General features: G+C 37.2%; 3 protein-coding genes, 1 long non-coding RNA gene and 3 pseudogenes across 10 annotated transcripts; 3 read left to right on the top strand and 4 right to left on the bottom strand.

Annotated features, from left to right (window-relative positions):
* Window positions 1-11845: 11845 nt before the first annotated feature.
* LOC106395798 (alkane hydroxylase MAH1-like) lies at window positions 11846-12617 on the bottom strand. Its single transcript, XM_048749831.1, has 2 exons — window positions 12277-12617; window positions 11846-12161 (listed from the first exon to the last, which is right to left on the bottom strand). Exons 1-2 carry the CDS (start codon window positions 12615-12617, stop codon window positions 11846-11848), a joined length of 657 nt encoding a protein of 218 aa, XP_048605788.1.
* A 1028-nt stretch (window positions 12618-13645) lies between these two features.
* LOC106378586 lies at window positions 13646-15606 on the top strand (annotated as a pseudogene).
* A 1268-nt stretch (window positions 15607-16874) lies between these two features.
* On the bottom strand, window positions 16875-18553 carry LOC106393564 (annotated as a pseudogene).
* A 203-nt stretch (window positions 18554-18756) lies between these two features.
* Window positions 18757-22197, top strand: LOC106392076. 4 transcript variants are annotated; one of them, XR_007320420.1, is made up of 5 exons: window positions 18757-19666; window positions 19909-20083; window positions 20161-20370; window positions 21645-21862; window positions 21950-22197. It is a non-coding gene; the product is annotated as an uncharacterized LOC106392076 (long non-coding RNA). The 4 variants fall into 4 exon arrangements; XR_007320419.1 differs by having other exon boundaries at window positions 18770-19666; window positions 21645-22197; XR_007320418.1 differs by lacking the exons at window positions 21645-21862; window positions 21950-22197 and adding an exon at window positions 21192-21407 and having other exon boundaries at window positions 18771-19666.
* Window positions 22198-22241: 44 nt separating this feature from the next.
* LOC106390415 lies at window positions 22242-23778 on the bottom strand (annotated as a pseudogene).
* Window positions 23779-41977: 18199 nt separating this feature from the next.
* Window positions 41978-44579, bottom strand: LOC106395598 (alkane hydroxylase MAH1-like). 3 transcript variants are annotated; one of them, XM_048750335.1, is made up of 3 exons: window positions 44123-44579; window positions 43532-44065; window positions 41978-42544 (listed from the first exon to the last, which is right to left on the bottom strand). In XM_048750335.1, the coding sequence occupies exons 1-3, from the start codon at window positions 44577-44579 to the stop codon at window positions 41991-41993; spliced, it is 1545 nt and encodes a 514-aa protein (XP_048606292.1). In that variant the 3' UTR covers window positions 41978-41990. The 3 variants fall into 3 exon arrangements, with proteins under 3 accessions (XP_048606292.1, XP_022554018.1, XP_013691460.1); XM_022698297.2 differs by having other exon boundaries at window positions 41978-42538; window positions 43532-44579; XM_013836006.2 differs by having other exon boundaries at window positions 43532-44579.
* A 22414-nt stretch (window positions 44580-66993) lies between these two features.
* LOC106374814 lies at window positions 66994-70750 on the top strand. Of its 2 annotated transcripts, XM_048750336.1 has the most exons (7): window positions 66994-67143; window positions 67230-67329; window positions 67411-69023; window positions 69333-69459; window positions 69547-69835; window positions 69907-70116; window positions 70248-70750. In XM_048750336.1, exons 5-7 carry the CDS (start codon window positions 69695-69697, stop codon window positions 70575-70577), a joined length of 681 nt encoding a protein of 226 aa, XP_048606293.1. In that variant the 5' UTR covers window positions 66994-67143; window positions 67230-67329; window positions 67411-69023; window positions 69333-69459; window positions 69547-69694; the 3' UTR covers window positions 70578-70750. The 2 variants fall into 2 exon arrangements, with proteins under 2 accessions (XP_048606293.1, XP_013695303.2); XM_013839849.3 differs by lacking the exons at window positions 69333-69459; window positions 69547-69835; window positions 69907-70116; window positions 70248-70750 and having other exon boundaries at window positions 67411-68214.
* Window positions 70751-72089: the final 1339 nt, after the last annotated feature.

The following is a 72089-nucleotide window of genomic DNA, read 5'->3' on the forward strand; positions in this document are numbered from 1 at the left end:
ACTCAAATATTTTTGACCATTAATGAATTTAATTTCTTTTGACCAGGAATCAACATCAGGAAACGGTACACCATATACACATTCAGGATTTTCTTTACCACATTTTACCACTCTTTAATAATCCTGAATGGCCAGACTCATCAATAGTTTGGTACCACACCTACACCGTACCCTTTTATTTCATCTCCATGCATTCTTACACACTGATTATATGTGCATACATGTGCAAAAACAATGGAGAGATTAGGGTAGACATGGTTCATCCGACTGCTTAGGTAGGATCGGAACATTTAGGTGGTTAGACACGGACCTGTGTGTCTAGAGGTGTAAATGGAAAAATTGGGTGTTGTAAGTGTGTGATTGCATCGCAGTGTATATATTCGATTACGGTTTGTATATGTTTTTTATCAAAAAAAAAAAAAAAAAAAAAAAAAAAGAGAGTTCATGTTTATATCTCATTCAGTATATTTGATTTAGACATTTTATTTTTATTTTATGTACTAGAGATGATGCTTTGTTTAAATTTGGGGTTAGAGTTTGAGATTTGTTGGGTTTTGATCATTTGAGACTTGAGCAGTTTGAAAACATGGTTATCAATATACTCGGTCTCTCCAGCGATTTTGCATAATGTTTTGCATTTTTTTTTTTTTTTTGTTATCGCTGATACCCAAAAACACTTGAGCCTCACCTAATTAAACACTAAAACAGCCTCCCATACACCGAGCCCGTTATACCTGATGGAGATATCTTTGGTGGAAAGGTCACGCCTTTTTAATGAATGTAAAGAGTTGATTACTTGAAACTGAGACTTGCAGGTCTGAAATATGGGAAGGTTTGCGAGGTCTTGGTAGGGATTTGGAATGAAAGCCTTGACAGTCTCTGATTCAAGTGGTTAGCGAAATCACAAGGTAAGGTCTACTGAGGGTTAGTGAGCTCCCAAATTTTAATCCTCTTTACTTGAGGACAAGCAAAGATTCAAGTCTGGGGGAGTTGATATTCCGTGTTTTTAACGGTTTTAAACTCGTTTTGGAGCAATTAAATGGTCGGTTTTAATTAATGTTTTGGTCTATTTGATGCGTTTTGGTGTTCTTAAGTGTAATATGCAGGTTACTAGATAGCTTGAAAGAAAAGAACGCATTCGGGATTTATTCAGAAGCAAGATAGACCGAACAATGGACCGAATGAAGTATTGATCGCACAGGACGTGGGATCGACCGATCCGGTCAATGTGGATCGACCGATCTTATGCTTTCATGCACTAGATCGACCGATCCGGTATATATGGATCGACCGATCTAAGGATCTACGGGCTCCACACGCACAAACGAGCTTTTCACTCCTTTTTACCCACTCCCCTCAATAATTTGGAAAAGAACTCGACCTTTGGGACTCAGAAAAAGACCAGGGGCGACCAAGAAGGAGATTTACAAGTTCTTGAGAGAGATTTGAGAGTTTTGTACTTGTTTTGTGTGATTTGTGAAGATTTGTAAAGGAGTTCATCTCAAAACCATTTGGAGAAGATCTTCTGAACCTTTACTCTGTTTTAATACAATCTTATCATGTTTTCTTCATCAAAATCGTTTTGTTCTTGCTTAGTTATGTGTGAGTAGTCATCTAGTTGGGTTTAGGGGTTCTCATAGGGGATTTCTTGATGTTTTGATCCATAAAACGTGTGTAGACTAAGGGATTACGTTTTGGTTCTTCATCTAATGGATTTCTTACTGCTTGAACTGAATTGATCACTTAGTTCATGATTTCAGATTGTTTGATGCACCGAAAGTGATTGTTTGAACTTCCGAAAATACTTTAGATGAGCAAAGTGTCCTTAACCCTCGGAAGTTGATGTTATTGCGCTTTGTGAACATATTGAACCTGTTCTTAATGCTTGTTTAGAAATTGAAACTCAGCGGAAGTTAGTGTGGAGATTTCTATAACATAGAGAATTAGCGCTACGAAGGTAGGTTAATTCTAATATCGTGTTTGAGTTCTAGACGGTTCTTAATATATCCCTGTGTCTTCCATTAATTGTATCTTGATTAAAAAGAAATCTCTGAGAATTCCCAATGCCCAACGTTTGTTTTAAAATAGTTTTCAAATCATTTAAATCATCTTTTTACATGCTTGTTTATGTTTTGTGACACCTAAGAAAATTAAATAAAAACCATCAAAAATATATCTTCGTTCGCTGTAGCTATTAACTTGTCTGCAACTCTACGTGTGATCATCGGTCCCTGTGGATTCGATCCCGCATTACTACTGCGTACTTTACTGTGCACTTGCAGTTAGATAATCGGGTTAAAACTCGAGACATCACTGATCCCTGAGGTGCTCCATTTATTAAAAAGGAGTATGAGACAGACTCGATACAGATCATGATCCAAGATATCCATATTGCATCGAACCCTAGCATTTCCAATACTTCCTAAACAAAGGTCCACTCAATCCTATCATAAGCTTTGCTCATGTCCGTTTTCACAGCCACCGAGCATCGCTTCTTAGCTTCAGACGTTCGCAAATAGTGGAGAGTTTCATGAGTGATGAGCACGTTATCTTGGATTGCTCTTCCCGCTACAAAAGCTGATTGCGTGTTCGAGATTAGGAGGGGTAGCAGTGGTTTTAGTCTCCTGGTGAGGATCTTTGCAATAATCTTGTAATGGGTGTTGCATAAAGCTATTGGTCGGTACTCATCAACCGTTCGAGCTCCTGTCACCTTCGGTATAAGCCTAATGTGGGTCTCATTTTGCTGGGGATTCAGGTGACTCGAGATGAAGAAGTTCCTTACGTCTCTTATCACATCAGGTCCCACAATATGCCAATAAGATTGGTAGAAGGTAGCTGAAAACCCATCTGGTCCCGGGGCCTTGTTTCCGTTAATAGATTTCACAGCATCATGAATTTCCGAATCACTCGGTATGGCAGTCAACGCGGCATTCATCTCAGGAGTAACTTTCCGCGAAAGGAGTCCTTGAATTTGTGTAAAGGAGTTGTTGCCATTTGATGTAAAAATGCGAGTGAAGTAGTCAGAGATCACTCGAGCAATATATGTTTCTTCATAGACTGCGCCTCCCTGATCATCCTCCAGAACCGGGATAGAGTTGATAACTCGTCTCGTTCTAGTCGCGGCATGAAAGAAGCCGGTGTTCCTATCCCCTTGCTTGAGCCACTGGATTCTACTACGCTGTTGCCAAAATTGTTCCTCTGCCATGTATGCACTACGTAGTTCAGCATTTAGATTCTCAATGAGAGCAGTATCTGGAGTTGGGCTCGACAAAGCCATCTCCAGCGCCTGTTGGTTACGTTTGATGATGATGTTACTCTGTTCTTGTTTCTCCTTTGCCCACTGAATGATACTCCTTCTGCAGGCATTTAGTTTTGCTATCACAGTATCAAGTAGAGAAGAGTTCCATGATGCTTCAACTAGGCAAGTGACTTCTTCCTGTTCCGTTAGAGCTCTATTGAACCGGAACATGCCTTTCTTCTTTGTTCTTTCGGAGTTGAAGTAAGACATTAAGGGCATGTGATCAGACCCCTCAAAGCGTAAGTATCGACATCTACCCATGGGAAAGGCTTCAGACCATGCACAATTCCCCATGGAGCGATCCAGTCTCGAGCGGATGAAATGAGTGTGACGGCTTCCACGCCAAGAGAGCTGCTCTCCTGTATGATTGAGATCCCATAGACCGTTTGTTGCCACAAATGATCTGAAGGCGGTGAAGGACCCTTCAGGTCGAGTTGGTCCTCCGTTCTTTTCCGTGTTGTTAAGGATGTCATTGAAATCCCCGGTGATAAGCCAAGGGTCCTGCCTTCCCTGTCCTATCCCGTCTAGCTTGCTCCAGAAAGATGTCCTGTTTTCATGAGAAGGGGGTCCATATATGAATGAGACAAAGGAAGTGACTCCTTTATACACAATTCTTGTGTCGATAACGTTGGGAGAAGATTCAAGAACCGTGATATCAGTGTCATCATTCCATAATAGAGCAAGACCGCCACTAAGGCCTATTGGTGGAACTGAAAAGTAGTGGGAGAAACGGAGACTTTGAAGTTTTTTATTAATGAACTCATCATCGTTTTTTGTCTCCATGAAAAACATAACATTAGGAGCCATATTCTTATGGATCTCCTTTATACGCCGGATTGTCTGGACGCTCCCAAGTCCCTGACAATTCCAGCTTAGAATAGCTAAGGAAGAGAGCTTTGATGGGGCTGAAAATCCACCCCACCTCTAGTAATTCCCGGTATAAACACCGTAGTTGGTTGTCCATTCTTCTTCCTCAGTCTACTGGACACTGCATTGCTAGTTCCTGCCTTATTACAAGGTAGAGTGGGATCTTTATCGACCACCAGCCGCCTTTTGGTTACTGTAGTTGAGCGTGCTTCAGTTGGTTTTCTTATGCTTTGTATCAAGCGCGGGCTTCTAACAACTCTCCTTGGAGTCTTAGATACCTTTCTCTTGCCCGCTGCCTTGCTATGGGGGGCAATTGGGATTACTCCTCTTCGCGTAGGCGGGGCCATGATACTTGATCCCAGACGAAGAGTAGCAGGCAACCTTTCCTCAGAGAGCGGTTCCATGTTACCTTGATCAGTGGCTGCCTCAGTTGCTCTGTTATCATTGAGTTGTAAGCGACCAGATTCAAAACTCGGAGTTCTCCTCGCTGGTTGCTCTGCTGTGGCAGGTGGTTCTGATATGCGAGCCAAAGCAGATCTTCGCTCTTTGGAACCTGAAGTAGTACCAGCTGATGTGGGGCCTAAGCGTTCTCTCAAGGTACGCGTAGGTGTGATCTCACCACTTTGGACATTATGTGGATATGTTCCAGGGTTGTTTGGGGTATCGCCTCGTGTTTCAGGTGCAACAGGTTGCGGCATAGAAATCTGGCAAGAGGCAGAAGAACCAGAGCTGGTTCGATTCCGTTCCACAGCCTGATACTGAAATGATGGAGCATTATTCCTGTAGTAGGCTGAATTTGATCTTGCAGTTCTAGATAATATAGAGTGCTCTCTGGTCTGATTTTCCTTTTGAGCGTAATATCTTCCACTATCAACTCTGCTTACTTCTCTCCTTGAGTAAGAGCGGCTATCAGAACTTGGTTTAAAGGTGGTCCGAGGAACATCACTTCTACTGTATCCTCGTCTGTCATCATGCTGTTTTTTCTCCGCCTCGATCCTTTGAAGAGCAATACACTGCGTAATACCCAGTTTCCTTTCTTTCGGGGGTAGAGCATGACTGGGCCTGTGGGGGCAATCAGATTCCTCATGGAAGAGGGAAAAGTACGAGAAGCAGTGCTTCTCCAGTTTGATATATTCAAATTCCACTTCGGTTACATCTTCAGTGGGGAGCTCTATCCCTATTTTCATGATCAAAGGTTCCAACCCATTAACCTCCACCCAGATCTTTGCTTCCTTTTCATCTCTAATGGTACAGCTACCAAGCTCTTTTCCAATAGTGAGAATGGTGCCTTCATGCCAGTAGTGCAGTGGTATGCCATGAATCCTAACATTAAAGGAGATTTTGGAGGGGAACTGATCTGACACTGTGGGTTCCCATTGTTGTAGTAGTAGCATCCATCTTTTGTAGTGGTATGGACCCTTCTCAAGAACCTGGAAGAGTTCCGATTCTGTTTTAAACTTGATCTGAAATTTATCAAGTCCTAAGACCCTTCCTTCTATTCTTCCTTCGAGATTCCATATTTGAGTCATGAAATCAATAACAGTTCTATGTCTCTGAATCTGAGGATTTGTAACTCTTCCAATAATTGTTAGCCTGTTGGCTTCAACCAAATATTCATTTTCATTTGTCGGTATTCGCACCGGAAGTCTTTTAGGAGGCTGGTCAGCGGGAGCCTGCCCCTTTCCTTTCTCTGATCTACTGAAGCGTCTCGACATTTCGATACCAAGATAGTAGATCTGGATATTTATAGGTAGCAGAAAAGATTGCTCTGTAGAATTATTGTTGTGCGCAGTTAATGCCAGAATTATACCAATCCAACTTGTAGATGTGACCCACTTGCCAAGATCTTCTCAAAGTAGTTGTGATAAATGCTCGGACTTGAATGCGCTGTAATATTGTCGACACTGAGAGATCTCAGAGGTTATAACAACCCAAATGACTACACCCTTCTCTAGAAATCCACCATAGCTAAGGGATCCAGTATCAAAGAAGAGGATGACTGATAGGTACCATCAGGCTTACGTGCGCAGGAAGAAGAACAGAGGAAGTTTAAATGAAGGTGACGTGGAGGGAGTCGTTGAGAGTTTAAAAGAGTTTGGCGAACCTTCTGAACCTTTAAGAGGCTTTGCAGTTACGGATGAAATTCAAGACTGAAGATCAGCTTATATAGAGAATTCAATTCCTTTATTTATTTTTATGCTTTGATGTTGTATGTTCATAGACGACATGAGTCTTGAGCTCCCGATCGCCATGAGATCGATGGATTGAACTTGTATTCCTTATGAGAGTACTTGTTTAGTTCATACCTCAAAGTGTAAACGTTTCTAGAGATTTATAATACAAGAGTTCGTGTTCGTTGAGTTGCGAGTATCAAGACTCTATCATTGGTGCGGTGAAAAGTTTGTATACGGCGGCAACGATGGCCGGGATACCTCCGACGTTGCGATCGGGTGAAGAAGAGGATTTTGACGATGTGGAAGCGGAATGGAAAGCGCAGGTTTACGAGCTGGCGCAGAGTGTGACTCGATTGACGAAGGAGCATACAGTTACGAATTCAACGGTGGATTCACTCCAATCGACGATGAAGGAGCTAAATTCTTCGGTTCAAGCGATGATGAAATCGATTGGGAAGATGCCGTTCCGAGAGAGTCCTCCACCTTCGGAATCTCTACGACAACCGCCTCAGGTATATCCTTCTTTATCGGAACGAGATGGAAGTTTCCCGCTAGGTTATCGATCTGAGGGATTGAATTTAGCGAGTCGTGAATCTATGTTAAAAAAAGTGGAGATGCCTTGTTGTGATGGTTCTGGTGTTTCTGAGTGGATTGGAGATATTGAGTACTTTTGTGCTCTTGAAAGATACAGTGATGAGGCGAAGATGGATTTGGTTCCATTGTGCTTACAAGGAGCATTAAAGAAGTGGTATGGTTGGGTGAGACGTCGAGGGGGTTTTCAGAGTTGGAATGATTTTAAACAAAGGTTGTTGATCTGGTTTTCAGAATCAATTGACGATGAACCAGAGACGAGGTTATTTGCTTTGAAGCAGACTAGATCAATCACTGAGTATGTATCTGCGTTTGAAACATTGTCAGCTCAGGTTCCGGGATTATCTGATCATTTGTTAAAACGAATCTTCTATAATGGTTTGAGCACTGAGATGAAATAAGTTATAAGGATAAAGGATCCTCAAGGGTTACAAAATTACATCTCAGCAAAGTATGTTCTGCAAAGTGGTTAGCAATGTGTCTTCTTCAACAAACAATACTCAACGACGCCAGTATTCAAATGAGAAGCAGACAACAGTGGCGTCGAAATGGCAATCTAATGATAAGCACAAAGGTGATACCTTGCCACTTAAGGACATTTCAAGTCAGGGTCAAGCTTCTCAAAGACCACGCCAGAAATATTCCGATGCTGAGTTGGATGCGATGAGGAGGGCAAAGATTTGTTTCAAATGTAAAGCTCCATGGTCTCGTGCTCATGCTGACGTCTGTCCTAACAAGGAATTGCGTATTTTATCTTTACTAAATGGTTGGGAAGTTGAAGTTTTAGATCAAGAGGATGAGGTACTTCTTTGTGACGACGTTAAACAGGGACAAGAGTTGATGACTTTATCATACAATTCTTTTCTTGGGATTTCTTCTCCAAAGACAACTAAGATGCGAGGGAGAATTAATCATAAGGAGGTAATTTTCATGCTCGATAGTGGAGCATCCCACAACTTCATTTCACCATCAGTTGTGAAGAGGCTACATTTGAAAGTTTCTGCAGATTGTAGCCTAGATGTGTTGTTAGGGAATGGAGTAACTGTCAACGCATTGGGAGTATGCCGCGCAGTTACTTTTGTTCTACAAGATACTGACTTCACATCAGACTTTATCTCCTTAGAACTGGGAAGTGTTGATGTCATTTTGGGTGTTCAATGGCTGGAAACCTTGGGTAGATGTGAAGTTGATTGGAAGCAGCAGGAACTCACTTTCATCTACCGAGGGGAGAGAATTACTTTGTTGGGAGATCAGGAGTTACACAACAGTAAATTCTCTCTCAAGTCATTGGCTCCTAATCGCTCTAGTGGACTACCTGGAAGAGAAGTGCAGTTTTCTGCTACAGCAATGACATCCTTAGTACCAGATATAATTGAAGAACTCCCAGCTGTTTTGGATCGTTTTGCAGACATTTTTGCTTTACCGGTGGGCTTACCTCCCATTCGTGGGCAGGAGCACGCAATTACATTGGTTCCAAGAGTGTCTGCAGTTTCGGTTCAACCATATCGTTATCCTCATACTCGAAAGGTGGAGATGGAAAGAATGGTCAAAGAAATGTTGGATTCAGGGATTATCAGACCAAGTATCAGTCCTTTCTCCAGTCCTGTGCTCTTAGTCAAGAAAAAAGATGGTGGTGTACGTTTTTGTGTTGACTACAGAGCAGTTAATAGGGCTACCGTTCCAGACAAGTATCCAATACTTGTGATTGATCAGTTACTAGATGAATTACATGGCGCTTGTGTGTTCTCCAAATTGGATCTCAGATCAGGTTACCATCAAATCCGCATGAGGGAGGAAGATATAAACAAGACCGCTTTTCGTACTGTGGAGGGTCATTATGAGTTTTTAGTTATGCCTTTTGGATTGACTAATGCTCCTGCTACATTTCAGGCATTAATGAATAAGATCTTCAAACCATTCCTCCGGGACTTCGTTTTGGTTTTCTTTGATGACATCTTGGTGTATAGTAAATCAGTAAGCTCACATCTTCAACACTTGGAGTTGGTTCTGCAAGTTCTTAGGGACCAGAAGCTATTTGCGAATCAGAAGAAATGTTCATTTGGTGTCTCTCAAGTGGAGTATTTGGGGCATATTATTTCTCAAGCTGGAGTAGGAACAGATAGTCAGAAGACAGCTGCGATGAGTAATTGGCCGACACCAAAGTCTGTTAAGCAACTGCGTGGCTTTCTGGGGTTGACAGGGTATTATCACAAATTCGTGAAGGATTATGGGACTATAGCTCGCTCTCTGACATCGTTGCTGAAGAAAGAGATGTTCTTGTGGTCTGACAAAGCGCAAAGAACTTTTGAGCGTTTGAAGCTTGCAATGACTAACGCTCCTGTTCTTGCCTTACCTGATTTTACTAAAGTGTTTGTGGTGGAGACTGATGCTTCCGATTTTGGTGTGGGGGCTGTTCTAATGCAAGATAAGCAGCCAATTGCTTATTTTAGGCTTGCATTAACGGAGAGAGAGCAGAGTAAACCGGCGTATGAGAGGGAACTTATGGCAATTGTCATGGCAGTAAGGAAGTGGAAACATTATCGTTTGGGCAAGAAATTTCAGGTTCATACAGATCAGCGAAGCATTAAGTTTTTGTTGGAACAGAAAGAAGTTAATATGGAATATCATCGGTGGTTGACTCGTTTGTTGGGATTTGATTTTGAGATTTTTTACAAGCTTGGATGTGAGAATAAAGCAGCAGATGGTTTATCACGGTGTATGGCAGTTTCTTCCTTATTATTGGCATTAACTGTTCCTCGGATCATTCAGTGGGAAGATTTGTATCGTGAGATTGCAGAGGATGTGTCTATTCAGAGTATAATATCGCAGTTGACATCGAAGAGGTTGGTTTCAAAGAAGTTGACGGTGATTGAGGGGAGATTATGGTCGAAGCAGAGGTTGGTGATACCAAGGACATCTCGGTTTATTGATTTGATTCTTCATGAGTGTCATGATGCTAAGGTAGGTGGGCATTCTGGTGTGGTAAAGACACTAAAGCGTATTCAGAATTCTTTTACTTGGAAAGGGATTAAGAAGCAAGTTCAGACTTATGTTGCTGAGTGTGAGGTATGCCAGACTCATAAATATTTGATTCTTTCTCCTGCGGGGCTACTACAACCCTTGCCTGTACCAAACCGGATTTGGGAAGATATCAACATGGATTTTATCGAGGGATTACCAACATCTGGGGGAGTGAATGTTATCTTGGTGGTGGTAGATCGTTTAAGTAAAGGAGCTCATTTTATTGGGTTAAAACATCCTTTTACTTCTGCGGATGTTGCGCGGAAATTTGTTGAAGAGATTGTGCGTCTGCATGGTTTTCCAAGCAGTATTGTTTCTGATAGAGATCGTTTGTTTCTGAGTAACTTTTGGCGTGATTGTTTTAAGTTGGCTGGGACGAGTCTGAAGTTCAGCACTGCCTTCCACCCTCAAACCGATGGTCAAACAGAGGTTCTTAATCGTTGTTTAGAGACTTATTTGCGTTGTTACGCCTCGGCTCATCCGAAGACATGGTCTCAGTTTCTGTGTTGGGCGGAATATTGGTATAATACTTCGTTTCATTCGTCTCTGAAGGCAACTCCTTTTAAAGTGATGTATGGTCGCGATCCGCCTGCATTGGTGATGTTTGAACATGGCTCGACTAAGAACTTTGATTTGGAGGAGTCTCTATTACAGAGGGATGCGCTGTTGCAGTACTTGAAGGAATGCTTATTACGAGCTCAGGAGTTGATGAAGCGTCAGGCCGACAAGCATAGACGTCAGGTGGAACTTGCAGTAGGTGATATGGTGTATCTCAAGCTTAGACCGTATCGTCAGCAGTCGGCATCTCGTCGTTTCTGTCAGAAGCTGGCAGCCAAGTTTTATGGGCCATACAAAATACTTGAGAGGATTGGCAATGCTGCGTACAAACTGGACTTGCCGGTGGGGTCTCGCATCCACCCAGTGTTTCATATCTCTCAGATTAAAACGGCTTTGGGGGATCATGTGGTAGTTTCTTCTTTACCTCCGGTTTGCTTGGGAGAGAAGTTTGATGAATTGTTTCCTTTGGATGTTTTGGCTAAACGTTTTGATGTGAAGGGTCGTTTGGAGTTATTGGTGCATTGGAAGGACAGACCTTCGACGGATGATTCTTGGATGTCTTCAAGGGAGTTTGTAGCACGTTTTCCTTCTTACAAGCTTGAGGGCAAGCTTGGTTTCGATGGGCGAGGTATTGATAGGTACCATCAGGCTTTCGTGCGCAGGAAGAAGAACAGAGGAAGTTTAAATGAAGGTGACGTGGAGGGAGTCGTTGAGAGTTTAAAAGTGTTTGGCGAACCTTCTGAACCTTTCAGAGGCTTTGCAGTTACGGATGAGCCTCAAGACTGAAGATCAGCTTATATAGAGAATTCAATTCCTTTATTCATTTTTATGCTTTGATGTTGTATGTTCATAGACGACATGAGTCTTGAGCTCTCGATCGCCATGAGATCGATGGATTGAACTTGTATTCGTTATGAGAGTACTTGTTTAGTTCATACCTCAAAATGTAAACGTTTCTGGAGATTTATAATACAAGAGTTCGTGTTCGTTGAGTTGCGAGTATCAAGACTCTATCAATGACCTAAGCAGGTGTTCTGTAGGAGAAGTAAAGGAGAGGCACAGGAAGTCCTGGCTGACCCGCCGACGACCGTCGGGGGCTGAACCCGAGTGAACTACGGTCAGATGTGGTGGTCGGAGATGAGAACTGTCTATGGACCGTTGGTTACTTCTCTAAACGGAAACCTTTTTGAAAAGGAGACTGAATTTTACAGGGAATAAAAGACTGAACGGAGAATAAAACACTGGTTAAAGGATGGTATCAAGGAGACCAGCGGTTAACAAACTTTCTCAAAAAGCGTGTCTGGGAGGAAAATCGCAGGAGAGAGAATTTTGTCGTTCACTCACTTGTTCTATCATCAATGGGATTCAAGAGCTCGTACTTGGTTGTGTCTAGTTTTATGAAGAAAGTTAAAACATCCTCATGGTGACTACTAGTCCCTTGTTGTATCTCATCTCTCTTAGCTGATATATATTTTGCACAAACACGATCAATTATTGCATCAGCTTCTACCATCTTCTTCTCTGGTCCAAACCCTATCCACTTTTGGAGGTTCCGCATGAATCTTAGTGTAAAATGCCTATATACAATCGCTTCCGCAACATCGTCTAATGCTTTAACGAACTCATTTTCACGCAATTCAATGGAGAGAGATCTAGATCAGACCCAGTTATCGTAACTAGGGTAGTGTCGAACGTGAATCTCCGGAACACATCTTGTAAGTCCACGACCGTTCCTGCCTCTGATAAATGATTGAAAGAGGCAATAACACGTCATTGAGCTTGCGTGTTGTGATACTCATTGAATCCCTCTGAAACCCTTGATGACGGAGCAGGGCCTGGTAACACTTCTTCAGCTTGCTAGCTCGGTCGGCGTCTGAGTTGATTATCCCGTCTCCGCAAACTTCAAAGATCTCTTGGAACTCTGCACCTTTGATGTAGTTGGAGAAGTTTGAGGTCACTATATGCTGTATATTAGCTGGATCGACTGTGATCAGTACATCTTTCCCAGCAAACCATGGTCCCTTGAATGGGAACGTCATGTTAGAGTTCTCGAGAACCTCAACACTGTCATTTATCCGGTGGATCCTCACAAGCAAACCTGGAGTCATCCCATAGAAGGGTCAGTTCCAGGGGTAGCTTTGAAGGGTTTTCTTGATGTGCAAGTAGCCAAAGGTTTTCTTGTTGAGAAAATAATAGACGATAAAAAAGCAAAAAGAAGCTAGGAATGCTCCAAATAAACAGATAAACGCCATTAGTTAAGAGATTTTCGATTTTGTGTTGAGAGGATAACATAAAAATGAAGTTGAATTATGCACACATGATACGTAATATAACAACAAGTCGAGTTCACTACACTTCTATAACAAGGCTTTACCTCTTAATTCACATTGAATCTATGTTTGGATCGTTTAATCTAACAATCATCGAAAGAACGTGCTGGACTGTGAGTGTCTCTCCTACATACACGGATCACATTAATAACATCCAGCGCAAAAAAAAAATTGAGTGTTTTTTATTGATGAACAAGTTACTAATGAGATTGCGTAAGAAAGTTAGAAGAAGAGATTTCTTGTTGAGAGAGTAATACCATGGGTTTATGTATTTATTTAGAAGCTAGTAAAATTGAAGTGTTCCTAGTTGCTTTGTCGACAATTTAGCATTGTAATGAGAGTTTCTTGATGATGAAGTAACTTGCATGAAGAGATTTCTTGGTAAGAAAGTAATAACATGGGGTTGATCATGATGTCTTGAAGAGGAGCTCGCGAAATTGAACTGTTTTTAGTTGCTTTGTCGACAATTTAGCATTATTATGAGATTTCCTCGTATATGACTATTTTGTACATTTTTTTTATAATTATTGTTATATGAAATTTTATGCATATACAATTATTACAGTCTATATATTTAAATTTATCTTGAATTATTGTATGATTTACTGAGAACCTAACTCATAAATGGATTTTTTTTACCTTTTTTTGTTTCTTTTTCATATTATTCACCTATATAGATAATATTTTGTGAAATTGTTTTTTTTGGTAACACGATGAAATTGTTTTAAAAAGTCAGTTCATAGGTAATTAAAATTCACGCGTTACCAAAAAAAGCAACCATGAAAGTCTCAAAATTTCTTAAACGAATGGTTGATGAATCAAAGATTGATGAGGTTTATATGAATTTAGGTGATTTGGTTTTCTTAAATTAATTAAGAAGGTGCGCTTTGTAAGAACAACGAAGTATCTAAAGTAATCCATCTCACGAGTTCCTCTCATATATATATCGACTATCCTAGTAGTTATAATCAAAACCAGCGGGTAGCATCGACATATTGACCGTAAACTTTATCCCTTATATATTAAAAGAGAAGCATTGTAGTTAATGCTTTCACACCAAGTTGGACACGTGTCCATTGGAGAGATACCCTCTAAAAAAAATTTCCTTATTCACCGGTTCTGTAAACAGATTTCGTAGAGAATTTCCTTACTCTCCCAAAATAAAACCAACTACATGTATCTATAGCTTTTCCAGGAAATTTTGCTATGAGTTCTCACGTAAAGCTAATGCTTCGGAGTTCTTTCTTCTTCCTTCTTACCCACCTTTTACTTCAAACTCACTGTTATAAAAGAAACCTTCGGAGTTCTACGTGGTGACCGACTCAGGAAACGACGACCCAGTGACCCCTAAGCCCGGAAAGTTAATACACGATGTGGTTCGAGACGAGCCGCTCTGGATCATCTTCCAACGAGACATGACCATTCATCTCAAATCACAACTCATCATGAACTCTTTCAAGACCATCGACGGTCGTGGCGCGTCCGTGCACATCGCTGGGGCCTTGCATGACGATCCAGTACGTGACCAATATTATAATCCACGGGATTCATAAACATGACTTCAAGCCAGGTGGGAACGCTAAGGTGCGAAGCTCCCCACGACATTACGGGTGGAGAAGACGGTGATGGTGTGTCGATCTTCAGAGGGAATCATGTTTGGATTGATCACTGTTCGATGTCTAACTGTGAAGACTGGCTTAGTGATGCTATAATGGGCTCGACGGTGATTACTCTGTCTAACAATTACATGACGCATCATGGTAAGGTCATGGTGCTTGGTCATAATGAGACTTAGACTCGTGGCAAGAATATGCAAACTATGAGCATGCTTGAACTATAAAGAGTATCATTACTCTGTCTAACGTTGTTCTTGAACGTGACTTCTTCTTCTCACATAACTTTGTTCTTCAATGTGTCAAACTATGAGCATGCTTGAACTATAAAAAATATAGAAGAGTATAGAGAGTCCCAAGAAGAGATAAAACCAAAGGGATTTGTGACACTACAATGTATTCAACGTACCGTTAGTTTGTTACTTGAGAACACCGAAGCATTATGACAACGTTACGTGAGAACTCCGTAATTCTGAAGGCAAACAGATCCCTTTGTTGTAACTTCTGATTTTTTGTTTACCGAACCGAACCGGTCGGTTCCGAGTTTGTAAGTGTATTGAAATCTGCGAATATAACCAATTCGTTGGTTGCTGGCCAAGGCAAAAAATATATGATTTTCAACGAAGATAACCGTGTTTAGCAATATAATTAAATCGTTTTGTACAGGCCAAGGCAAAAATATTTGATAATAAATTCGATTTTAGCGGAGGAAACTAAGTTACAAGCCTTAGGATTTTACTCTTATATAACACACACGTACCAAAACCATTATTACTCATCTCAATCACGCAAAACCTAAATACTCTTCCCTCATTCTTCTATAATGGCTGCGATAACTGCGAAGTACCGTCGTTTATCGCGTGGGGACGAAAAGAGACAATGTCTGCGAAGTACCGTCGTTTATCGCGTGGGGACGAAACCCTCGACGGTTTCAATCGGCATTATTTTTTGTTTTTTTAACACCAGTCGTATTTTTTTCTCTTCGCTACATCACTTCCAAGTTATGGGCCATAATTTAGAAAACATTTTTAAGAATCTGAGCCTAAAAAAAACTAAAATATGATTTAAAATGTTAGGCTTTATTTGTTTTGAAGCAGACCCTATTATACAATATATGTTGAACCATTAAAACATTATTTCAAAAATGATTGGGCCAATTTATAACATAATATAAGGATAAATTCATCAGGCTCAATTTGTATATGTACTAATGTTATTGTTTATGTATACAATTAGATTTTCTGTATATGAAAAAAAAAATTAAAGGACGAATCAATTTTATTTTTAATTAATTTTATGTAAGCATATTAACTTTCGATTGTTATATTGACCAAAACAGTGGTTTCTATATTAATTAATGGTATGTTTATATATTTATCAATCACTTTTTTATTTTTACATATACATATATATATATATATATATATATATATGTAATTTAAGTGAATACTTATACAGTTAAATGTTCACCGTAAGTGAGCTTTCTAAATCTATAGCAATTTTGAAAACAAAAAACAGAATTTTAATGGTTCATTTGACTATTAACTAAATTGTAATGAAATGTATTTTTTAAATTCTTTTTTTCCGCAACAATTATCTCGAATTGATTTAATTTTGTATCTGTTTAGAAATTTTAATATGATATGAAAGCTTAACATCAATATTGGCTAAACTTCATATAACATGAAACCAAATAAGTAGTTATAGTCTTCCGGTTATGACCATAAAATCAAAAACTTCAACTATATTAACGTCGCCAATCTTTATCCTCCTCATTAACACCCGAAACAATCAATGCAAAACAAACTAATATCCAAATTAATCAGATTTAATGTTTTTTTATCTCGCAAAATACAAATTTATCATCTCATCTCGCGCAAGGCGCGAGTTATCACCTAGTATCTTATTAAGGCACAATGCAATACATTTTCATATAAGAAATAAACAGCTCAGCGTTCATTAATACGAAATAAAATAAGATAGAAGTGAACTTCCTCAAATCACAAATATACCAACCTTGCAAAACCATTAGGCAAGTACATTTGGACAACACGTACGCACCTTATTACTTGTTATATACTATAACCGATAGATTACTGAAGAAGTTCTTAACTCATGATTTGACACTTTTTTTTATTTTTTTTATATTTTTTTTACACTTTTCGGCTAAAAGACGGCTCATATATCTTTTATTTAAGAGATGATTTTTAGTTTTTCTTAGTTAAAATCTAAGAAAAACTAAAAACCATCTCTTAACCGAAGCTAAGAACCCCAGTTAAGAGACCGGGGTTAATCATGGTCTAATGGGGGTTCTTACGGTAGGGTTTTTATTTTTTTAGTTAAAAGTTAAGAGACGGTTTCTTATATTCCGATAAGAACCCCACCCTAAAAACTCCCATTAATCATTGCTCTAACATTTCATTCAAGCCGAACATCTCTTAGTAAGCGTGACTCTAAGCCCATGATTCATTTAAAGAGCAAAACGAGGCTTTGGCTCAATCTTATGCCCTTTTACAAGATTAATGTCCACTACTACGTTCTTCATTGTCACCATAGCTAAATGCTTACCAGGACAAGTTCTTGGACCAGAGTTAAATGCTAAAAACTTGGAAGAAGGCTCATGTCTGAACCCTCCAGTCTCTGAAATCCATCTCTGGCTTGAACTCCCACGCGTCCTCTCCCCATACGGATCTCATTCTCCTTAACGCATAGATAGGGATGATAATGTTAGAGTTTGCATCGATTTTGTGTCCACTGGGAAGTACATCTGATTTTATAGGAGACTTGCGCTCGAACGGAATTGGTGGATAGATTCTCACTGCTTCATACAGTGCTGCATGTAGATATACCAATTTGTTAAAATACTCTTTGTGATCACTAGCCGACCATGACCTCTCTTGAATAGCTTCCAGTAGATTTGTGGTGATTTCTTGGCGAATCTTGGTTTCCACGTTAGGGTTTTTGTGAGGAGTCCGAAAAACCAAGTGATAGCAGTGGCAGTGGTAACTCTCCCTGCGAAAATGAAAGATAAAAGGGTTTCTCCAATGAACTTATCATTGCTTGGATCCAAGAGCTCGTACTTGCTTGTATCTAGCTTTATGTAAGATGTTAAAACATCTTCACTTTCTCCATTGGAATGATCATGATCGATCCCTTGTGATCTTATCTCTTCTCTCTTTGCATCAATGTATTTCTCACAGATTCTATCAAAAGTTACACCAGCTTCTAGCAACATCTTCTCTTGACCCAGTCCCATCCATCTTTGAAACTTTCACAAGAATCTTGGTATGAAATTCCTAAACAAAATGGCTTCCCCAGCATTATCGAAGGCCTTTGCAAACTCAACCTCTGGCATTTCAATGGATAGAGACTGAGGATCAGACCCGGTAATTGAAATTAGGGATATATCGAACATGAACCTAATTGAAATCATGCAAGTCCACGATTGTCCCTTCCTCTGAATAGCGACTGAAAAGAGGAAGAAGCATGTTCCTTAAGTTTACTTGTTGTGACACTCAGTGACAAGTTTTGAAAACCTTGCTGATGGAGGATGACCTGAAAAGACATTCTTAGATTTTTCCATAGCTCTCCATCGGGGTTGAATATCGCATCTCCATAGACATCAAATATTTCTTTGAACTCAGGTCCTTTGACATAGTTGGAGAAATTCGAGGTCAATATATGATGTATATTATCTGGATCAACGGTGATCAACGCATCCATTCTACTGAACCAGAGACCCTTGAATAGAAATGTCAAGTTGGTTTTCTCAATGATAGAGATGGCATCATCAATCCGATTGAACCTCATGAGCACAGCTGGAAGCATCCCAAGAACATGCCAGTTCCAAGGGCATCTTTGAAGGTATTTCTTGATGAGCAAGTTGCCATAGTGTTTGTTGACGAGGAAGTAATAGAAGATGAGGAAGCAAAAAAGAAATATAGATGCTTCAAATAAGCCGATAGAAGCCAGTAGGGAAGTTTGATAGTGGGCAGAGGAGGAGGAGAAGAAGAAGGAACTGGATTTATATCCACATGAGATAAAGTCTATTGTTTAACTAATTTTAGGCAACATAAGACCATTGGCAATGGTGAAATTCATTGGAGTCTTTAGCACAAAGGCATTTCAGATTAATCTTAGATATTTTGGATTTAAAAAAAAAAAAAAAAAAAAAGATGACAATTCACGGGCCGCTTCGTAGTCAATGAGACCCGTAAACAGTGTAAGGATCAATCCTTATCAAAGGATTTTAAGAATTCTTTTTTGCACAAACTCTAAGAAAGTGGGCTCCAGATTGAGGATTTTCTTAAGAGCTACCATTGTAGATGCAATGCTCTAAGATACGCCTCTTGATGCCATCCGTCGCTTTTTTGGGTAGACAATTTCTTCACCCTCTTCCATGCCCTGTCGCTGACGAAGAACCCCGCTTTCTCTGAGGTTTCCTAATCAGAGATGGAGATTGATTCCGTCGCAGCTGGAGGAGCTCTTAAACCAAATGGAGATCGATTCCGTCGAGACGAGGAACCCCACTTTTTGATAGGTGTAGGCGATTACAGATGCAAAGAGGCAAGGTTTAATCCCCGGAGCCGTCCGCTTCACCTTCCCATCACTTGCTCTGTCTCTCCATCAAACCACCACTTTCTCTGTCTCTCCGTCAAACGATGAACCATCCTCCAGTAGTTTTAGTGTTTTTGAGCTTAAATTTTGTCACTTTGAATTGAAAAAGATAAGATAATGATTGATTGTGAGATTGTTAAACTTAAAGGACAAAGATTTCTTATGTCTGTAGTCTGACAATAGAATTTCAAGGACTTAGCTTCTATCTTTTGATTGGTTCTCTAAAGGAAATCACTTTTTTTTTGTTTGGATGATAGACGTGAAGAAGAAGACGTTGGTGAGGAGGAATGACGTGAGGAATATAGCAATTGTAGCTCATGTTGATCATGGCAAAACTACTTTGGTTGATTCTATGCTTAGGCAAGCTAAGGCAAGGAGCAAATTTAGTGTTGGAGCTAGGGCCTTGCAAAGACTGTGAGAGGTATCAGTACAAGAGTTTCGAGCTCAACATCGTCGTCTCGCTGCGTGTTTAGCTGGCGTCTCTCTTCTTTGTGTTTCTCATAACTTGAGAAAGCATGAGATTCAAAATTTTCTCTTCATTGATCTGCTCAGTGGTCGTATGGGACGGCTCAAGGCTCAGTATATTCAGCAAACTCGGTGATTCTTTCTATCTTTGGTTCAGAATCTCTGTGACAGATCATTAGTTGCATGAATGTTGAAACATTTTTTATTTGTTTTTCCTTATTACAGAACTCTGTGATAGTTCATGGGTTGTCGGAAAGCTGAAACCTTTTATGTGTTTCCTTATTACAGAACTCCGTTAGATTGCTTGTACTTTTGTCACTCCCCTGTTTTGAATTGAAAGCTGAAACCTTTTTTATGTTTTTCCTTTATTACAGAACTCTGTGAGATAAGCACATACGTTTGCGTCATTACCTCTCTAAGATAAGCCACAGGTTCCGAATCTTTCTGATTCTACAGTTTCTGGTCGTCACTGTTAGCCAGTTTACCACGCTTTTCCAGACCACTGCGTATAGCGGACGTATCACGTATATAAACGGTGGTGATTTCGCGGTGAGTCGAGCTTTAGTTTCTTCTTTGGTTTCTTGTTATATGGTGATGTTAAAAGTTTGGGATGGTTATGTTTTCAGGTCTCTGAGGTGGTCCAAGTTGTTGTGATTATTTTATGTCTGCACGCAGCAACGAAGATATCTCATAGAGCTCAAGCGATAGCATCAGTTGCAAGTAAATGGCATGCGATAATGTTGTGCTAATCTACGGATACAACTCAGATAAGGACTTCTCCTAGTGGAGTTCACTTGGAAGCCACCACAAATCCACCCATCTCCTTTCAGAATTAGGTACGCCATTGCTGAATGACACCATCTTTGATCACTTATTTGGAAAAATATTTTTGTCTGCTTTGGTGTTTTTGCATATGTATACAAAATGTTTTTATCACATTCTTTCTTATCATCTGGACTTCTTGTTTTTTTTTTGCTGTGTTTCTACTTGTATTTTAAATCTATGTTTAAAATGTTATGTTTAAAAATTTAATAAATAAATTTGAAGTTTAATAAAATAATGTTTAATATTTTTTTTTAAGAACCCTTAAATAAGAGACTTGCAATGGACCACACAAATATATCTGTTTCTTAACTAAGTCTCTTAAACCCATTTTTCCAACTAAAAATTATTAAAAAAAGATTAAGAACCTCTAAATGAGTATGTGAGATAATGATGTTCTTAGAGAATAGGATAAACAAATGATCCGTGATGCGCTCTCCAGTAAACAAGCATCGCAACGTTTTGAGATTTTAATTTTAATTTTTTTTGCTAAAATTTGCTGCGACATGTTTTGAGATTTGACAGTGCAAAGTTGCTTAAATGAAAGGCTTTCTTGAATTATACTCACAGGATATATAATACTACAACAAGTCGAGTTCTCGAGTCCCTTGTTTTCACGACATCTATATAACTAGAGGCTTTACCTTTTAATTCATACTGAAGATATATGTCTGTATTTAAATAACCATGTGGATTATTTCATCTAACATGCCCAAATCACATTACTAGCATCTAGTGCAAATAAAATTAAGTGTCGATGTTTTCTTGGTGAATAAGTTAGTTAAATGAGAGTTTCTTGATGATAAAGTAACTTAGATGAAGAGATTTCTTGCAGAGAAAGCAATACTATGGTTGATGTCTTGATGAGGAGCAAGCAAAACTGAGCTGTTTTTAGTTGTTTTATCGACAATTTAGCCTTGTTACGAGATTTCTTCGTATGAACATATATTTAGGCGTTAAAGTAGTACATTTGCGATTCCCAATTTTATACATTACTACTATTTTGAACTTTTGAGCATATATAAGAAGTTGGAGCTTCCAATATTTTACATCCGAGTCAACTTTAGCTTTTTCCATACTCCTCAGCTATAGACTATATGCATACCATTTTAATGGTGTTGTTAAAAAATATCATTCAATAGTTAATCTAAATTCACGTGTTACCATAAAAACAACCATACCAATATAAAGCGTGAATTTCATAAAAATGAATTATTGGGAGTAATTAAATGGAGTATAATTATTCTTGACCCAATCCGAAGTTTGACGTAAGAACCGGAGCTTCTAGCTCTGGTGGTAAATTCTCACAGCTGTTAGTTCTGCCACCTGGGTTCGAAATCCGGTCACTGGGGAATTTACTTGCGGATTTTTTAGCGTCCGAGACCGAAGACCGTTCACGGTGAACCACATGGTGACGTCCTGGCAGCGTCCTTACTCGTTTCGGTCTCTAGTATGGACCACTACGGTGGGACCAAGACACTCGGATATGAAAAAAAAAAGTTTGAGGTAAGATATCTTACGTGATGTAGTTGTAACTTGTAAGTGTTTATTTTGGCTGATGCCAATATTAGAAATTTACAATACATGATGTAGGGGAATGTGATGAGTGGGGCCCACATTTGAAAATAAGATACCAGAACAAGGTTCCTTTTTTTGTAAATTGCTTCTCTTTCAACAAGTAAATGATGTACTTTGTAAGCAGAAAAAAATAATCTTCATAAGGTGTAAATTAGATCTATCTCACGGGTTTCTCTCATATAACTATGGATTTTAAGTGATTTGAATTTGTGTAGCACTGAGATATTGACGGTAAACTTTATATATATCTTCCTGTCACTGCATACATTTTTATATAAGAAATAATACTTCACTGTTCATTATTACATAATGAAAAGAAGAAATAAATTTCATCAAATCACGAAAAAACAAATTTCCAAAGACCAGGGGGACAAGTACATGTGGACAATAAATGATATTTTTTTTAATAATATATCCGATGGATTATTATTGGAGCAACTCTTAACATAGACATTTCAAGCTGAACATCTCTTAGTAAGCGTGACTCTAAGCCCATGTTTCATATGCAAAGACAGACGAGGCTTTGGCTCAATCTTATGTCCCTTGTCGAGCTTAATGTCAAAGTTTTGCAATATCTCCACAACTATGATCTTCATTGCAGTCATAGCTAAATGCTTACCAGAACAAGATCTTGGACCGGAGTTAAACACTAAGAACTTGGAAGAAGGCTCATGTCTCAACCCTCCAGTCTCTGAGATCCATCTCTCTGGCTTAAACTCCAATGCGTCTTCTCCCCATACGGATCTCATCCTCCCTAACGCATAAATAGGGTAGATTATGGTAGAGTTTGCATCAATTTTGTGCCCACTTGGAAGCACATCTGAGTTAACAGAAGTCTTGCGCTCGAACGGAATTGGCGGATAGAGCCTCATTGCTTCATACAACGCCGCATGTAGATACACCAACGTGTTCAAAAATTCTTTGTGATCGATAGCCGACCATGGCCTCTCTTGACTAGTTGCAGTTTTTGGTAGGTTTGTGTTGATCTCATGGCGAATCTTGGTTTCCACGTAAGGGTTTTCTTTGCAAATATATATTTCGCGCAAATTCGATCAAAAGTGGCACCCGCTTCTATCATCTTCTTCTCTTGACCTAATCCCATTCGGTTTTGCAACTTCCACAAGAATCTTGGTATGACATGCCTATACACAACATAATCTCCAGCATTCTCTTAGGCTTTTGCGAACTCAACCTCTGGCATTTCAATGGAGAGAGACTGAGGATCAGACCCTGTGATTGCAAGTAGGGTTGTATCTAACATGAATCTCCCGAACACATCCTGCAAGTCCACGACCGTCCCTTCCTCTGAATAGTGACTGAATAGAGGAAGAAGCACGTCCTTGAGTTTACTTGTTGTGATACTCATCGAAAAGTTTTGAAAACCTTGATGATTGAACATGACCATAGAAGACATTCTTATATTCCTCCATAGCTCTCCGTCGGCAGTGAATATGGCGTCTCCATAAACATCAAATATCTCTTTCATCTCTGGTCCTTTGATGTAGTTGGTGAAATTTGAGCTCAATATATGTTGTATATTAGCTGGATCAACCGTGAATAACAGATCCATTCTAGTGAACCACGGACCCTTGAATAGAAACGTCATGTTGCTCTTCTCTAAGACCCATATGAGAACATCGATTCGCTTGTACCACATGATTATAGCTGGAAGCATCCCAAGAACAGGCCAGTTCCAAGGGTAACAAAGGGTTTTCTTGATGTAACCAGAATGTTTCTTTATGAGAAAGTAAAAGAAGATGAGAAAGCAAAAAAGGGATATGGATGTTTCAAATAAGCCAAAGGAAGCCATTAGGGAAGTTTGATAGTGGGTATAGGAGAAGAAGGAACTGGATTTATATAGACATGGTAAAGTATATTGCTAGCGTGTCGATCTATATTGCTATTATTTGAAGTTCCACAGCTTTGCACATAGATTAAGAAAGATGATATCTCTATTTCAATTTTTCCAATTACTCTTTCTGTTTCAAAATAATATATGTTTTAGAATTTTCAAAATAATATATGTTTTAAAATTTTCACACTTTTTAATAAAATATACTCTATCTAATTCTTTTTGTAAGATGTTTTAGCATAAACACATAAATTAAGAAATTTTTTACTTTTAATAGCATCATTTGATTACAACAACAAAAAGTAACTAAAAGTAGTCAATTATTGTTATTCTGAACAAATAAAACAAAAACTACACATTAACTTTTAATATTTTAATCAATTTTGCATTGAAAGTTTTAAAACATCATACAAATTGAAACAAAATTATCTTCAAAAACATCATACAAAAAAAACGGAGGGGGTATTAAAACTTAATTATAAATACATAATTTTTTGTAATTTTATATTTTCTATATTTTAAAACCAATAAAATTTTAAAAACTGCAAATAATGTTTTTAAACTTCACAATTTCTCAGTTAACAAAAATTGTATTAAAAATGTAAAAAATGCATATTTTTGAAACAATTTTTTTCTCTAGAAAATGCATTTTTTTTGAAACGGAGGAAATATTATTTAATGTTAAAATTATCTTCCTATCATTATCAATTGCAAAAATAAAATAAGTCATATTTTTGTCATTATTTGCTTAAGATTTTATAAACATCAAATATATTGATATATAAAAAACACTTAAACGTCAACTCTTACCGAACGGAAGGAGTATTGTTTTCCGACTATCCAAATTTTGTCAGGAGTTTGGGTCTCGAAAATCACCATTTCTCAGAAAATTATCTGTAAGTTCCGAGCACAAATATTGTCTGAAATGTTTGTCGAAAAATCATCGGAACATACCGATAAATTTATGACTGAATCACCTCCAATGAATTTTCGACAACTGAATGTATTTAAAAAAAATGGAAATGTTATTTTATTAAATTATAACAAATATTAAAAATCATCAAATATTTCATTGCATAAAACTAAATATAGAAATAGAATAACAAAAATGCTGAAAAAAAATTCAATAACAGAAACAATTAAAAGGTTGTTAAAAAAACAGAAACAATTAAAAAAAACGGATCTACTATCATCAATGAATTTGATGGAAAATGGTGGTGTATGATGCAACGATGGTGATAGCGGGTGAGGAGTGAGCAGAAATGGAAGTAGTGGTAAAAGGAATTGTAGCGGTGGTTGTGCAAGGAGTTGGAGGTGGTGGCATGCAAGGAGAGATGGGTGGCGGTGTGGAAGGAGTTGCGGCAGCGGCGGTGCTAGTCTCCACAATTGTTGTAATATCTCCACGATTGTAGTCTTCATTGAAGTCATAGCTAAATGCTTAACGGAACAAGTTATTGGACCGGAGTTAAACACAAAGAACATGGAAGAAGGCTAATGTCTCAACCCACCAGATTCTGAAATCCATCTCTCTGGGTTGAATTCCAACGCGTCTTCTCCCCATAAGGATCTCATCCTCCCTAACGCATAAATAAGGAAGATAATATTAGGATTAGCATCGATTCTGTGCCCACTTGGAAGTACATCTGATTTTATAGAAGTCTTGCTCTCGAACCGAATTGGTGGATAGAGCCTCATCGTTTCATACAACACCCCATGTAGATAAACCAACTTGTTCAAAAACTCTAGCCGACCATGGCTTCCCCAACATACTCAACGACTATTGCGAACTCAACCTGTGGCATATCAATTGAGAGAGATTGAGGATCAGACCTGGTAGTTATAACTAGTGTTGTATCGAAAATGAATCTCTGGAACACATCCTGCAAGTCCAAGATGGTCCCATCTTCTAAAAAGCGACTGAAAAGAGGAGAAGCACATCCTTGATTTTACTTGTGACACGTGACACACTCATTGACAAGTTCTGAAAACCTGGCTGAGGATGACCTGAGAAAACATTCTTAGATTCTTGGATAGCTCTGAGTCGGCAGTGAAAATCGGGTCTCCATAAACATCAAATATCTATTTGAACTAGGCCGATCCTGAGATTTTGAGGACTCTAGACGGTTTAATAAAAATTTAAATAGTTTGGAAATCTAAAAACCTTTTTTTTATAAATTTGGGGTTTATGCACATCTAATTTTTTTAAATTTTTTGGAGGCTTAAGTCGAATATTTCATCTGGCTTGGCTCAGGACCGACCTTTCTTTGAACTCAGGTGGTCCTTTGACGTAGTTGGAGAAATAAGATGTATATTAGCTGGATCAACGGTGATTAACGCATCAACTCTAGCGAACCATGACTTGAATACAAATCAAGTGGGTCTTTTCAATGATCGAGATGGCATCATCAATCCGATTGAGCCTCACGAGCACAGATGGAAGCATCCCAAGAACAGGCCAGTTCCAAGGGTAGCTTCAAAGAGCTTTCTTGATTTGCAAGTAACCAGAATATTTCTTGTTTACAAAGTGGCAGAAGACAAAAAAGCAAAAAAAAGAGAGATACTGATGCTTCAAATAAGCTGATAGAAGCCATTAGGAAAGTTTGATTGTGGGTGGTGGAGAAGAAGAATAAGGAACTGGATTTAGATACACATAATAATGTATATTGTTTGATTGTTTGACTACGTTTAACTATTTAAAAATATATTTTATTTCATATCAGAGAGTGGAAACAGCATCTAGACTATGGTAAGATAACTAGTGAATAGGATAAACAAATGATCCGTGATGCGCTCTCCAATAAACTAGGATCACATGTTTGAGATTTGACAGTGAAAAGTTGCTTAAGTGATAGGCTTTCTAGTCATGAAGTAACTGAAGGGTCTCTTAATGAGAAAGCAACTATGCAAATAATCACATGAGTAGAAACGATGATTATTTATATATTTGTGTAACAAAATCTTACACCAACGATTTTTTTTTAAAGTGGAATGTTTAGTGGTTTCAATAATTTATAATCATTTAAAAAAAATTAAAATTTCAAAATTAAAATATTAACTTTTCAATATATGTTCAACCTAACCTAGACTAGAAACCGTATTGAAAAATATATATTAAAAAGTATCGTAGTGGCGATGAAAATGGCGATCTAGATCTACGATGATCTCACGGCGTTGGAATCCTGGGATTTGGGGGTTTTATGAGATTTGGATCTCGCAATCAGTGGTTAATCTTCGATGGCTTGGCTTGGGAAAGTGGTATTTAATTTGGGGAAAACTCGGTGATTTAGAATCTCAGCGATTTGGATTTTGATTTCGCTCCTCATTAAGACGGAATCAAATCCTTATAGAGGTATCGTCGCTCTTTCTTTTCGTATAATCAATCAGGGATCTGGGGTTAGCGCTTCATCTAGAAAAGGGAATCGCGATGGATTTGATGTGGAGATAATTTGGGGATTATGCGTTTTGCGATTGAGTTTGTCAAGGGAGATTGATTTGAATTACAATTATAGGAGATTTCGCGATAATAGAGGAAATCTTGGGAACGGAATGATGAGGATTTGGGATCAGTATAAAAGGAACATGGGGTTGAGTTTTAGTTGTATCATTTCACTCGAAACTTTCTATCTTGTTCTATACAAAGATCAAAGTTTCTCTTTTCCTCTTTAGGATATGACGCCGAGTCAGCTTTTGGGTAATGTGGGGGAGGTGAAGAACGGTGAAGGCACTCGCAAGAGGCTGAAGATCTCGGTGCCCCATTTCGACAACTCAGCCCTGATCAAGACCTTCTCTAAGACCTTGCTTGGACGATGTATGAATCCTGAGGAGCAGGAGATGAAGGCGCTGATCTCGAACCTCCCGAAGATCTGAAAATCGGAGGAAAAGGTGGTTGGTACAGATTTGGGTTTCGGGAAGTTTCAGTTTGATTTCGAGAAGGAGGAGGATATGGAAGGGGTTCTCAAGCTCCAGCCATTTCACTTTGACTACTGGATGCTCTCTTTGGCACGCTGGCAACCAAAGAAGTCCTTGCTATACCCGTCTCAGATCACGTTCTGGGTGCGTGTGATAGGCGTACCGGGGGAATTTAAAACAACACCCACTTTCGAGAGCATTGGTGATGCTATTAGAAGGACGGTAGCTGTGGATGTAGCTCATTCTTGAGTTCAAGTAGTGGTTGATGCGTTCAAGGAGCTTTGTTTTGAAACGACAGTGGATTTCACAGGCGGGGAGTTCTATGAGGGCGATGAAGCTCCAGTGTCGTTGCGGTACGATAAGTTATTTGGCTATTGCCAAGTCTGTGGCAGCCTTTGTCATAAGGATGAAGTGTGCCCATTAGACGAGAAGAACAACAAGATGAGTCCGGAGAAGAAACGGGAAGGCAGAGATGCAAATGGTTCGTGGTATGAAGGTGGAACGCCTGAGGATAGGGCAAGGAGCTACAAGGGTGTTGTGATAAACGGGAATTCACAAAACAAGGAGAGATAAGGGCGTGATTACTATGGCAAAGGCAAGGGCAAAATGGTGGAGGAATCAGAGTTTAAATGGACGAAGGTATCAGAGAGAGGAAACAAGAGGGCATATACAAGTCGTGGACACTATAGGGGAGACGGCGATGCATCTCGTCATAGATCTGCGAGGAGAGAGGATACACGACTTGGAGCTCAGAATGAACAAGCTAGAGAGCAACAGGGGAACAGAGGGGTACGTGAGGAAGCTCGAGAGGAGGGAGAGATTAGGAGTGCGGAGGAGCGAGTGGCAACAATACCATCTCAAAAATTCCAAGAGGAACTGGCCAAAACTCAGGCTGATGGAATAGAAGCAATTTCTGATCCTACAGATGCGGAACAAGGCTTAGTAACGGTACAAGGTATGTTGGAGGATCAAGGGGAGCTAGATGATGAGGACGTGATGGACATGGATGAGATTAAGGCGCATTTACTTGAGAACGGAATAGATATGGATGCTGAGGACTTTATGGAGAATCTTTCGGAGGGAGTGGCTGAGGAGGTGATTAAGGAAAGCAATGGCAAGGAGGAAGAAGAAGTGGCTTCTGTGGAAGAGGAGCAAGGTCAGATTGGAGGTGGTGCGGGGAAAAAGCAAGGGTTACGTAAGTGCATGTTCAAGCCTACGTTAAGCACGGTGGGGAGCTCTAAGATGAGGGTATTCAATGCGCTGGCGTCTCCAAGGAAACGAGCTGGAGCTAAGACAGGAACAAGGCAAGGAGACACCAATAAGCAAACGGAGATTAAGGGTCATTTAAACCCGAAATCTGGTCATCAGAAGACTTGAGTTTATGGATAGAGTCTTTCTACAAGAGAGGTTGAGTAAACAGGGTTTGTTTTATGGTATGTTTAATGGTTTAGTTTGTTCGTCGGTTCTAATAAGCTTTAAAAGTATTTGGTTTTCATTTGAGTTAAAGAATAAGTTGTGTCTGGTTTTTGTTTTGTTTTCATGGGTGTTGGTAAGGCTTTCTCTTGAGAGTAAGCAATGGATTAATACAAAAATGCGTTGTGGTTTTGGTATTGCGGTTTCCTTGTTTTGTGTTGCATTTGGGTTTGGTATAATTGTGACAGTTCTCTACAGGGATATGAGCGATCTGATGTCATATTTAGGTACCAGAATATGGACAGTGTTGGTTTATTTGGTTTCTTTGGTTTACTTGGTTCCTTGGTGTTAACTATGAGCCTCGGGGTACACTGACTTGGCTCGTATCTGTGGCAGCAGAGGGGTTGGGGTATAGAGGTTACGCAATGGCGGATCATGCTGCGGAGTTGGGATGGTATCGAAGCAAGAAGACACTGTGTGGTGTTTTATGTCGGTGATAAGGCTATTTTAGTTTATTGGTGGCATAAGTACTTCGGGAACTGGATTTGGTACTTGGGTTTATAGGATCTCGCGGTGTAACATTACTCTTTTGTTTATTGCATGTTATTGTATTATAATCATGAAGTGGAATGTAATTGGTTTAAAAAGATTTCAGTCTGGTGGAGGAGATTCCTTGATACGTGGAAGAGTCAGATGTTCAATAAGTGTTTGGTTAATTGGAAAAGGCTTTGCGGTTTTCAATACCCTCACCGTGTGTATTTTAAGAAATATACGTAACGATTTCGTCTCATATTGCGACATAGAGGCATTGTTGTCTTATGCTTTGAATGAGAATTGGAAAGTGGCAAAGATGAAGAAGACAAAGGGTTGGAGTGGTTATGGTATTTTATGGAATGGTCACAAAGGATGGCATATGCTTGGTGTGGAGACACAGGTTATCATTACACCCGTTTGTTTCTGGCTCTCCGGAGTAAATAAATATTAATTTTTTAAATGATAGTTTTAAGTTGGAATTGTCGAGGAATGAGAATTAAATGGACTATAAGCTATTTGAGCGAGATACGACATAAACCGGATTTTTTATTTCTAGCAGAAACTAAGCAAAAACCAGATTTTGTTCAAAAATTTCATGCTCACTTTGGATATGATAATCTGTTCACAGTAGATCCATCGGGGAGAAGTGGATGCTTAGCACTTTTTTATAATAACGAGTTTCAGGTGAAGATATTATATTCTAGCAATCGAATGATTATTGTGGAAGCGGATGCTCTTGGCAAAAAGGTCTATCTTACTTTTGTATATGGGGATCCAGTTCAAAAAATGCGAGAGCAAGTGTGGGAACGGTTAACTAGGTATGGACTTGCGTGATCTGAACCATGGTTTGTTATTGCGGATCTCAATGAGATTACAGGAAATCATGAAAAAGATGGAGGATCTATAAGGAGTGCAGATTCGTTTATTTCTTTTAATAATATGATAAAAAATAGATGTTTACTCGAATTCCCGGCCTGGGGGAACAAAATGTCATGGCAAGGGAGAAGAGTAAAAGGAAAAGGGGCAGTGACGGTTAGATGCCGTCTAGATCGTGCCTTAGAGAATGAAGAATGACACACTTTATTCCCATGTTCTTTTATAGAGTATCTTGGAATGGTGGCATCTGATCATCGGCCAGTGGTGGCTTATCTTGAGGATAAAGTCACCAGGAGGAAATGACAATTTTGGTTTGATAAGAGGTGGATTGGACAGATGGGCCTCATGGAATCAATTACATCAGGTTGGATAGACTATAATGAAGGAAGAGTTGCAGGGAGAACACAAAATATAGTGGAAAAAAATTAGTAACTGTCGTCACGAAATTGCTAAATGGCGGAAAGATAATCCTCCTAATGGAAAGAAAAAAATAAACGAACTACAACAAGCTCTTGAGGAGGTACAAACAGATAATTATAGGTCTCAGGAGGATATTCTGGAGGTATCTAGGAAATTACATGATGCATATAAGGACGAGGAAGAGTACTGGCACCAGAAAAGCCGGAACATGTGGTATGCATCTGGGGATCTTATACAAAATCTTATCATGCGTTAACAAGGCAAAGATGTGTTCGCAATAGAATTGTTGGTTTACATGATGTGGATGGGAATTGGAGTACGGACGAAAATGGGGTGGAAAAAGTGGCAATAAGTTATTTTGAGGATCTATTTAGTACCACTTCCCCATCGGATTTTGATAATTTCTTATAGAGGTTACACCGGCCATTACTCCTCAGATGAATCAACACTTGTTGAGAATAGCGACGGAGGAGGAGGTCAAAGAAGCGTTGTTTATGATGCATCCAGAAAAGGCTCCAGGGCCGGACGGCATGACAACTCTCTTTTTCCAACACTCCTGGCATATTATAAAGAATGATTTAGTGGAGATGGTGAATAATTTTTTGGTTTCGGGAGATATGGACACTCGATTGAATATCACTAACATATGTATGATTCCAAAAACAGAAAGACCTACAAGAATGACGGAATTGAGGCCAATTAGTCTATGTAACGTAGGATATAAAATTATTTCGAAGGTTTTGTGTCAGCGATTGAAAATCTATCTTCCATTGCTCATTTCAGAAACTCAATCAGCTTTCGTGGCAGGAAGGTTGATTTCTGATAATATCCTTATCGCTCAGGAAATGTTTCATGGATTACGGACCAATAAAGCATGTCAAGGAAAGTATATGACAATCAAAACGGATATGAGTAAAGCGTATGATAGAGTGGAATGAGAATTTATTAAGGCCTTATTACAGAAGTTAGGATTTGATCTTCATTGGGTCAAATTAATGATGGAATGTATATCATCGGTTCAATACATGGTTCTAATAAATGGTCAACCACGCGGCCTCCTTGTTCCCCATAGAGGCTTACGGCAAGGAGATCCTTTATCGCCTTATTTATTTATTTTATGTACTGAGGCTCTAATTGCAAATATAAAAAAGGCAGAGAGGGGTCAACAATTAACGGGGATGAAGGTAGCGAGAGCTTGTCCGGCGATATCACATTTGTTTTTTGCGGATGATAGTCTCTTCTTTTGTAAAGCTCAAAAAGAAGAGTGTCAAACCATTCTTCGGATTTTAAAGGAGTATGAGATAGTATCAGGACAGTTAATAAATTTTGATAAGTCTTCAATTCAAATTGGACACAAGATTGAAGAGTCTGTTAGACAAGAATTAAGGGATATTTTGGGCATTCAGAATCTTGGAGGAATGGGATCTTACCTTGGTCTGCCGGAAAATATGGGGGGTTCAAAGATTCAAGTTTTTAGTTTTGTACAAGATCGGTTAAATAATCGAGTTAAGGGGTGGACGTTTAGGTTTTTTACAAAAGAAGGAAAGGAAGTGATCATTAAATTAGTGATTACAGCATTACCAAATCACACGATGTCCTGCTATCGTTTACTGAAGGCAACTGTAAAGAAGCTGACGAGTGCGGTTTCACAATTCTGGTGGTGTGACACCTCCGATCGTAGATGACCGGAAATGACACGGTCAATGTTCCTCGATGGTCGATCCGAGGATCTCTGAATACTTCCGACCACCTTAGACCAACAACCAAAGAACACCAACGCTCCTATTGAATATCATTCCAGGCTTTTCAACCCGAAAAAGCAATATCCGATAGTTAGTTCGTCTGGACAAGGACTAATATCATATGGAATCTTTACTTTAAAAACATTCTTTATATATCATTTAAAAGCATCTTACAAAATTTGTTATAAAATAACCTCGAGGTTTTCGGTCAACAAATCTTATACATAAGAAATATCAAAATGCCTTTGCAAGGATAATAAAACTACCGCAAGCTAATGCTGTTCATTTCCGTCCTAGAGTAAGGTCTCCCGTCTACTGGTTACCTGCATCACAAATGAGTCATGAGTAACTAGTTTACTAAGTGAGCCTAGTCTCGCACCCCAATGTATATTAGTAATATTTCGAGCGATCAACTCCATTTGTATGCAGTGGAAATATATTCCATAACTAATAAGAATGCATATATAAGGCCTATCATTCCATCGATGTGAATCTTATCTTAAACATCATCTCCACGACACCCGCCATTCACTCATACTTATAATATTTGTATATAGACTAAACCCGGAAAACCACCAAGGCTAACCGAGCCTAGAGGGAAAATAAATATAACCATCATCTCCATTACATATTCCAAGATCGAACATCTAACGCTGCATGCAGCTACACGGCCTCCAGGGTGCGACCCCATCATCGTGTCTTCGTAACCTTGTTCCATATCGCAGGAACAATTCACGGTAATGCGGAACTTTCGGGAAAGTGAGTATACTATAAGACTTCACATGATTTATACTTATATATTTAATACTATACATATGTATCAGTACTTGAGAACAAGTACTAAGGTTTGGAATAAACCTCTATGATCATTCATAAATATTTATTAAGTGTTTACACTAAGTAAACACCTCACCAATTAAATATTGATCAAGAGACAAAGCCTATCAATCATCTACATTTTCAATCATGCAACACTAATTCATAACTCTTTAATCATCTATCTAGACTCACCTTTAAATCCATGAGATTGGCGAAGGAAGACTATACTCAAGCTCAAGCTAATCACACCCGACTTCTGGAATATTCTCGATTTAAAACCACCACAAGGATCCGGCTGATCCGAACACTATCCTTGACCATCTGTACCAATAACAGAACGGTTGGAACAAAGGTTAATCAGTCCGGTTCAACCTCACAGTTCAAGATTCAGGACAGCTACTAAGCCAAGTTCAAGGCAGCTTCAGTTCGGTACAAACATAAATCGTTTCAGCTAAGTTGTCTAGATGCTATGTGACCATGAACTGAACTAATATAAATCCACACAAGGGATTAAGAAATTAATCCAGAGAGGAAGAACAACAACTCAGCCAGCTGGTTACAATCTAAACTGATCTGGATCAAAAGACAAAACAGTTTACCGGTTCAAATCAAACACTTTCTGAACTCAAATGATACTCCACTTTAAGATGAAGCCACGCCAAACCTGATCAGTACCACATCACGAAAAGGTCAGACTCAATCAGAACAAAGCTGAATCGCAGTCAATCCAACATAAATGCTCAAATAAAACTGATCCACACAACAACTTACATCTTTACCGACTATAATAAAGGCTGAAGAACATGGGTGATTCTAAACTTCAGGACACCAAATCTCCAACTCTTTACCACACAAATACTCACTGATTAAAGTCACAAGATGGTGAGAAAGGGTCGTCCAAGCTCACTTCTCTTCCCTAATTTTTTTCTGAATTTTTCAACCAATTTTTTCTAACAGATTTTTCTTTCTTCTTTCTCTCTTTCTCTCTGAACTTTTCTCTGGTTTTCTATCTGTTTCAGGACATCCAGAGGAGAGAAGAAGGTATTTTATATCATAAGGAGTTGCTTCAGATGAGGTTTTGCTCCCACAAAAGACAAAGATGAGGTTAGACAGCTGGTGACATGCTTCAGCACACCAAGCAGCACAAGCAGCTGAACATTTCCCTTCCATGAAGAAAGATACAAGCAGCTGAAGCAAACAGCTTGTGACCAGCATGCGACTTCTAATGAGCAAGCAGGTAAGTAAGTAGGTGCATGTCATGTGACCTAATTACTGAGGAAGCAAGTAGGCTAGAAGGTGCAAGACATGTGATTGTTCATAAATAATTTTAAGAGTTTTGTCGATATTTTTCGGACTGTTTCGACTAAATATTTTTCATCCTTCGAAACTCGTCCTGCTCTGAATAAACTAGCCCAGCATGAATAAAAATTGACAATAATAATTAACACTCGACCAGAACCATCAAGAGATGGTCTTTCGACCAAAAGACAGCCCCGTCGAGAGATTAATTCACTGTGTCGATTTTTATTAAAATTCTGATCGACCAATCTTCAAACTGATCTTAAAGAATTTTCTCAACCAAAATTCTATCTGCTTGTAAGGGTTATTACAGGTGGAGTCCAAGGGGAAGCACTAGAGGCATGCATTGGAAATCATGGGACAAAGTATGCGCATATAAGGATGAAGGAGGCTTGGGTTTTAAGGACATCACTGATTTCAATACGGCGATGTTTGGTAAACAGTTATGGCGACTGATTGAAAAGCCCAACACGTTATTTTCTCGAGTTTTCAAAGGTCGGTGGAACCGATTCATTCATATTCTCCGTCTTATGGCTGGCAGAGTATTGTTTCTGCTAGATCTCTGGTAAGCAAATGACTAATCAAAAGGGTGGGATCAAGATCTTCTATCTCTGTATGGAATGATCCTTGGCTCCCAACCACTTGCCCGAGACCAGCTAATAAAAATCAACACAACTTATATCCGGATCTTAAAGTCGAGTCTCTCATTGACTCTACTTCGCGTACTTGGAATTTGGAGGCAATTCAGGTTTTGGTGGATCCCCAAGATGCGAAACTTATAGAAAGCATTCCATTAAGCAGGACTCAGCGGATAGATAAAGATGGATGGCACTTTACAAAAAATGGAAAATATTCGGTCAAATCAAGATATCAGGTAGAGAGGATCTATCCAGATAGAGAAAGACCACCATTACTGATTGGCCCCACAGTTGATGTTTTAAAGGCTTTCTGTTGGAAAATACGATGTCCACCAAAGCTTAAACATTTCCTATGGTAATTAGTGACAGGGTGTATAGCAATGCGGAAGAATTTACAAGTAAGGGGGATTCAAAGGGACATTTGCTGTGCAAGATGTGGAGCTCATGAGGAATCGATAAATCATGTGTTTTTTGAATGTCCCCCAGCTATTCAGGTTTGGGCTCTCTCGAAGATACCATCAAATCCAGTTTTTTTTTCCAACAAGAGCACTCTTCACAAATATGGATTATCGATTTTGGAGAGTCCTTCCGCAGATGGAGGATCATCAGTTTGCTTGGATACTTTGGTACATCTGGAAAGCCAGGAATAATAAAGTTTTCAGTAATTTGGACATGGATCCCATGGATACGCTTAAACTGGCATAAACGGAATCGACACTGTGGGCTGAAGCACAAGTATTAAATGATCAGAGAACGGCTCCACAAATAAATACGAAATTACCATCAATTCCAGGAAGATGGTGTTTTACGGATGGCTCGTGGAAAGAGGGTTCTAATTTTTCAGGACAAAGTTGGTTCAGTACGTTGGAAGGTTTTGATGGATTGTTGGGGGCAAAGAATGTTAGGGCTAGTCTCTCGCCTCATCATGCGGAGATGGAAGCGTTACTATGGGCAATGAAATGCATGAGGAATTTACGTCAATTTCAGGTTACGTTTGCAACGGATTGTTCTCAATCGGTGAAGATGGTTTCAGAACCAGAGGAGTGGCCAACTTTTGCAAGTTATTTGGAAGACATCAAGATCCTGAAAGAGTGTTTCACCCGATCAGAGCTTATCTATGTACCACAGACGCAAAACTCAAAGGCGGATAGTCTAGCACGCAGTGCTAGGAAGCAATCGTGTTTTGTCGTTCACATGGATGCAGATCACCCGGTTTGGTTTACAGAGTTAATATGAGTTTATATAGTTGATGACAAAAAAAAAAAGAAAATCATAGGAGTAGAAACTTCATTTAATAAATATCCATATTAAAAGTCTACTATATATCTATGTTAATATCATTTAATTTTAATTATATATCTATACGATAGATAAGATTGATTATTTTGGTTTATTTACCCTAAAATGATTGCAAATAAACAAGAGCGATCGTTTGATTTATATGCGCACGCCAATTTATTACATAGTAGTAACTGATTTCTTAGTTATTTAATATATAATTATTATTTTATTATTTCATAATATGCATAAAAAACATAAAATAAGTAATAAATATAAAATATTTATTCTGCTCAAGGCGCAGATCTTAATCTAAATATGTATTTCTTTAATAATTTTAAATCTTAAACATTTTCTAAATCTCAGGTCAAAACAAAATAATGAAATGAGAATAAACTCAAAAAATCAATATTTATATCGAGCAATAACCAAAATGAAAAAAACGACAAAAAATGAGAAAAATATTGAAGATATTTAGGATTGGCACGTGAACGTAAACTTCTCATAACTATAATTAACTTTTAAATTGCTAAATCATGATATAAAACCAAGCTCTCATATTTTCATTGTAACCGTATAGTAGGCCTGAGATTCTTCGGCCTAAACGTTAGGTTCTTATGCGATAAATGATTTTTTGACCTAAAATATTTTTTAAATGAGATCATCTCATTAGTAAACAAATTATATAATTAACAAAAAAAATTTAAAAATAATTATTTAAGGGCCAAAAATATTTATTCGATCAAGAATATAAATTTTATTTTTCCATACGATATTTTTTAAATAATTTTCATATAAATTCACCATGTGTAAAGCGTAGGTCTTATCGTAGTTACTAAAATTTAAGAAAACTATGACTTTGATTGTTAATTAATTAGTAGATTAAAAGAGTGAAAAGAGGTTGAAATTGGAGAAAAAAGAATAGTGGTAACCAGAGTAAACTTTTACTTTTAAGCTATTTTAGAATAAATAGGTGAAAACTGTTTTCAGCTTGATTGGACAAAAGTACAGTAATCAGACAGAATTTTTATTTTACTCCAGATCGTTATCGCCAATGATACATACTATACAGACACAACCTAAATGAATACATGATTTAATGTTGTCACACATGCCAATGCAACCACAATTAAGTACATGTGTATATAGTTAATTTCTCACATGTTGTATATACTAAACGAGTTATTGTATGATTTACTCGGTCATAAAAAATCATTTTTCTTTGTTGACAACCCATACAATCAGAGACTCTTTCTTTTTGTATAGTACGTGAAGTAACTTGGATGAGAGATTTCTTGCCAAGAAAGTAACAGCATTAGGTTGATGTCCGCTATTATATTAAACTTTTATGCATATAAAATTAGAAGTTGGAGCTTATAATATTCTTACAACTAAATTTTTCTTTGATTTCTCAAGGGTTAGTCAGAACCTTAACGGCTTTTGTTTTTTCATATTCTTCATCTATATGAATATTATTTAATGGTGTTAGCAAAAAAAAAATGAATACCATTTAATGGTGTTGTTAAAAATGTCATAAGTTAACTAATATTCATGTATTACCAAAAATAACTATGCAAAGTCTCAAAGCTTCTCAGATGAACGATCTAATTTAGATCTATCCGTAAAAGCACTCTATTTTACTGGTTAAGGTTTAAAGGCTTTTACACTCAGGTTGGGGTTCGAATCCCAAACTATACAATTTCTTGCAGATTACAGGAAATCCACGTTTCAAGTCCCGGAAAGAGCGATTTATTAATGAAGACTGCAAGTAGTATTGTCGGTTGTTGAATCGTCTATGTAATATTTCACATAAATGTAATGTCATAATAAATCAGCGTTATTAAAAAAAATTTTAGATCTATCTCACCAGTTTCTCTCATATAAGGCACAATCACTACAAGAAAACACAAGTTTAGCGAGGAAACTTAACGAGGAAAATTAATCCTCGTAAATTTACGTCGACTTTACGAGGAACTTACGAGGAAATATAAAATCAACTTCATTTCCTCGTAAAATAACGACGAAATCATTTTGTCGTAAAGTCGATGTAATGTCACGTGGTTTTTACGAGGAAATACGCTTTCCTCGTAAACTCGACGTAAATGTAGTGTGTACTTTACGAGGAAATATTTTACATCTACTTAGCAAGGAAATTTTGAATCCACCATACATGAGCAAAATAAATTAATTTCTACGTTTTCTTTATTTTTGCTGGTACAACAAATTCGGGCCTTTCATCTTAGCTTCACAAGCAGACCAAGTAAGCTTCCTTCCATACCCTCAGATAAGAGAATCGGGAATAAATTGGTTAGCCGTGATCAAAGTTACACCTCGAGGACGAATCATCAGTGGAGAAGAACCACCATTGCAAGAAGAACAGATAAATGAAGTCGAAGAACCTGAACAAGAAATTGTGACATCCTTCTCATTGATCCGCATAATCATGAGTACGAAGATCTTACCGGCGATGCCACAGACGAAGATGTTGAAGACGAGTTTAATGAAAATGATGATGTTTCTAGTGATGACGAGAATGTCGATGTATCCGATTGATGTATTAGTTTTTAATAAGATTGATTTTCAGACTTAATGCATGTGATTTGATGGATTTAATCATGAAAAACTATTTATATAATTTGATTTTGTGTAAGGTAATGGGAGTTTGTATTAGAAATAAGAGATTGAGATTATAAATTAAGGAATTGTGGTTTTAGAATTTGGGGTTTGGAATGGAAAGAATAGATTCAGGTTAAAGGGAATATGAGTTTGGGGTTTGGAATATATGAAGTAGAAGATAAGGAAGATGGGGCTTGGGGTTTGGGGTTTCGGATTTTATGAATTTAAACATAATCCTCCTAGTTTCCTCGTAAAATAACAAGGAAATAACGACGAAATTAAAAACAAAAGAACGCGGGACTCGTTAATTCCACGTAAGCATAAATCATCGTAAAGACCTCGTAACCGGAAAACGCGGGCCTTGCTATTTCCTCGTAAAATGAAAACACGGGCCTTGCTATTTCCTCGTAATTTAACGTGGGCTTTACGAGGAAACAAAACGCGGGCCTTTGTAATTCCTCGTAAATTTATGAGGAAATATTTTACGTCTACTTAGCGAAGAAATTTTGAATCCACCATACATGAGCAAAATAAATTAATTTCTACGTTCCTTAATTTTTGCAGGTACAAGAAATTCGAGCCTTTCATCTTAGCTTCACAAGCAGACCAAGTTAGCTTCCTTCCATACCCTCGGATGAGAGAATCGGGAATAAATTGGTTAGCCGTGATCAAAGTTACACCTCGAGGACAAATCATCAGTGGAGAAGAACCACCATTGCAAGAAGAACAAATAAATGAAGTCGAAGAACCTGAACAAGAAATTGATGACATCCTTCTCATTAATCTGCATAATCATGAGTACGAAGATCTTACCAACGATGCTACAGACGAAGCTGTTGAAGATGAGTTTAATGAAAATGATGATGTTTCTAGTGATGACGAGAATGTCGATGTATCTGATTGCTGTATTTGTTTTTAATAAGATTAATTTTCAGACTTAATGCATGTGATTTGATGGATTTAATCATGAAAAACTATTTATATAATTTGATTTTGTGTAAGGTAATGGGAGTTTGTATTAGTAATAAGAGATTGAGATTATAAGTTAAGGAATTGTGGTTTTAGAATTTGGGGTTTGGAATGGAAAGAATAGATTGAGGTTAAAGGGAAGATGGGTTCGAGGTTTGGAATATATGAAGTAGAAGACATGGAAGATGGGATTTGGGGTTTCAGATTTTAGGGATTTAAACATAATCCTCGTAATTTCCTCGTAAAATAACGACGAAATAACGACGAAATTAAAAAATAAAGAGCGGGACTCGTTAATTCCACGTAAGCAAAAATCATCGTAAAGACTTTGTAACCGGAAAACGCGGGCCTTGCTATTTCCTCGTAAAATGAAAACACGGGCCTTTCTATTTCCTCGTAATTTAACGTGGGCTTTAAGAGGAAACAAAACGCGGGCCTTTGTAATTCCTCGTAAATTTATGAGGAAGTTAATAGGAAACGAAACACGGGCCTCGCTCATTCTACGTAAGTTTACGAGGAATTTACGAAGACTACTAATTTCTTATATATACACGCGAGCTTCGCCTCCCATTTCCCCTCCACTTCCTCTCCCTTTCGTAGCTATTGTACTTTCTCTCTCTATTTCCTCTCTAATTTGTTTCGTTTAAGGTAGATTTGGTGGTTAGTATAGGGAATTTAGATAGGTTTACTGATTAGTGTTGATTAGGTGGTTAATGTAGAGAATTTAGCTAGATTTATAGTATTTGTTAATCCGGAATGGGAGTCCTTGTTGAGGAACTTGCGATGACAAAATCTCATTCCAGGCGAGTCATCATCCCACACACATGCCGAGGCGGATGTAGAGAGGACAAGTGATGAATTCTACCGGGCGATGAACGACTCTTAGTTCTTTTTTTCGGTTCTTGTATTATAAATTCAAAACTTATTTATATATAAAATATTTTGGTATTGATTGTTTTTTAGAATTTTAATTTTCTTAATAAATTAAATAATTTTAATTATTTTAAAATTATATTTTTATATTCTGTCAAATAAAACGAAGCAAATTCGTAGCTAATTTACGATTTCTTTACGTGGAAACTTAACGAGTATTTTACGAGGAAAACCTTACGAGGAAATGACGAGGAATAATAAACGAGTACTTTACGAGGAAATGCTTTCAAGTTATTTACATGTTCTTTACGAGGAAATACTTTCGAGATATTTACGTGTAATTTACGAGGGGCACCTTTCAAGGTATTTACGAGGAAATGAAGCGACGTCCTTATGTGGAATATTTACGTGGTCTTTACGACGAAATATTGTTCTTCGTCTTTACGACGAAATCATTTCCTCGCTAAGTTACGACAAATTGGCGAGGAAATATGCGTTACGACGAACGTTTAACGACGAAACGTGTTTCCTCGCTAATTCCTCGTAAACCCGATTTTACGAGGAATTAGCGAGGAAAACCGCCGTCGTTAAATTTGTGTTTTCTTGTAGTGAATAAATACATTTTATATAAGACATATAACTTGAGCGTTCACTAATACTGTACATAATAAAAAGATGAAATAAGTTTAAACAAATCACGAAGTACCAAGCTTCAAAAGACCAGGGGGCAAGTTCATTTGGACAATACATATGTACATTACTTCTTATATTATTTTATATTCGATAAATTATTATTGGACAACTCTAACATTAACATTTCAAGCTGAACATCTCTTAGTAAGGGTGACTCTAAGCCCATGTTTCATGTGAAGAACAAGACGAGGCTTTGGCTCAATCTTGTGTTCTTTGACGACCTTAATGTCATAGTTCTGTAATATCTCCACCACTACATTCTTCATTGCAAGCATAGCTAAATGCTTACCAGGGCAAATTCTTGGACCGGAGTTAAATGCAAAGAACTTGGAAGAAGGCTCATGTCTCAAGTCTCCGGTCTCTGAAATCCATCTCTCTGGCTTAAATTCCAACGCGTCTTCTCCCCATATGGATTTCATCCTCCCCATCAAATAGATTGGGATGATAATAGTAAAGTTTGCCTCGATTTTATGTCCACTTGGAAGTACATCTGATTGTATTGGAGAGCTGCGCTCAAACGGAATTGGTGGATAAAGCCTCATTGTTTCATACAAGGCCCCATGGAGATACACTAACTTGTTCAAATATTCTTTGCGATCGATAGCCAACCATGACCTCTCTTGATTACTTTCGGCTTTTGGTAGATTTGTGTTGATCTCTTGGCGAATCTTGGCTAGAGCTGTAAACTGGGCTAGCCCATGTCCATTAGCCCATATCCATTTGTCTATTTATTGTTTGTGGACAGAGAGTGACCATGTCCATTAAGAACCATGTCCATTAAAAACCATACCCACTAACACCCATATTTTCATGGGCTGTCATAGAGTCCATAATGACCATATAAGAAATTTTAAATTTTAATTTATAAGCCTACAATTATATATACAAGTTCATAAAATTAAAATTCATCCATAAATTTAAAAGTACAACAATACATAAGTTCATAAGTACAACAATTCCGGTCTTGGCGGAAAAAATTGATTTTGCGGTTTTGGCGGAAAAAATCAATTTTGCAGTTTTGGCGGAAAAACTTAATTTTGCAGTTTTGACGGGAAAACTCGATTTTGCAGTTTTGGCGGAAAAACTCATTTTTGCGGTTTTGGCGGAAAACTAGATTTTCTGATGTTGGCAGAGAAACTCGATTTTTCGGTTTTGCCATGGGGTCCATAATGACCATATAAGAAAATTTTAATTTATAAGCCTACAATTACATATACAAGTTCATAAAATTAAAATTCATCCATAAATTCATAAGTACAACAATTTCGGTTTTGGCGAGAAAAATCGATTTTGCGGTTTTGGCAGGAAAACTCAATTTTCCGGTTTTAGTGGGAAAATTCGATTTTGCGTTTTGAAGAAAACCTCAATTTTGCGGTTCTGACGGAAAATCTCAATTTTCTGGTTCTGGCGGGAAAATTTGATATCAAAATTTAAGCGATAAAATCGATTTTACGATTTTAGCGGAAAAACTTAAATTTTAGAAACCTTAGGTTTTGTAACCATTGGACAGTCCACGTCCATAAAGCCCAAAACCAACAAAGACCATTTTCTTAATGGTCTTCCACATTTTGTCCAATAAAAACCAATGGGAAAAATGGGTTTGTCTATATTAAGCCCGTTTGTATATGGACATGGGCAACCATTGGACGGCCCGCCCATTTGACACCTCTAATCTTGGCTTCCACGTGAGGGTTTTTTGAGATGAGCCAGAAAAACCAAGTGAGAGCAGTGGAAGTGGTATCCCTCATTGCCACAATGCTAGCTAAAATGGTGTCTCTAAGGAACTTATCATCGCTTGGTTTCAGGAGCTCGTACTTGCTTGTATCTAGCTTTATGAAATACGTTAATAGATCTTCACTTTCTTCATCTGAATGATCATGATGATGATCAATCTCTTGTGATCTTATCTCTTCTCTCTTTGCTAATATATATTTGGCACATACTCGATCAAAAGTTGCACCCGCTTCTATCAACTTCTTCTCTTGACCGAGTCTCATCCATCTTTGAAACTTCCACACGAGTCTTGGTATCAAATGCCTAATCACAATGACTTCCCCAGCATTTTCGAGGGCTTTTGCGAGCTCATACTCTGGCATCTCAGTGGAGAGAGATTGAGGATCAGATCCGACAGTTGTAACTACTGTGGTATTGAACATGAATCTCCGGAACACATCCTGCAAGTCCACGATTGTCCCTTCCTCTGAAAAGCGACTGAGAAGAGGAAGAAGCACGTCCTTGATTTTACTTGTTGTGACACTCATTGAAAAGTTTTGAAAACTTTGACGACTGAGGATGACCTGAGTAGACATCCTTAGATTCCTCCATAGCTCTGCTTCGGTGTTGAACATTGCGTCTCCAAAAACATCTACTATCTCTTTGAACTCAGGTCCTTTGATGTAGTTGGAGAAATTTGAGCTCAACATATGATGTATATTAGCCGGATCAACCGTGAACAACATATCCATTCTAGTGAACCATGGACCCTTGAATAGAAATGTCAAATTGTTCTTCTCAATGACCCAGATGAGATCATCTATCCGATTGAGCCACACGGGCACAGCTGGAAGCATCCCAAGAACAGGCCAGTTCCAATGGTAGCTTTGAAGGGTTTGTTTGATGTGCAAGTAACCAAAATGTTTCTTGTTGAGGAAGTAATAGAAGATAAGAAAGGGGAAAAGAGATAAAAATGCTTCAAATAAGCCGATAGAAGCCATTAGTGATGTTTGATAGTGGGTAGTTGAGAAGAAGAAGAAGAATAAGGAACATGATTTATATACACATGATAAAGTCAGCTGTTTGAGTAGTGTTACTATTCTTAAACCGTTAAACATATTTGATTTCATATCAGACATGTCTGGGAAACAGCGTGTTGATCAATAGTAAAGATAAACCAGAGAAATCTTAGAGAATAGGATAAACACATGATCCATGATGTGCTCTCCAGTAGACAAGCATCATAATTTTGAGATTTGACAGTACACAGTTGCTTAAATGAAAGGCTTTCTTTAGGTCTACACTACAATAAGTCAAGTTATCTAGTCTTGAACCATACACATCATGTCGAGTTCTCAAGTCGTCACGTAAGAAGAAGATGCATCGTGGAGTAAGCTCTCTTACATGCACACATCACACTAATATCATCCAGCGCAAATAAATTCAAATGTCGAACTTTTCTTGATGAATAAGTTACTTAAATGAGAGATTCTTGGTAAGAAAGTGATACCAGCGGTTGATGTCTTGTTTAGGAGATAGCAAAATTGATCTGTTTTCTTGTTGCTTTGTCTAACGATTGAGAATTGTTACGAGATTTCCTCGCGTGACCATATATTTTGGCGTGAGTGATACGTTGCGATCGTCTCCATTCTTTAAAAAATTGTAATACTGAATTAATATCTTTTTTTTTAAACTCCGAGCAATCAAACAATCACCATGGAAAAACCGCCGCATGAACCAAATACCATGCCAGCGGAGAGGCAAAGACGAGAAAATTAGGGCTAATTGCAAAGAGAGAGTAACATTTTTCTACCACTCAAAATCCCTCTCACTTTTTTACTGAACTCACATCTTTGAAGCATTTTACTTTTTATCCGATAGATTATTACTGAGCAACTTTATGAGCAACTATAACGTTAAACTGAACATTTCCTAGTAAGCGAATTTGTGGACGATATAACCATCTGTCAACTTCACACTAGGATATGACTGCGTTTTATTTTTCTTTTAATCAAACATCTCTTTTTTATAGAGATAAGGATGTAGATAAAGATAACTATTTGTATTGTAATTATCTATAGTCCTAATCTGGCTTAGGAAATCCTCTTTGTATATAAACACGATATCATACTTCAATAAAGGCAACAGTTTACATTCTATTTTATGTTATCAGAGCTAAGACACGATCCTTGATCTTTCTCTTCTTCCGCTTCCTTGCTTACCAAATACAACTGTATCAAAATCGAGTTGATTATCATCTATGACTTCAACATCGAGTTCTTTTACTTCTTCTACTATGGAGAGTTCTCCATCAGACTCTCATTACGTCCTACACCACTCCGACAATCCTGGTGCCCTAATTACACTAGTTCTTCTCAAAGGAAATAACTACTCTGAGTGGGCAAACGGAGCTTTGGAACTCTCTCCAAGCCAAACAAAAGATCGGGTTTATCGATGGCCCAATTATTAAACCGACGTCAAACTCAATGATAGTTGGCTGGATCCGTACGTCAATCGATCCCCAAGTTCGTTCAACTGTATCTCACGTTGCAGATGCTTCGAAGCTTTGGGAATCTCTCAAACAACGTTTCTCAGTCAAGAATGCCGTCCGCAAGCACCTTCTTGAGGATGAAATAACTAATTGCAAACAAGATGGTCAATCCGTTCTTGAATACCACGGCCGTCTTTCTAAGCTATGGGAAGAAATTCAGAACTTCAAGCCTTCCGTGTCATGTACGTGTGCTGCTGCTGCAGGTCTTGAAAAAGAACGAGAAGATGCTAAAGTTCACAAGTTTCTTTTCGGTCTCGATGAAGTGAGATTCAACACTATACGATCTCAAATCATTGACGAAGACCCTCTCTTCCTGATCTGAACATCGTGTACTCCAGAGTTATTAGAGCTGAACAAAACATCAACAACATGAGAGCCGCTGATACAAAGCAAGACGCAGTAGGGTTCTCAGTCAAAACAGACCTCTCTACAACTCATATTACTGCCGCAGCTGCTGTGTCCCGAAGTCGTGATCCTAATCGCTCCTGCACACATTGTAAGCGTACCGATCATGAAGCTTCGGAATGTTTTCTCCTACATGGTTATCCAGAATGGTTCCTAGAACAACAACGACAGCGCAACTCTTCTAGGAACTTCTCTGGAAACAGGGGCCGCGGTGGTAGATCTTCTAACTCTGGTGGTCGTGGACGTGGTCGCGTAAATGCTGCATCTGCCTCCGTTACTGTTCCATCGTCTTCCTCTACAAATGATCAGATTTCAGCCCTCATCAGCTTGCTTCAGTCACAGCAATCACAATTCTCGACTGACCGCTTGTCTGGTAAAACTGAACTCTCTGATGTTATTATAGATACGGGTGCATCACACCACATGACAGGCGACTTGTCTCTATTACAAGATGCTGTTAATATTATACCATCTGCGGTTACATTCCCAGATGGAACGGCCTCGCGTGCTACAAAGATTGGCCGAGTGTCTCTTACCAAAGATTACAAACTTCTAAATGTTCTTTATGTGCCAAACTTCAATTGCACTTTGATCTCGGTATCGAGACTACTAAAGCAAACTGGCTGCATTGCTGTCTTTACTGACACTCTTTGTGTTTTACAGGACCGTTTTACGAGGACCCTGATTGGAGCCGGTGAAGAACGAGAGGGGGTGTACTATTTCAAGGGCGCGAGAGTTGCTCGTGCACATCAGACTTCTGCGAAATCTATTTCTCCTACAGTCCTATGGCATCGACGACTTGGTCACCCATCCTACAAAGTGCTTTCTACATTACCTGTTCTTTCCAGTTTAAAAGTTGATTTTGAGGAATCACATTCATGTGATATTTGTTTTCGTGCCAAACAAACGATCATTTTTTCATGATAGTTATAATAAAAGCTTTGGAGCATTTTTCTTTAATACACTGTGATGTTTGAGGTCCATATAGAACACTCTCGTCATGTGGAGCTGCTTATTTTCTGACCATAGTTGATGACTACTCTACAGCTGTGTGGACGTATCTTATGTCGGAAAAATCAGAAGTCCAAAATCTGATCAAGAACTTTTGTGTTATGAGCAAAAGACAGTTCGGGAAACAAGTTAAAACAATCAGAACAGATAATGGCACCGAGTTCATGGTCTTATCCTCCTACTTCCGACAGCATGGCATCCAACACCAAACCTCGTGTGTCGATCCACCCCAGCAGAATGCTCGTGTAGAACGCAAGCACCGTCACATCCTTAACATTGCACGTGCTCTCCTCTTTCAAGCTAAGCTCCCTGTTATTTTTTGGGGCGAGAGCATCCTCGCCGCCGCACACCTCATTAATAGAAAGCCATCCGGCGTTCTACATGGCAGTACCCCCTACGAGTTACTACACGGTTCCAAGCCCTCCTACGACTCCCTACGCATCTTTGGCTGTCTCTCCTATTCGCCCTCGCAACAGAGATAAGTTTAGTGATTGCAGCCGCAAGTACCTCTTTGTTGGGTATCCTTATGGGAAGAAAGCCTGGAAACTATATGATCTTGAAAGCAATGAGTTCTTTGCAAGTCGTGATGTGTTCTTTCTTGAAGATCAGTTCCCAGGAATTCCAGATACAACCCATGTTACACCACCGGTTTATCAACCAGATGCTGCAGATGATGAATGGCTTTTCCCCCTACTCCGATCCTGTCTGAACCGACCATTACCACTTCACCGGAAACCCCCGGTGATACTACTGTACCGGTAATCACTAATCCTTTCCCACCTGTTGCACAAACAGCAGTTGATACTACAATACCTTTAACTCCTGATACGACCAGTACCATACCTACTCCACCCGGCTCTCCCGTTGTGCCACCAACCACCACTTCTATTACTACTACAGACGCTCCTCCATCGCCTGGCCTTCCTGAGCTACTAGGACGAGGCCACCGCAACCCCAAACCATCAGTTCTCCTCAAAGACTATGTTGTTAATGCTTCCAAGACTAGCACACCCCCCACTGTCTCTCTCGTTTCACCGTCCTCTTCTCCAGGTCTTCCTATCTCGGTCTCAGGTAACACTCCTATTCCCATTACATCCTATTTGGTTCAAGCTAATTTTTCAGCTGGACATAAAGCCTTCTTGGCTGTCCTCATTGCTACGAAGGATCCTAAGTCCTTCAAAGAAGCTTGTCTTGGTGATGTGTGGAATGATTCTATGACTGATGAGTACACAGCGCTTGAGGCTAATCACACTTGGGACGTTACTAACTTGCCTCCTGGCAAAAAGGCAATAGCGTGCCAATGGCTTTATAAAACCAAATTTGATGCACTTGGTAAGGAAACTCGCAAGAAATCCCGCCTCGTAGCCTGCGTTAATCGTCAGCGCGAAGGAGTAGATTACACAGATACCTTCGCCCCCGTTGCAAAACCCACTACAGTTCGCTTGCTTCTTCAAATTGCGGCTGCTAAAAGATGGGAACTTCACCAGATGGATGTTCATAATGCGTTCTTGCATGGTGATTTAAAAGAAGAAGTGTACATGAAGATGCCTACTGGCTTCCAAGACCCTGATCCAACAAAGGTGTGTCGCTTACATAAATCTATTTACGGGCTTAAACAGTCCCCAAGATGCTAGTTTGAAAAATTGAGCACTGCCTTGAGGTCCTACGGTTTTAAACAGAGCAGAGCCGACTACTCCCACTTCTCCTTGGTTACAGATAAAATTTTTTTACACATCCTCATCTATGTGGATGACTTCATAATAGCGGGTAATGACCTTTCTACAATACAATGCTTCAAGAATTATCTACACAAGTGCTTCCACATGAAAGACTTGGGCAAACTCAAATACTTCCTTGGTATTGAAGTTTCCCGTAATAGTGAGGGAATCTTCATCTCCCAACGTAAGTATGCATTAGACTTGGTTACTGAGGCCGGACTTCTTGGAGCTAAGCCGTCTCCCGTTCCCATTGAACTCAATCACAAGATACATCTCTCTATCTCCCCTACTCACTGATCCTGCCCAATATCATCGCCTTATCGGCCGGCTCATCTATCTTACTTTCACAAGACCCGACATTGCTTATACAGTGCACGTCCTTTCGTAATGCATGCAGAAGCCGTGCCACGATCATTGGAATGCTGCTCTGCGTACGGTCCGTTACATCAATGGCTCTCTGAGCCAGGGAATACTACTTCGTGCTTTTTCCGACCTTCATGTTACGGCGTTCTGTGACTATGACTGGAACACATGCCCAATCACTCGGCGTTCTGTCAGTGCCTACATTGTCCAGCTTGGTCATTCTCCCATTTCGTGGAAAACAAAGAGACAGAAGACAGTGTCCATATCCTCTGCTGAAGCCGAGTATCGTTCCATGGCTTTCACCTTGAAGGAACTTAAGTGGATCAAACAACTACTTGCAGCTTTCGGAGTTCGTCATGATCATCATATGTGGCTTTTCTGCGACAGTAAATCTGCCATCTATATTGCTGCGAACCCGGTATTTGATGAGCGCATTAACACGTCGAGTCTGATTGCCACTTTGTACGTGATGCAGTTATCGAGAAGCTTATCACAACAGAGCATATTACTACAACGGAACAACCAGCCGACATTCTTACTAAGGCTCTACCTTCTACTACATTTGCTTATCTTCTTTCCAAGTTGGAGGTTCATAATCTTTCACCACCAACTTGAGGGAGGGTATAGAGATAAGGATGTACCTTGGAGATAAAGATAACTATTTGTATTGTAATTATCTATAGTCCTAATCTCCTTAGGCTTAGGAAATCCTCTTTGTATATAAACACGATACATACTTCAATAAAGACAACAGTTTACATTCTATTTTATTTTTACTTCTAGGTAGTTTTGTAAAAGCCAGTAGTAATTGAAATGGACGTGGTTATAAGGTTTGTTTTTGCAAATATTATAAAATTTCTGAAGAAAGTTACCAGGGGTTGATGTCTTGATAAGGAGTTAGCAAAATTGAGCTGTTTTTAGTTGCTTGTTCGACAATTTAGCATTGTTACTAGGATTCCTGGCAAACTACATTTTTCTAATTACTAGATCTATTGCTACACGCGGATTACATATTATAAACTTTTTGTCAACTGAATATTTAAAAACGTTTTTACATTCTCTTGCACAACAAATTGTAAGATGTAAAGACAATAAAATAACTTATGATAGCTAAAAGCTTTTCGTTGTTTATTTTTAAAATTGATGTAAGTGGTGTATTTGTTGGCAGTTATCGTATTACATTCATGTAAACTTTTAACTTTTTTACTTAACTGGGTGTTATTTATAAATGTATACATTATCTTAGTATATGTGAAAGATAATATTATAATAGTATCTCCAAAGTACTTACTTATTAATACTATAAAAAGAAATAATATCTATTTTTTTTTGTTTTAGTTTTCTTTAATCCTCATAAACCTGGTAAATTAAATTGTTTTAACTTAATAACTTGACTGTTTTTAGTTGTTCATATCACATATAATATAAATAATACATATACAATTATTTTTTAATTTGTTAATTTATATTAAGTTATCTTCTATCTAACATGTCACTATTTATTAAATAAAATTTAGAAAACATTTTTTATATGTTTTATGTATTATTATAATTTTAAAAACTATTTGGTTCATCGATTTTTGGTGGTAAATCAAATTAATGATGCCATTAACCTTTTTTTTTATGCCATTAACCTTGTTCACTATATTTGTGTTACATAAATCTGGCAGTTGAATATATCTTATACAGTAGATATACACATACAGCAGTTGGAAAACTCACCTCGGAGTTTACTATTGAGTTGGCGGCTATCTTATCGTAAATGATCTTGAAAATCCTTGCGGTCTTAGTATTATTACATTTTTTCGTAATGTGCTATTTTCAAACAAAATTATATACTAACTTCATCTGGAAACGTTTAGGTTATATGTATATTAACAAACTATTTGTCTTTTAATGAAAGAGTTTTGTAAAGTGCTTTCTTACTTCACAATAAAAACATGCATATCTTTGCTAAAATAAAGCTCATGCTTATTGTTTGTGCAGCGTCTATGATTTATCGACGAAATATAATGCAACAGGATAGACCACGCATGTCCTTGATAAAATAAAGCTCATGGTTAATAATAAACGGACAAAGCCGACCTTACGTGCAGCTTGGCGCATGATTAAGCCAATGAAAAGAAACAACTAATTCTTCATTTTTAGAAAAATATTGGTGACGTACGTGAAGCAAATGTAGCTGAAGTTCGAGACAGAAGTGGAGTAAAACACTGGAACTTGAAAAAGTATAGTAGTTGTCAAACGTTAAGAAACGCAAAAAAAAAAATGATCAACTATTTGGTAAGCATGTGTTTTCCTTGTGTTTGCCCTCTCCTGCCATTTCCACGAAAAAGGAAACCCTGCTTAGGGATATCTCCACACGCTCTTTGTATTCTATTGGTTATGTGCCATCCAGACCTGCTGTAACAAACACGCGAGGTACCACAGCTTGCTTCTTAAGAGGTGGTGGCAAATTCCCTTGATTTGATCATCTTGTTGTCCTTCAACCAAATGAGCTGTGCAGTCCTGTGCATAATGGCCTCGCTGACCACACCTCCTACAGTTTTTGACTCCACCAGGACAACTCTGCTCCCTTGGCCGTCTTGGCTTGAGTACTTTTCAGGAGCTTTGCTTCCTCCAAAAGCCCGGCCTTCATCCTGACTGATTTCTATACCACCTCATTCAAGCTACCATATGCCCATACTGCACATTGGTTGCGTATATGCTCTCAATTCCTCCAAGAATCTACTAACCGCAGCCTGTTCTCCAGTCTCTCTCACTGAGTGCAAACCTTCTGAGGCTGTTAAACTCTCGCTCATACTCCCTAACTGACATGGAGCCCTAACGAAGATCCTAATACGATCTCTCCAAACTGTTCATCGCCTCTTGCGGAAATTCTTCCTATTGAATTCTTCTCTAAAGGTCTCCCAAGGGATCTCATATCAAACAGGCATATGCGCGCCTCCTTACACAAGTAATGCACCGCAAGCTCCTTCTTGAACTCGGTTGGACACCTGATTGATAATTTTTTTTATCTCCAACAGTTTCCGCCAATCATCTGCTTGTAGCCCACCAGTCAAAATCTCCATCCCTAAGTCCCTAATGCGTCTTAATGTCTTCCAATATGGGAGCTGTCCTAGTGCTAGCATCTCCGCTTACATACTCACGACTTCAGAGATGAAGTGGTGTTAACATACCTTTCTTCGAAGGTGGTTGAGGGACTCGTACATAAGTTGATTATGCACCAATGAGTCAAAATCATTCACATGAGACAAACACTATACCATGACCTATAACCATAGTTTTAATGATAAGAATAATCTTTCTAAATCACTTACAATGGTTGGGCATATATTTATATCTGCACAAACTCAAACATCTTACACAGATGTGTGCGTGTGTATGTGCCCATAAGGAAGATATACGTACATACTTTCCTAGAGCAAATATGTTCAAGAGAAGTGTCCAGCTGTTAGTCCAGATTCTGGTGACAAAGCAGTATGCAAAATATATAAAACTTTTTCAATGGAGATCACCTATAAAAGTAACAAAGCAGTATGCAAAATATAGAAGAATTACAACGTAAAATAAACAAAAAAAAAGTTTAATTTCTAGTTCTATGTTGTCTTTGTGTTTATACGATTGCTAATTTGCTACCTAAGTTTATTAAACCCAACTGTAAACAACGAAAGTGGTTTTGAAAATTAATAAAGTGAAATTAGAAAAGAAGCTCAATAATATGCATCAAATACAACGCAGATAAGCTGAAGATCGTTTCAGAGCTTAACATAGAGGTCTCCCCTGAGTCCACAGTTGGCTTCATAACCTTCATGTAAGTGGAACCTGAACCGGCCAGCGTTGTTAGGGGTGCATATGTGGTCAAGATGGAAGAGGACAGAGCTGTTCGAGAAACAAATTAATGGTTACACGCAGATCAGAAACTCGATAGATCTCTTTGGGCTTCGTAGCGAAGAAATTCTTGAGGCTGTAAGTGGATCCTGACTTGAGTTGAGGCTGGTAGCGCAGAGAACAGTTTGATGAAATGAAACCTTGCATCACAGTGCCCTGTTGGAAAAGAAATCAGTAAGATGTAAGGAAGTTTGAGTGAGAATCCACTGGAAGGAAATTGTAGAGAAAATCAATTATACCTGTTCGTTGAGGATTAGCAGCTCCTACCACTAGCAGTGTTTCTGGCCTCCCAGAAATGGATCAAACTAAAGCGTAATCCCGAGTCCGATGGCCATGGTGATATGTCAACAAAATAAAATGCAATAGGAGACTTGTCGGATGTTGAATCAATTTCAGCCATCGGTTATTGTCTTCGAATGGATGCTGCAGAGAACGGTTCGATTAAACCTTTCAGGAAGTGATTTATATAGGAGTAGAAAGAGAGGGAGTTGGAAGGTTAGCTCAATAAGAGAGAATTAAAGAACATGAATGAATGATTAAGTGTGGAGAAACATGCAGTAACGGAGAAAAGTTGAGAGTCGGAAGACGCAGAGGAAGACGAAGAATCAGAGACGATGGCTCTCTTTACGCTGAGAGTATGACGTGGCAGTAAGGAATGCTCTGATTGGATGATTTTTTAATCTGATGTGGCAGCTCTCTCCATTGAGCATAACTCATTTTTAGTATTGTTAGATTATATTAAACTTTTATGCATATAAAATAGAAGTTGGATCTTCTAATATTCTTACGATTAAATTTCTCTTTCATTTCTTAAGATTTAGTCAGAACCTCCAAAACGTCTTTTGATTTTTCATATTCTTCATCCATATGAATACCATTTAATGGTGTTGTTAAAAACCCCCTTGAATAGTTAATCTAAACATTACAAGAAAACAACCGATTTGCAAGAGAACTTTGCTAGCGATAAATTTTGTCCCAAATTTGCGGGTGATCCGTAAGAGATTTGCGACGAAATTGCGAAGCGAAAGAATTCCTACTAAATCCCTCGCAGACTTTCTCGCCTCGTAAAAAGGGTGCATTTATGTTGTCAGTTTTATCAAGAAATCTCTAGCATCTGCTCCGGTTTCATCTTCTTCTACTGGTTCTGATCACGACCATTTGAAGACGATATTATCGAGGAACAAGCTCGTTTGATCCAGACACGAAAGAGCCAACTTGTAAGCCAGGATACTGGGGATGAATCAGAATAATGACTATTAATGGCATTTTTAACAACACAATTAAATGATATTCATATATGAGTTATTCTTGGGTTCACTGCCATAGAAATTAGTTATTTGTTGTAATTAGAAGATTGAAGACTGAATAGTTCTATGTATTATTAATCATAACATGAGTTCCTTTATATAAGGATTACAAGTCATAAAAAAAGGAAAGTATCCAAAAACCTAAACCAACTAGGATTAGGAAAATTACTAATACATAATAATGGAAAGATAACAATTACAAAGAAAAGGAAATAGAGTTTCATTTTCTCCAAAGCATAAGCCGCCTCTCTCTCTCTCTCTCTCCTAAGGTCACGGCCGCCTCTCTCTCTCTCTCTCTAGGGTTGGGCCGTCTATCTCTAAGTGTATGGACCGGTTATGGGCCGGGCCGGTTATGGGCCGGTTATGGGCCGGTTATGGTCATCCATCAATTGATTTATAACACTCTCCCTTGGATGCCATAACCATTTAGGGATTGTAATACGCTTAATGTTGCCTCATTAAAACCTTATCATGAAAAACCCAGTGGGACAAAAACATGATGAAGGAAAAAGAGTACAACACGTACTACTCCCCCTGATACGAACCTCAGTGGAGGTCTTTCAGCCTACGCATCCCAATCTGATGTGTGAGCTTCCTGAACGTACAGGTAGGAAGTGCCTTAGTGAAAAAATTGGCTGAGTTATCACTGGACTATTCTTGGATCACTTTGACCTCTCCGGTCTTTTTCTCATGTTTTCTGGAAACTCGTGTGTGCATGGACAAGACGTGAGTCTTTGCTGTCGACCACTCTAAACTTTGGTCGAACAGATCTCGACTAAACATACTCATAGATAATATAGACTGAGCATGGTACCATGAACTTGTAATTTCAGGTCGTAAGCCTATGTTCTGGTGCATCTTCTCCACACGGATGTATATTGACCATATGCACCAATGTCTTGTCCATCACAGTTTGATCTTTCTTTATTATCATCAGCCATACTCTAATATGATCGATCCATGTTGAGTCATAGACCTCGTCTATACATGTCCATAACTTGTCTCATGAGTGTCTAAGATCATGACGTGATCAATGATCATTGCTGCAATGAGTTTCTCAATCTCATCAAACTATGGCTCTGCGGCAAAATACACTCATGGACCTCATACATGGCTATCAATTCTTCTTTCCTTCGGCAATGCCACATACATTAGATATTGCAGTCCTATATTTATATCTTGATGGCGTCCCATGACCTTTCCTGCCCTGGATTATACCACGCACTTGAATATATATTAGGTCATGGACCTCGACCACACGTGCTTATGGACTGCCATATGATAGCTGATATTTCTTTTCCACTAGCCATACTACAATCTGGTCGATCCATGTTGATATATCAACTTCAACTATAAATTCTCTTTGCTAGTGTTGCAGCGATGGTCTGAGATTTAATAGATAATCCGTATCAACTAATTAACCTCTCTTTAGGCTGGTTTAGTATAAAGTAAACACAAAGAATTCAAATTTTTTTTATAAGTATATATGAACTGAATTGGATTGTTCTTATATACCTCATTTCCATGCTATATGCAGCTGCTTTGTTTCAGTCCATAAACAGCTTAGGAACAATGATGTTCTTTATCCAGTGATATGCTGCTTACTACATCTTTATATGTCAATCTAATTTCTTTCTTATGACCAGACCTTTATCAATTCGAAAATATGTAGCAGCATCCACCACATAGGAGTTTATCTCCTTATAATTTGTTCTATGGTCTCTGTGAATATCCTTGTGTAACAAGCTATGCTTGAATGCTGTTAGTAGGAACATGAATACCTTTAGACCACGTGATCATGTACCATATCTCACGGTTTCTTTTCCCACACAATACCCATCTATTTCACTGGTTTATATCAGATGGTGTTTCTGTATATATGTATGTGGCCAATATGCCTATCTTTCCCTATAGATACTTTAAACCAAACGTTTATCTTTTCAATCTAATCTTTATTCTTTATGAGTACTCTTTCATGGGTTCTGATCCTCGTTTATATCTTTATGTTCAAGTGCTACTCTCTTATGTACAAATATATCTTTATGTGTCGACACTTATATATGGTTCCATTGTGTTCCAGACATGATCTAATCGATTTGAGATTTCATTATCCAGGACCTTTGTTACCTAGTAGCTTGGCGTCCCAAACTACATGGTTTGGTACCTTAAATGTTTAGCTGCGCAGCCTTTTCTCAATGTCTGGTATGGTTTCTCTCATGACCTCGGATCTGTATTCTATGCACCTTTCTCTTTTCTTTTCGAGGTTCCTTATCTTATGGAACACATTGGTCTATCTTGTATAGACTTCGTAGCAACTTGACTGTGTCTCTTTCTAGGACATCAGATTTCGTTTGGTGCTAAGCTGGTTATGACTTAGTCATTCTTTTCTTTTCTTTTCGGGTCAGTGTCTGGCACCTCGATTAGCTAGCTTTGTATAATCTTTTCTTTTCTTTGTTTGGACGTCTATAATCATATTATCTAGTCCGAGGATCTTGCCAAGACAATGATGGTTGATACCATACTATTTCTCTTTATCATTCTTTTCTTTGTACCAGCTTATAACTTTCTCCTTCTAATGTTGGATAGTCGGATTCATTGGTCATGCAATCCGTGTACCTGGCCATAATCTGATCACCCATGTTTTGGCTCAAGGTCTCTTAGAAATCGTGGGAGAAAGACATATTCTTGTCCAACATATATTCTCAATCCTCTTCTGAGGTTCCATCTTAGACGGCACATATGTTTGTGGTGGTTTATTCAAAGTCTCTTAAGATGGTGTATGTCTGGTTTATGACCCGTATTCAATCTGAGATTGGAATATCTATGCTCACTTATATGGCCTGGTATATTTTTACTTTAAATACATGTAAGTCGATGATGTCCCTAAGCTTTAGGATGGATGTCCGATCCTTATAGGTAATGGACTGCACAGCCAAGCCGTTTATATCATGGTCATAGACCATGGTTCACGAATTTGTAGTATTGATCATGTATCACAGGTTTATCCTCTCTCCCCCTCATGAACATACTATAATTTTTTGATGCTTAGGACAATAAATCCTAATGAGTTTCCCTTTGTGTACATGTTTCACAACGTGAGATCTTATGGGATAACTCTTTGTGCCTTCTCAATATCAATCTTTGCATCAAGTTTAGACTATGATGGCTAATCCGGTCTTGCCATAAAGTGTATAATTTCATGGGATATATCAGTATGATCACCACGGCTCTTGCCTCTTATCATACTGATCTGTAGCATAGTTTTGATCAGAAGATTACATAGGTATAGTCTTGACCACTTTCTTAAAGGGTCTTAGGTGTTTTTTTTTTCTTAAATCTGAAGGAACTTGTTTCCTTTTGCCCATTGTTTATATTTGGAAACCATATTAACTCAACGAGTCATATATTCTTGGGTGTATATAATGCCCTTTAGGCAATGCCTTAGCCATAGATTTCTTACTAGGCTACTATACCGTACCATAATGCCTTTTAGGCGATTTCTTTATCAATCATTCACATTATCAAGTAAGATCAGACAAGATAGATATAATAGTAATGAACTCAAATCAATTCTATTATTATATATAAAATCGTGAATGACAATTAGGTTTAAAGCAAAACACAGATCAAAGACTTAAAACACAATTAGCATGTTGAGATCTTTCTTTAGTCAATAGACATGCCGGCCATACCATCAGTTACATTGGACACAGCTGCGTTGGATTCATCCTGATCCATATCAGTCTTATTTGCTTCAGGATATCTCATCTCACAATTTCTTTTTAGCAACTGATTACTCTGCTCAATTAGGCATGAGAGCAGATCATTATAGGTGGTGAAACCTTTTTCTCTATAGATATGTTATAACAATAGATCTCTTGGATCGGCTGTGAGGAAGGTCTTTTCCAGTAAATCCTCCTCTGTTACCACTTCACCACATAGTCTCAGTTTGTAAACGATTTTGGACAAAGCAAAATGATATTCATCCACAGACTCAAAGTCCTGGAATCTGAGACTCATCCATTCATGCCTGACCTTTGGTAATAACACCATTGTGTATCTGGATTTTAATTTTGTCCATAGGTCACGAGAATTCTCAATATTTAGGTACTGATTTCTTAGATCCTCAGTGAGATGATGACGCATAATTGTTATGGCTCTTAACTTTTCACTTCTAGTTGCATAATCACCCTGAATGATACTCCTTCCGAGTCCTCTTGATTTCAGGACAACTGAAGTGTTCATTGCCCATTCTAGATAATTTTCTCCAGAGGGATTAGAATGGCATAATCCAAAGGCTCAAATCTCGGCATCTGAAACCATATTATCAATCAATTCATGATTTAGGATGCAACCAATTCAAAATAATCAGTGCATATGATTTCATAAGTCTCTCGACCAAAACACTTTACTACTCGATCATGGTGCGAAACAAGTCGAGAATGCTAGGTCTATATGTGATGCTTAGGCCACACGGCCATGTAATGTGATACAACGATCCTAGAGATCGGTTCATGAGATATGCAAGCAAGGTCACACGACCATTCAGATATGGTGTCTCTCTAGGCCACACGGCCAAGCTATGATGCATTAAGCCACACGGCTTTCAATCACATGATGCAAACAATGTGATCTATCAAGGGCACAAGGCCGCGAGTATGAACAATGCATCGGAATGGTTAGGCCACACGGCCATTCGGTATGGTTCATAGCAAAATCACACGGCCACAACAGAATATAATGCAAACAAGGATAATCAATTTAGATGCATTCAATCTTATCATTCAGTTGCATATCAATTACGGTTTACCAATTTCAAGGTTGGTAATATGCGGCTAGATTTTAGGGTTTCAGAATAAGAGTAATCTAGCAACCTAACTCTCATGCAATATGTAATCAATCCTAAACCTCAAATCAATCATTCAAATTTTAAGCAATATGATATTTAAGGTTTCAAGGCTTTCAGGAATTTAAAACGAGATTTAGGGTTTTAAACATTTATGTGGCTGATTTTATCAACATGAGGTTAAGGGTTTCAAGGCCTTAAGATTTTAGTTTCGAGATTCAATCAATCTATTAATCTTAAAACTCAGATCATCAATCATTCAATCAAGCAAGAAAAATTTAAATCGATTTCAAGCTTTAGGGTTTTAGAGTTTTCGATTCCAAGATTTAGGGTTTTCATAATTCAGATCAGAACAATCAATCAACATGTTCTAATGAAATCGATTTCAATCTAGTGATTATAAGATGATCAGTTTTAGGTTATACCAATTTTTAGGGTTTATCAAGAACATTGGATTTCCATAATAATGGATTAGGGTTTTAGGGTTTGATCATTATGTTCTTAGATTAATCGGTATACCTTTGTTTGTAGGGTTGAAACCAGACCACCAAAGAGAACAAATGAACCTCGAGCTTCACATGGACGGACGCGAGCTGGCTGTCATCGGATGCGAGCTGAACGGGATGGGACGCGTCTGCTTCCTATCGGGTTCGCGAGCTGCTTCCTATCGGGTTTGCAAGCGGCTGATCGGGATTGCGAACTGGTTGATCGGGAACACGAGCTGGCTGTGGTGCGAACGGAAGCTGAGGTCGTCTAGGATCAGGAACACCTTAGGGATGGAGCTGATCGGTTGCTGACGAGCTGGAACGCGAGCTAGGACGAATTAGGGTCGTCGGATTAGGTTAAAGTCGCCGGCTGGGTTAGGTTTAAGGGATTGGCGATTTTAGCTTAGATTACAGAGAACAATCGTGCTGATAACGTGTTGTAATTAGAAGATTGAAGACTGAATAGTTCTGTGTATTATTAATCATAACATGGGTTCCTTTATATAAGGATTACAAGTCATAGAAAAAGGAAAGTATCCAAAAACCTAAACCAACTAGGATTAGGAAAACTACTAATACATAATAATGGAAATATAACAATTACAAGGAAAAGGAAATAGAGTTTCCTTTTCTCCAAAGAATAAGCCGCCTCTCTCTCTCTCTCCTAAGGTCACGGCCGCCTCTCTCTCTCTCTCTAGGGTTGGACCGTCCCTCTCTCTAAGTGTATGGACCGGTTATGAACTGGGCCGGTTATGGTCATTCATCAATTGATTTATAACATTATTTCACATTTAGTGTCTTTTTAAAAAAGAAAACAAAATATTATAAATTTATATATGATTTTAAAATAAACAAATCAAAATAAATAAAAAATAGTACTAGTTGCAAAAAAAGAAAAAAATTTAAACAATATTTTTAACGCCATAAGCAAAACACTAAACCTTAAGCCATAAATCTTAAACTCTAAACCATTGGACAAACTCTAAACACGTGGATAAACCATAAATCCTTAAATAAATCCTGCACACTAAATATTAAAAAAACTAAACCCAAGGGTTTAAGGGTTTGGATTAAGTGTTTAGTATTATTAAGATTTAGTATTTAGTGTTTTTGATTAGGGTTTAGGATTTATCTAAGAGTTTATGGTTTATCCAAGGGTGTAGGGTTTACACAAGGGTTTAGGATTTAGGATTTAGGGTTTAGTGTTTTGCTATGGCGTTAAAAATATGTTTTAAAAATTCTTTTTCTTGCAACTAGTATTATTTTTTATTTATTTTTACTTTATTTATTTATTTTAAAATCATGATATAAATTAACAATATTTTTGTTTCTTTTTTTAAAAGATACTAAATATGAAATAACTAATTTTTATTGGTTGGTGAATCTACATGTTCACCTTACCCAAGGTGACTACGTTATTTTTCGTTAGTGTTTAGGATTTAAGGTTTAAGGTTTAATATTTTACTGACGAACAAAATTTAGGTTCACCCCCTAGGGTGACCATTTAAATTCACCTCTACTTTCAGGACTAATCAAAATGCCACGTAAATAATTAATTAAAAATATTAAATTTATTTAAAAATAACTAATAAAAAGAATAATGCTAATTTTAACAACGATGACGCTGATAGCTAAACTGTAAACCCAAAATCTTAAATTCTCAACCCTAAACCGTAAATCTTAAACCAAAACCCTATACCCTAAACCCAAATCCTAGACCCTTAGCCGAAACCGTGTACTTCTAAACCCAAATCCTAGACCATAAATCCAAACCGTAAACTTTAAATCAAAACTCTATACCCTAAACCAAATCCTAGATCCTAAACCCAAACTGTATACCCTATACCCAAATCTTAGACTTAAAATCCAAACCGTAAACCCAAAACCCAGACTCTAAAGCTAGGCGATATAAGGTTTGGATTTAGGGTCTAAGATTTAGGTTTAGGGTATAAGATTTGGATTTAGGGTCTAGGATTTAGGTTTGAGGTATATGGTTTGGGTTTAGGGTTTATGGTTTGGGTTTAGAGTATACAATTTGAGTTTAGGGTATACAATTTGGGTTTAGAGTCTAGGATTTAAGTTTAGGGTATAGGCTTTAGGGTTTAGGTTTAGGATTTAATGTTTAGGGTTTAGCATTTAAGATTTAGGGTTTAAAGTTTAGCTAGCGGCGTTATCGTCGTTAAAATTGACGTTATTACTTTTTTTAGTTATTTTTAAATAAATTTAATATTTTTTTAATTAATTATTTACGTGGTATTTTGATTGGTCGTAGAAGGAGAGATGAATTTAAAGTTTCACCCTAGGGGTGAACCTAAGTTTTGTTCACTGGAAACGTTAAAAGTATTTTTTTCGTAAATATTTTTTTGTTGTAACTACTATTTTTTATTTATTTTTTTACCTTTTATTTTTAAAACATAATATAACTTGACGATATATTATTCCATTTTCTAGAAGATATCAAATATAAAATAATGAAATTTTATTGGTTGATGAACTTATAGGTTTACCCAAGAATAACTCATATGAAAACATCTAATAAGAGTTAACTATTAACGAAAACATCTATTAATAGTTAACCATTTAATTCTCAGATGAACGGTTTATGAATCAAATATTGATAAGATTTATATGAATTTAAGTGAAACTTCGCATGGTCTAAATTTGATCTATCTCACAAGTTTCTCTCATTTAAGTAACCCTACACCAGAAGAAAAAAAAGTGTTTAGCCTTGGGATTATTGACGGTAAACTTTATAGAGTTACTCTTGGGTTGAACCTCTAGGTTCGCTAATCAATAGGATTTAATTATTTCAAATTTGATACCTTTTAAAAAAAGAAACAAAATATTGTCAAGTTATATTATGTTTTTTAAAGAAAAAGTAAAAAAAAAAATTGTTACAGAAAAAAAAGTTAAAAAAGGATCTTCTTAACGTTGTTAGCAAAACACTAAACCCAAATCCTAATTCCTAAACCCTAAATCTTAAACCCTAAACCCTTGGATAAACCCTAAATCCTTGGATAAATCATAAACTCTAAATAAAAACACTAAACCCTAAAACTCTCACTACAAGAAAACTTGCTTTTAGCCACAACTTAGCCACAAAACTTTTGTGGACAGTATAAAACAGCTACAAAATCTCCGCAAAATTAGCCACTACTTACAAAATCTAAAATTTGTGGCCATTTGTTGTTTTTTTGTCGCTCCATAGCAGCAAAATAACTTTTGTGGCTATTCGAAGAAACACAGCCACAATTAACTACAAAAATAAATTGTGGATATACATTTCCACAAAAATCCCCCACAAGATTCATGGCTTCCGTATCCACAACTTTACTCGCGGATAATTGTTGTTATATAGCTACAAAATGTACTTTGTGGCTATCTCGAGGATAAAAAGCCACAATACGCTTCAGAATAAATTGTGGACATATATTATCCGTAAATATCCACATAATTTTTCGTTAACATTTTAACCACAGACTTAAATTGTAGCTATCCGTAGAAATATAATTTTTAAAATGGCATGTGGTCACAAATGTGGTTGTGGTTATAATATTTAAAAGATTATAATGTTAAGAAAACATATCAGCATGTTCAAATCTGGTTCCATAATTAATTACATTAACTATCTACGCTTGTACTAGGATTTGTACGATACATTAAATATGTTATACATTTTTTACTTTTTTTTAGGTTGCAGGGAGAACATATCTTTATATTACCAAAAAAAAATATAAGAATTTTTTTTAAAAAAAATGAAGATACAAAGTAAAACAATTTCACATATCACTAGGCATTTCAATTCTCGGTTTGCTTCATGGTTTGGTTCTTCGGTTCTAAAGGTTTAGGATCTATTAAAATATTGAGTTTGGTTTTGTTTTGTTTATTTCGTTTTTTTTTGTTTGGTTTGGGTAACCAAGTTGAAATCCGTCTTATTTCCAAAGTAATTTAAGATTCTATCCGGTTTTGATTTTTTTGTTAATTTGGTTTAAAAGTAAAAAAAAAACAATTTTTTGAGATTAATATCAGATATTTTGGGGTTGCAGATAAAAACTCGAATAATTCAGATAATTTTAATTATTTTGGATCAAAATTATATTAGTCATTTAACTTTTTGGTTATTTAACTTATAAATAATTTTAAGTTATTTTTATTTTTAAAATAAATATAATTAGTATATATATATAGATATATTATATTATAGAAATTTGGGTACTTATTTGGCTCTCGGTTTGGTTCGAATTCAGTTTTTTTTTTTGGTTCAATAGATATATATGGTCCACTAATATAACTGTTGGGATTCAAACTCGAACCGAACTTATTTTCCGATTTAGTTTAATTTGGTTATTTGGTTCCAGATAAATGTGTGAAAGACTAGTTGCATCAATTATAAAAAAGCTCGGAAAATAATTATTTTAAATATTTAAGAAGTAGCCATAGACTAGCATCATAACTACAAAAGATATTAACTAGATTTTGGGACCGAAAAATAAATGATTCATCGCAACACTATTAAAGAGTAAACACAAAAAATGAGTAATGAAGAATCATATATTATTGACAAAAAAAAGAAGAATCATATATTAACAAGTCACATGTTGTACATTAAATATAAGTCATATAATCAATCTCTCATAAAGTTGTAAGATGCATATTTATTGGTTCAGAAAAATAGTTGATGGGGCAAAGAATATACTCTTTAACCACAAATATAGCTATCTAAAGAATATCTATATTTGATGGAGCAAAGAATATATTTTCTTTAGCCTCAAATATAACTACGTAAAGAATATGTATATTTGATGGGGAAAAGAATATATCTCTATAATATTATTTGAGAAGTCAGTTTTCTACGTGTCATGTTCAAGTTAATCTTTACAACGGTTATTTACAGAGATACCCTTAATGAATTAAAATATTGAATTAATATATTATTATTAATTTTTTTGTTTAGTTTTCTTTTTATTTTTTTCCAAAACATATATAAAAAGAAAAAAATTATAATGTTTAAAAACGAATTTAAAAACGAAAATATATGTATATAAAATATGATTTCATTAAAAAGGAAAGTTCCCAAAATAGTAATATTCCGTTTAAAACATATTTTTACCGAACAAAAATATACTTATAACCGAGAAATAAAAATAATTTGATTTGAATTAATTAGAATAAAAAATAATTTTACTTGAGTTTGAATTTGACAGAATTTATTTAACTCGACTAATCCAATTTATATCCTAAATCAAAGATCTAACCACAATTAAAATATATAATTTATAATAATAATATATTTATTTTTATACATATTTATTGTAGGATGACTCAAAATATATTAATAAATAAAAATAAAATATTAACTAATTATTACAATATAATTAAATATATATATGTATGAGTCTTCAGAATATTATCATTATATTCATTTATGTAATTTTCAATAAAAACTTCATTTATTTTTTACTTAATTTTAAGAAAAATATATATTACGTTATACATCATCTTACTAAAATATATTTACATATCTGGAAAAACAACCAATCTAAATGCAAATAAGAATTTAATCAGAATTTACTATATTTAGAATAAAATATTATAGTCCAGTTCGGAGAAATAGATGCAATCCAACATACCTAGGTGATAAACAAATCGATTGTTTACCCAGAAACAACCAAACCGACTAAATAAAACATATCCAAAATCATATGTCTAGTTAAAATAATATAATATTATCAAAACAAATTATACAAATAAATTATAAATTTAGTTAAAGCCAAAAGTAATTATCAATTAATTATAATATATTATCTTTATAAATATTTATATCCGTGCATGATCACGGGAGAATCACCTTGTATATATATACATTAGATGGAGCAAAGAATATATTCTCTTTAGCCATAAATAATTGATGGGGCAAGGAATATTTGTATTTGAAGCCTAAGATGATTATAAATTGTAAACAAGCTCGACATCGTTTCATAACACAAGAAACAAACTTTCTAAAAAATGGGAGATTTCTTTCAATCAAGAGAATGGATGTATAAAAGATTAAAACGTTCTGATCATAGTTTGTGCGGGAAATTTATTGAGGGTGTAAACACTTTTATTTCTTTTGCTTGTAATCAAGCATTTTTTCTTGAGTGTGGGAAGTTGTTTTGTCCTTGTAAAAAATGCAAGAATCAAAAATATCGCGATGTTGATACAGTGACGAAACATCTTATGTTGAAAGGATTTACAGAAAATTATTACTTGTGGACGCATCACGGAGAAAATTGGCAATACAATGATGGTGAAGCCTGTTCATACGGCAATTTCAAAACCTGTTCATACGGCAATTTCAGGTATTCAATATTTGAAATAATTATTATTTTTTTTGCCAAAAAGATATAATACTCTTGCTGAATATTTTTAATTAATATTCTTATTTGTTCAATTTGTGTAGATATCGCACTCTTCTTTCGAGATATATCTGCCAAAATCTTGAAGATTGAAGATGTTGCTAGACTGAAAGAAAATATTGCAACTATGCTTTGCAATCTTGAAAAAATATTTCCACCGGCATTCTTTGATGTGATGGAACATCTACCTGTCCATCTCCCAGATGAAGCTTTACTAGGTGGTCCGGTCCAATATAGGTGGATGTATCCGTTTGAACGATACATGTATCATCTGAAAAAAAAGGTTAAAAACAAAGCCAGGATCGGAGGATCAATAGTGGCTCAGTGTGTGAATGAAGAAATTTCTTACGTGACAAATAATTATATTGCACCTTCAACAGTTCAAGTCCCTGAAAAAGATGTCAACGAAATCAGATTCACTTACAAATATCTTTTTTTTTTTTTTACAAATATCTTGATGTTCCAATAATGTTCCAGCAAGAAGGAAGAATCAGTGGAAAATCAAGTAGTGCATGGTTAAATGATGAAGATTAAAATATTCTTCAGACATTTTTATTGCTCAACTGTGAAGTATTTGAACCATATGAGAGGTATGTTATGTTATTTATAATTAATAATGACGTAGATGGTTATGAATATATAATGGATATCTAGAAAACCAATAATATATATGCAGGATGTTTGAAGATTATATGATGGATAACCACCCAAACATAACTTCTAACGATATGACAAGAGGAAAAGATGAAAAATTTGCAATGTGGTGTAAAGATTACGTAAGTGCGAAAGTTATATACATGTTATAACATATTATATACATGTTTTTATCTCAGCTATTAAATAAGAAATATATGCAGATTAACAATGCTAGCAAATCATTTGAATTTCCATTGTGGATGTTGGAATTTGTACAAGGTCCAAAGCACCAAATCACGTCATGGCCTATGTATTATTCGAGAGGATATCATTACCACACACAAAGCCATGGACAAAATAAGAAGACAATGAATTTTGGTGTTTGTGTTCCTGGAACTACTGAGACCGAGTATTTTGGACTTATCGAAGAAATATTCATGATAGAGTATCATGGTGCCGTTGGGTTAAAAGCCATGATTTTTAAATGTCATTGGTTCAACATCGATCAAAGAATACAAAGACATCCATCTGGCAATGTTGATGTTTGCCCACAAATGCATTATGACAAGTACGATCCTTTTATATTACCAGAACAATGTGATCAAGTATGTTATGTTCCTTATCCTCGTCTACGATCAAGAAGAGAAGAATGGTGGACAACAATAAAAGTTATGCCGAGAGGATTTTTTGAAACTAAAGAAGTTTCTCAAAATGCAATACAAAACAATATTGTTGATCATGTGATATCATCCACTAATATTGTGCGAGTCGAAGCACATGCAGTCCAAGATGATTCAAATTACGAACCGATGCCAATGATTAATCCAGAAGATGAATATTTATCTGAAAATGATTTTATCGATCAGTATGACGAATATTCTTATTCAGATTCGCATTCGGACTAATAATATTGTATGAATAAATGGTTAAAAAAATAATGTATGTGTTATAAAACAAATAAGAAGATAAATAATAATTTGTAATGTATTTAACTTAATTCCTTTGTTTTAATATTGTTTTTAATTTATCTTTGAATGCTAAACTTTATCAAAATTCCTATTTAATTATTAATAGTATTATTGTAAAATACTAACCACAAAATTCTTAAGTGGCGGGAGTAATTTCCCGTGTATATAACTCCCGTAGAAACAAATAGCGACAAGTAGATTGGTAACAATCTAAAAATTAGAAAGTAATCACGAAATTTTTCACTTCCCGGGTTGTTTTCCCGGCTAAACCAATATCAGCCACTTGATTTATTAATTGAAAAAAAGGAAGCTAATCTACTTGTTTGCTCCGCCTACAAATATTACGTATCTATCTTGTCCTCTTCTCACAGTCAATCTCTATCCTTTCTCACAGTCAATTTAAAAAAAAAAAAAAAAAACTAACCCTCAGTATCCTTTCTCTCTTCCTTACGTTCCTCTGTTTAAGGTCAGAAATCTCTTATTTGTTTCCCTTTTAGATTCGTATATTGAAATCTGAGGGGTCAATCTTCTGGGTTTTTAATTTTCATGTTCTGTTTCGTTTTAGGGTTGGGGTCAATGTACAACCCATATTTGTAATGTTCAAGTATTTGTAATGTTTTTTTTGTTCTTTTGCAGATGAATATCCTACGTGGTTCTTCTTCAGGGCCAGCTAAGAGGAGCCGTCAAACTTGTCTTCCTCCTGGATTGAACAGGCCTGCTACGTCCGCTTCTCTTCCTCCTGGATCGACCAGGCCGGCTTCGTCTGCGTCTCGACATCCACTTCCAAGCTTAGCTGCTGTGATGAGTGCACCAGAGAGACGTAACATGCCTCTTCTCCATCCACAAAGGCCCAATGGAACTTTATGGTGAGTTCAGTGTTTCAGTTATTTGTTTGTTGTTTTAGTGTTTGAGTTATTTTTAAAGTTCTGTCTTTTGAGTTATTAGTTCAGACAGGAACTAAAGGATAAAGATGATTTGTTGACTTGATAACGTCTGTTTAAAACGACTGTATTTTTAATTATGTGTTTGAGTGTTTAATTTATTTGTTAAGTTTTGTATTTGAGCTATGGTTCAGACAGTGGTCTTGTACTAGGTCTAAGGGCTATTGTAATGCTTTGAGTTTACATTGGTCTTTGTCTCATCTAACAAAATGTTTTGGTGCTTTTTTTTCATAGGTTTGGGATAGACGATTGCATCCGGAAAGATGTAGTGTCAACATATCAGTCAAACTTTTGGGGACCATGGTGGACCTACAGAATGGTGCCAGATGAGAAGAAGGTCGCTTGGTGGACTAGTTTTCTGGTAGCTTCTCTAGATTTACTTTGTTTATTGGTTGATATAGTTGTATAAGCTCTCACCTTATTCTAATTAACTCTGTTTTTGTTGTAGCAACAATACTATTGGGATCCTAAGCATCACAGTCAAGTTCGTTTTCAGTGGGAACAAATTCTGAAAAGCTCAATCAGAGACCTTGCTTAGGAGGAGATCAGAAGAAAAAAAGAAGCCAGATTTTATTGGCCTAGCAGATTGGAACTTGATGCTAGAGACTTGGCAGGAGGAGCCACACCAAAAGAGGAGCAAAACGAATTCTGAGAATGCTTCCTCAAACCCAGATGGTTTAGGCACTCACCGTCATACTTCAGGATCAAAAAACCACAAGCGTTATGCTTATGACTTGGTTAGTCAATTTTTATATTCCATCAGCTTTATCTTCTGTAACTTACATAAATTTTTTAACACCATTTGCAGACTGTTAAGGCTGGTGGAGTAGCACCTCCAGTCACTGAAGTAGTGCGTATGACCCATACTCGCAAGGATGGCACTTTCATTGACAAAAGAGCAGAAGGTTTTGTGAAGGCTGCCGAGGCTCTTGCATTGGAGCGATCACAAGGTTCCTGTCTGACTGATGAAACCCCATCAGCACCCTCTACCCAGCAGCTCAACGCTGCTTACATTGAAGTAAGAATCTCCTAATCTAACTTACATAATCTATTTTAATAGCAGAATGAATTTAGTTTTGCATAATGAATTGATCGACACTGTTTTGTTTGTCTATATCCATGAGTCTTTTCAAATTTTTTTTCTTGTAGGTGGCAACCAATGGCAAAGGGCGAGTTTATGGGCTTGGTTCGATTCAGGATATTGATGATGAACCAAGTGAGACTGCACCAGCATCTTTATTTACACATGTGGCAGTTGATGGACGCTTGACCACCATGGAGGGTGTTGTAACTTGCTTGAAGGATGATGTTTCTGGCTTGAAGGAGGATGTAATTGGTATTAAGCGAGGCATTGAGGTTCTGATGAAGATGAATGGAGTGGACCCTGTTACCTTTGAACCTATTCAGCTTGAGAGCGATGCATCTGTTCGAACTCCCCAATCAAGCCAAGAACTTGACCAAAATTCTCCCGTACATTAACTCTGATCTTGGTGTCTTTTGTGTTTATACTAAGTTAAGCTCTAACATCACTAGATGTCTTTTGTAAAAACATCACTAGATGTCTTTTGTAACTTCTGAAGAACATCATTAGATGTCTTTTGTAAAAAAAATTTATAATTTTAATGGTATTTGAATGTTTAAATTAATTATTATGTTGTTTAATGCTTTAAATTTGATTTCAAATTATTAATCAGTACAGTTTAAAAAATAAATCAAAATAAATAATAAAGCCACAGAAAATCACATATAAATTTGTGGCAATTTTTAAAATAAAACCACAGATTTCCACATAATAAGTTGTAGTTATACAAGCCACAAATACAAATAATTGTGGTTATTTTGTGTCTAAATTTCCACAAAACGTTTTGTTGTTATCAGTAGAAATAAAGCCACGATTTTAAGTGGCACGAGTTGTGGCTAATAAAACCACAAAAAATTGTGGCTATTTGCGTATTACATCACGATTAGTTTTGTGGCTGTTTGTAGAATATTCTCTACGGTTTAAAATGTGGCTTTTTGTAGCAAAAATTGCAACGAATCCGAGTTAGCGCTATTTGTGGCTATTGTCCACAAAAAACCGTTTGTGGTTAAGTCGTAGAAGCACAGCAACAAATAACAACGCTTATTCGATTGCCACAAGCCCGTAGTCAACGAAATTTTTTTGTAGCGATTTGTGGCTAAGCGTTAAATAGCCACAAATATTAAGCGATAGCCACAACATTTTTCATGGCTAATTACAGAATTTCTTGTAGTGTCTAAACCCTAAACCCTTGAGTGTTTTAATGTTTCGTGATTTTGATTTAGAGTGTATGATTTATCCTAGAGTTTAGAGTTTACCCAAGGGTTTAGGGTTTGAATTTAGAGTTTAGAGATTAGGATTTAGGGTTTAATGTTTTGCTGACGTTAAAAATATTTTTTTTTGTAATTACTACTATTTTTTATCTATTTCTTTTTACTTTTTAATTTAAAAAATATAATATAATTTGACAGTATTTTGTTTCCATTTTTAAAAGATATCGAATATGAAATAACACAATCCTATTGGTTGGTGAACCTAAAGGTTCACCCTAGGAGGTGAACCCAGAATAAGTCAACTTTATATATTCGTACAATGGTAAGAGAAATTCTTGGGTTCACCCCCTAGGGTGAACCATCCAATAGTGTTTGAGTATTTGATATTTGATATCTTTTAAAAAAGAAATAAAATTGAATATCCAAATTAGATTATATTTTTAGAATAAAATAATTAAAATACATAAAAATAGTTACAAAAAATAAATTAATTAATATTGTTAAGTCTTCAGCAAAATACAAAACCCTATACCCTAAATACTAAACCCTAAACCCTAAATCATACATTAAAAACTAAATTTTAATAACACTAAACACTAAATCCTAATCACTAAACCCCAAACCCTTGGGTAAACTCTGAACCCTTGGGTAAACTCTGAACCCTTGGGTAAGCTCTGAGCCCTTGAATAAATCATAAAC

This window comes from Brassica napus, chromosome C3 (assembly GCF_020379485.1).
Source record: "Brassica napus cultivar Da-Ae chromosome C3, Da-Ae, whole genome shotgun sequence".
Classification (NCBI taxonomy): Eukaryota; Viridiplantae; Streptophyta; class Magnoliopsida; order Brassicales; family Brassicaceae; genus Brassica; species Brassica napus.

Excerpts from the sequence above, each read along its gene's own strand:
- LOC106395798 (XM_048749831.1), bottom strand. The coding sequence starts at position 12,617 with ATGACTCCAGGTTTGCTTGTGAGGATCCACCGGATAAATGACAGTGTT. Across the intron at positions 12,162-12,276 it reads ACACGCAAGCTCAATGACGT|ATCTCTCTCCATTGAATTGC; the intron begins GTTATTGCCTCT and ends GGTCTGATCTAG.
- LOC106395598 (XM_013836006.2), bottom strand. The coding sequence starts at position 44,579 with ATGGCTTCTATCGGCTTATTTGAAGCATTTTTATCTCTTTTCCCCTTT. Across the intron at positions 42,545-43,531 it reads CGTGGAAGCCAAGATTAGAG|CTCTAGCCAAGATTCGCCAA; the intron begins GTGTCAAATGGG and ends CCCAGTTTACAG.
- LOC106374814 (XM_013839849.3), top strand. The coding sequence starts at position 67,231 with ATGTTTGAAGATTATATGATGGATAACCACCCAAACATAACTTCTAAC. Across the intron at positions 67,330-67,410 it reads CAATGTGGTGTAAAGATTAC|ATTAACAATGCTAGCAAATC; the intron begins GTAAGTGCGAAA and ends AAATATATGCAG.